At 37.8% G+C, this 56,609-nt stretch overlaps 3 protein-coding genes across 5 annotated transcripts; 2 read left to right on the top strand and 1 right to left on the bottom strand.

The window, feature by feature from the left end:
* Window positions 1-4,555: 4,555 nt before the first annotated feature.
* Window positions 4,556-6,890, top strand: LOC125204974 (S-adenosylmethionine synthase 1). The gene is made up of 2 exons (XM_048103750.1): window positions 4,556-4,703; window positions 5,427-6,890. The coding sequence occupies exon 2, from the start codon at window positions 5,434-5,436 to the stop codon at window positions 6,604-6,606; it is 1,173 nt and encodes a 390-aa protein (XP_047959707.1). The 5' UTR covers window positions 4,556-4,703; window positions 5,427-5,433; the 3' UTR covers window positions 6,607-6,890.
* A 23,991-nt stretch (window positions 6,891-30,881) lies between these two features.
* Window positions 30,882-33,033, top strand: LOC125207687 (S-adenosylmethionine synthase 3). Its single transcript, XM_048107137.1, has 2 exons — window positions 30,882-31,035; window positions 31,684-33,033. The coding sequence occupies exon 2, from the start codon at window positions 31,691-31,693 to the stop codon at window positions 32,861-32,863; it is 1,173 nt and encodes a 390-aa protein (XP_047963094.1). The 5' UTR covers window positions 30,882-31,035; window positions 31,684-31,690; the 3' UTR covers window positions 32,864-33,033.
* Window positions 33,034-33,202: 169 nt separating this feature from the next.
* On the bottom strand, window positions 33,203-40,524 carry LOC125207686 (FAD synthase-like). 3 transcript variants are annotated; one of them, XM_048107134.1, is made up of 17 exons: window positions 40,416-40,524; window positions 39,981-40,106; window positions 39,851-39,896; window positions 39,408-39,577; window positions 39,009-39,126; window positions 38,826-38,908; window positions 38,108-38,167; window positions 37,362-37,610; window positions 36,391-36,487; window positions 35,817-35,867; window positions 35,591-35,671; window positions 35,288-35,359; window positions 34,607-34,669; window positions 34,136-34,288; window positions 33,856-33,913; window positions 33,718-33,770; window positions 33,203-33,647 (listed from the first exon to the last, which is right to left on the bottom strand). In XM_048107134.1, exons 2-17 carry the CDS (start codon window positions 40,079-40,081, stop codon window positions 33,570-33,572), a joined length of 1,533 nt encoding a protein of 510 aa, XP_047963091.1. In that variant the 5' UTR covers window positions 40,082-40,106; window positions 40,416-40,524; the 3' UTR covers window positions 33,203-33,569. The 3 variants fall into 3 exon arrangements, with proteins under 3 accessions (XP_047963091.1, XP_047963093.1, XP_047963092.1); XM_048107136.1 differs by having other exon boundaries at window positions 39,009-39,120; XM_048107135.1 differs by lacking the exon at window positions 40,416-40,524 and adding an exon at window positions 40,290-40,309.
* Window positions 40,525-56,609: the final 16,085 nt, after the last annotated feature.

Genomic DNA, 56,609 nt, shown 5'->3' with positions numbered 1-56,609 from the left:
GCCCTAAATATGATTATCTAATAACATTCATATAATCTAATCTTTGACGGTTCAATTTCTGCTATGATGGATCATATTTGATCTTTATTAACTAATTCCCTTTTTATTAGCATTAAAAGTTGAAAACAATTGTACAACAAAATTATACTCCCTTCACTCCATAATAATTCATTCCATAGTAATGGAGGCAAAACTTTTGGGCGAGGAGATTAAGAAAAATTGTGTTAAGTGAGTTAAGTAAAAAGAGAATAAAGTGGAAAATGAAAAAGGTAGAGAGATGAAGAGAGAAAAAAATAAGAGAGAGTAAAGTAGGTGTTGAAAAATGTGTTGACTTTTACTAAAAAAAGAAATGACTCTATTACTATGTGATAAGGCTAATTTCATGCATTGGTTATGAGGTTAAATTCAGCAGTTTTTGGGTCTAACACAGCTTTTAAGCCAGGTGTGTAGAGGAAAATGCCAGATCCAGGAAGAAGGAGGGAGATTACCTGGTGAAGGAGTCTGGCGGGAAAGTGAGCAGAAAAAGGAAAAAAAGTTACCAGACGGAAGAGATTTCTAGACGGAGGGCAAAAAGGAAAATTCAAGAGAAGATTCTAGAAGATCAACTTCACGCCTATAAATAAGAGCACGCAACACACCAAAGGGGGCTTTCACTTTAATTTTTGCTCTTAGCTCACTTTTCACACTTCTACACACATACTCAGGGGTTACCAGATTCAAGAGGTCGGTTTCGTAGTTGATCATTGTTGTGTACCACCGTCTTTACGTGAGGCGAAGAAACAATTTACAGCTTTCAGTTTTAATTTCTGTTTTTGAATTCCTTGAGCCTTCGCTGTTCGAAGCTCGGTCTTATTTTGTTGAATCGTTGTTGAATTCGTAATCGTTTAGCTATAGAAGTTTATGTTATGTTTTCGTATTATGTTTGTGTTGACTGTTGCTTTACCTTGGATGCTTTTCACACTTGATCTGTGTTGTTTGAGTTGAATTGTGCTGGAATTGTAGTTGATCGGTTGAATTTGGTTGGATCGGAGTGATTGGAGATGGGAAGTATTGTGGTTTGTCGTGGATGGCTTGGATCCGGAGCGGATGGAGCGTCCGATGTTTAGATCTGTTAGATTCTGCATGGGTTTTGAAGTTTAGTTCTTGTTTTCTCATTTACCTCGTCTAGCTGTAGTAGATCTGTTCTATTTTCGTGGTTAATCATAATTCGTTCGTGTAATTCGACATGCTCTGTTCAGATTTGATGTTTACTATGTTTTTATGCATTTGTGGTCATGAATCGTTGGTGAAGATGAAACTAGTTGTTAGTTAAATTCATAATTAGTTAATTGCAGCTTTTCATTCGTACCCTTGCTATTTTAGGAAATGGTCCCCACGGTCTGTTCTTCATCTGTCTAGGCATTTTAGGGAAATTATTCACTAGGTCTGGTAAATTTCATCGCTGAAGTGTTGTTCTGTTTACATCTCTGTTTTCGTCATGCATGCTTTCGTTATATTTTCCTTTTCCTAGGTCTAGCTGTTAGAATAGATTATTTACATTTTCTGAGTTCAGTAGTTAAGTTCTCAACCCAAAGTTGCGTGGCAGCAGCCAAAACCCTTTTCCAAAGTCTCTTGTTAGCTTTCCTACGCTTCCATCTCTGTGAGATTCGATCCCTACTTCATTATACTAACTTTTAGGTCTATTGTGGTTTTGAAACAGAAAAAGATTGTGTGGCCAACGACCAAGGATTTCAAAGGTTCTCTGAGTTCCTAGACCCTGTGATCTAGCAGATTCTCTGGATCTGAGAAGTTTGATTAATATTTAAAGTACACACATCGATAAAACTGGACTTTCACTATGGAATGGACGGAAATAGAAAAACGCCCATATTACTATGGAGTGGAGGGAGTAGCGTATTGATGCACCTTTTTATTAGCACAAAAACCAAGCAAAGAATGAAATTTCAGGCATATTAATTTCACAACTTAGTTATCGATTAACAACTACCATCCAATCTCATGAAAAAAGTGTTACTAGAGCGAATCACAGAATTATTCCCAATTTTGGAGAAAGTAGATTACATACCTTAAGGTCCTCAATCAAAAACATGTGACTCTGAATAGTTCTTGTCACTTTAAAATGACTATAGTGTTAAAAAGTCATCACTCTCAAGTTATCACTTAAAAAGTTACCACTCTCAAGTTTATCCTTTTGGGGATATTGACTATAGTGCTATTAATTCTAATCTGGCATATAGATTATCTCTCGATTCCTACACGTATCATTAAATCATATTCCCTCTTTTCTTGTTTTAAGTGGAACATTTCTTATTCGGCATAAAAGTTTTTATAAATTTGTTTTGTGAGTTAAGTGGAGAGTGAATAAAGTATGAGAGAGCATAAGTAGAAAGACTGATGTATCCATTTTAAGAAATGTGTCATTTAAAGTGGGACACCCAAAAAGAAAAATGTGTGACTTAGACTTAAACAGAGGAAACACATTTGTTGTTTGTCAAACAACTAGAAGCATTATCTCATACAATTGAACCAAGTAAATTATACATTTGGATGATAACACTATTAAATAATTATAAGTGTTACATTCAAAACCCTATAATTCTTATAGTTAGCTACTGATAGACAAATAGTAAAACAGTAAACTAAAGTGCTAGACATAAATTAAAGTGCTAGACATAAATGAAATAGATAAAACCTAATGTTGACTCTTGAAGTCCCCCAATCTTCTCTAGCTAGGATTGCAACTTCTAGATGGATGGTGGATGCTGCGGAATTTCAGAACTATGGATTGGACTAAGACTGTGGAGCAGCTGAATTCATTTCCATGATATATGTTAATGGCATGTTTGGTAGGGGTAATAACTCATGTAGGGATGAAATTTTATGAAAAAAAATGACATTTTTGTTCATAAAGTTCCCCTAGATGAGTCATCACTCCTACCAAACATGTCATAAGGATATTTATAGACTTGGGGGAATCTGCTCTGATTTGGTATCAATTTTCACCTCAAACGGTAAGTCTTGGCTCGAATTTGGTCAAGATGGCTCGCTCACCAATTTCAGTGGACTACTGAGTCGAAGGCAGCAGATCGTTGGCTGTAGGCTGATATCTTGGCACGAAACTCGGCTGCTGGGTGTGAGTCGGTGGACCGCTGGGTGAGAGGTCTTTGGCGTGCGTTCCGAAGCATGCTGCTGGGGCTTCTCTGTCCTGCTGACCATCTCAACGACCACTGACTTTGGCTTAGCGGACCGTTAACTTCCTCTAGTGGGTCCGTTTCTTAAATTCGACATTTTTTACACTTTTTCTATCATTTCTCAACAAATAATCTATGAGCTCATGCACAAATGAATTAATTTTATAATCACCTAGATATATTTTTTACTTTGAATTTATTTAATTTGCTAGTCATCCGCTAAAATGCCATCAAAAGAGGAGGGCATCGGAGGCGGTGAAGAGCGCCAGTGGTGAGGGGAGAAGGGAAGATTGCAGGATGGAGGAGGCGTAGATGAAGTCGGTGAGTTACCGTCACAAAACAAAAGCAATTAAATACATAATAAATTAATTTTTATAAAAACATAAAAATGGAAAAATCAATTGAACTGGTTTATGGGTTCCTAGTCGGACCATCCGATATTTCCAATGCAAAACGTCTTAACATGTAGGTTTGATAAAATGGGTTGGGTAAGACTGCTTACTAGTTTGCAGCCGAACCAATTCATCCCATTCCATTTTAAACATTGTTTAAGGGTGATTGGATTAGATAAAATGGGTTGGGTAAGTAGCAATAATAATTGGACGCGATATTGGCAATATTGAAAATTGAAAAGTATAATCAATGTTAAATTTGGTGGGATAGGGACAACATTTGACTGATAAACTCACAAATTCGAAATATGCTTTCTACCTACTTAATCAAATTCACGAAAAAAAAAATTCTCAAACAATTTCACTAAAACAATAGTAATAAAAATAAATAAATCATAAAGTACTAGTATGTATTTACTCGAAAAAATACAAATTATTATTCAAGAGAGCAAAATAAGTATTTTCTATATTTATGATTTTAGTTAATTTCCAACTCAACTTTATTTTTTAAATAGTTATGCGATACAATAATCATTTCGGAGCGATAATTCAATTATTCCAAACTATGTGGTACTTATATGTTTTTAGTAAATTCCCGAATTGATTAAGTTTTTGAGGGGATCTTGATTAAGTTTTTAAACTAAAAACAAACTAAATAAAATAAAATCGTGTGAAACATTTTTCTTTGATTTATTCTTTAGGTAAACGGTAAACCTAATATAATCCCTTTTACGACGCCGTTGCAGTACCGCGTAATTTTGTCCCACTCCACCAACCCACGTACAATTCAACATGCACCTGGTACAACTTGTAAACCGAATAACGTCTAATTTCAATTTACAACTCACCTACCGCGTGAATACAGATCCAAGCACCTCACAACCGTCGATCGAGCTTCCGACCGCCAGCTGGCAGCATCTAAATAGCGTGTAGGTGGGCCGGTACTTTATTTTTTATTCTTTTATTTTTAATTGGCATGTGAGTTTGTCTCGGTGAAGAGCGAGTCCATTGGATCCGGATTTATAAATACCCTTCGCCTTCATTTCAATCCCTCACTTCGCTGCTTCTATCATCCTACTCTATATTGATCGCAGATCTCGGCCTCTTCTTTTGCCAGAAGGTATGCACAATTATTGATTTTTTCTTATTATTGTGTTGGATTTGCCAATCATGCTCTGTTATTATTGTAGATCTAGTGTTTCGCTTTCATTTTGTGTCGGCAGTCATACTGTTTTTGATGATGAATGTGCTGCAACACCTCTTTGTTTACTGAATCGAAGAATTACATTAGAAGTGTGATTGCGGAGATAAATATTTGTACTGTATTTTAAGTTAGATTCAGATCTTGTTGATTATTGAGAGCATGCAGTGATTATAAGATGAGGATCTGTGTTTTTTTCCGAATCGATGGCGGATATAAACATTTGTACTGGATTGTAAGTTAAATTCAGATCTTGTTAATTATTAAGAGAATGCCGTGATTATAAGATGAGGATCTGCGTTTTTTTCTGTGCACAATTCGATAATTGTTTATTCATCCTTAACAATGATCTGCATCTGCCTTTCAAAGTTCTACAATGTTCCTATACATCGATTAGTCTGTGCCGATATCTTTGGAGTTGCATGAAATATATACGTTGATTCTACTATAGCTACTCTGCTGTTTATCCATGCTGTGATGGTTAACTTTAATTTATTGCACCTTAATAGTTTGTAGGTTAGCGCCGACATATAGTTTTTAGGTTAGCGCCCATATAGTTACTTAACTGCCATTTAAATTATTGAATCTTTTGCACATACTACTAGTAGCTATAACTGACACATCGCTGATTTTGATTTCCAGATAAGATATGGATACCTTCCTGTTCACCTCCGAGTCTGTCAATGAGGGGCACCCTGACAAGCTCTGCGATCAAGTCTCAGATGCCATTCTTGATGCTTGCCTAGAACAGGACCCCGAGAGCAAAGTCGCTTGTGAAACTTGCACGAAAACCAACATGGTCATGGTCTTTGGTGAGATCACAACCAAGGCTACGGTTGACTATGAAAAAATAGTTCGTGATACCTGCAGAGGGATCGGGTTCACATCACCAGATGTTGGCCTCGATGCTGATAACTGCAAGGTCCTTGTCAACATTGAGCAACAGAGTCCTGATATTGCCCAAGGAGTTCACGGTCACCTCACTAAGAAACCTGAGGAGATTGGAGCTGGTGACCAAGGGCACATGTTTGGCTATGCCACTGATGAAACACCAGAGCTGATGCCGCTTACTCACGTCCTTGCGACCAAGCTCGGGGCCAAACTCACTGAAGTGAGGAAGAACAAGACCTGTGCTTGGTTGAGACCTGATGGAAAGACACAAGTTACTGTTGAGTACAGAAACGAAGGAGGTGCCATGGTTCCTATTAGAGTTCACACAGTCCTCATCTCTACCCAGCATGATGAGACTGTTACAAATGATCAGATTGCAGCTGACTTGAAGGAGCATGTCATCAAGCCCGTGATTCCTGAACAGTATCTTGATGACAAGACCATCTTCCATCTCAACCCATCAGGCCGGTTCGTGATTGGTGGTCCCCATGGAGATGCTGGTCTTACTGGTAGGAAGATCATTATTGACACCTACGGTGGGTGGGGTGCTCATGGTGGAGGTGCTTTCTCCGGAAAAGATCCAACCAAGGTGGACAGGAGTGGTGCATACATTGTGAGGCAAGCAGCAAAGAGTATTGTGGCATCTGGTCTTGCCCGTAGATGCATTGTGCAAGTGTCGTATGCTATTGGAGTAGCAGAGCCACTGTCTGTGTTTGTTGATACATACAAGACGGGGACGATCCCTGACAAGGATATTCTGAGCCTTATCAAGGAGAACTTCGACTTCAGGCCAGGAATGATGGCCATCAACCTAGACTTGCTGAGAGGAGGAAACTTCAGGTACCAGAAGACTGCTGCTTATGGTCACTTTGGCCGCGATGATCCCGATTTCACCTGGGAGACTGTTAAGATCCTCAAGCCTAAGGCTTGAATTATTTGAGCTCGTTGCTGCAGACCAATAACAAGCTTGGCTGGATATATCAAAGACTACGCCTATATTTTTCGGAACTCCTAGATGCAGTATTACTAGTGTTATTTTGTGTGTTCAAAATGTGGGAGCCTGCTGTATTTTTGAATTCATCTTCGTACTTTCCTTTCCTTTCCTTTTTTCTATTTACCTACTGTTGTTCTGTGTTAGCAAAAGTTTCCTCCTAAGTGAAGCTTCACAGTTTGGAGTCAGAGATTGAATATTATATTCATTTTATGATTTATCAAGCCTTTTTCCACTCTTATAAACTCCATTTTTAAGTGATTGCAGCATTGTGCAAATTAGGTTCGTTTAGTCAGGTAGGTTTGGCGGGAGAAGGTAAATTGAGAAGGTATCATTCTCATTTACCTTCTCAAAAAAATAACTATACCTTTTTAAACAAACTCCAAGGGAAGAAGCTAAATTGAAAGGCAAACAAAATAACCAAATTATTAATCTTAGGCCTGGGGAAACGGTTCTCGGTTATTGGTTAACCGAGAATCGAAAAAATAAGGTTAAGGTTCGGTTCCGGTTATTAAGTTTAAGCTAATCTCGGTTCCGGTTCTAACCGAGAACCGAAAGGTTAGAATCGAATAACCGTTATTTTCTAAATATTTAATTTTTATATATTTATTTTAGTTTTATTATTATTTTTTAGAAAGTAAAAATTAGTTTGATGAATGATGTTGGTTTATATTGGTTTTGGACTTAGTTTTGTAAACTTTGTTGGAATTTTGGTTTTTGATGATGGAATGAAATTATGGTTTTTGTCCTTTTGATTTTACGACTTATTACTTAATGTATTATATTGCACTTGAATTTCAGTTCCTTCGTTGGAACCGAAGACCGAACCGAACCGACAAAGGGTTTGGTTTCGGATCTGAATTTTGGAAAAAATGGGAGTCGGTTAACCAACTAATCGGTTCGGTCGGAACCGAACCGACCGAATTTTCACCCCTAACTTATTATCTTTTGTGTACATAAGAGGTAAATATACATTCTCAAAATTAAAGATGGTATAATACCTTCTCAAATACTCCTTCCCTTGGAGAATAAATTTTTATGTAGAAAAGATAAATATGGCAGTTAATATCGAATATAATGGAATTATCAATAAAAATAATTAAATTTATTACTGTTGGTCTATAAGTAAAAAAATACTCATCCTATGAGGGCCTAATTACTCATCGGTATCATGACGTTGATGAGCTTCTTTCATCTTAGTATCATATCTCAAACATAAAAACAAATATTTTGTTATATTTGTCCCCGATAAATTAACTCCAATCTACATAACCGTCGGAGATGTAAGAAAACAGGAGGGTCTCGCTAATAATTAAATTTTGATCCTTAACAAAGATCAGAGACACACAATAAACTTGGCGGTCTATGCAGATATAAAGATAAACAATAAACTTAATGGTTTATGTAGATTTGGAGAACCCCATCTAGATCATTGAGCACTTTGAGAAGCCATTGGCACTCTACATTAGAAATAGAGAAAAATACTGACGACGTTTAAATGAATAGAAAATGTGTGTGTATATATATTGAAAGCAGGGATATGTGTTGTGCTGTGAAATGTGACTTAAAAGAAATTTGCAACAGTTCATACACAGAAAATATACTTCAAAATGCACGTGTATATGTTTAGCAATATGAAAAGCATAAGATTGGAATGTTGGGTGTTCCACCCCATTGCTTGAGTGAGTCACAAGGTTTAGTTGGCATGCGATAGGACAACAGTATACTACACACATGTCTGACCATTTATCTTCTGGATAACCAAAGCGATGATCCATATGATATGTTGTTAGATGATATGTACCATATATGGGTAATATGTGACATGTACCTTATGATAGGCCATATGTGAATATGCACTACCTAACCTTACAGGCCATATGGGAGTTGTGTTTCGTCTGATATGGACGTATATGTTAGATGCCCTCATCAGGCTATTTATATGTGTCTGTGTACTCGTGTCTATCACCAAGCAAGTTTTAGGGGGCTATATATGTGGTATACTTGGAAACTTAAAAGGTTACACATGCTTATTAATTGAGAAGACTGAAAGTAATACTTCCTCAGTCCCAACTAAGTTGAGTCGTATTCATTTTTGGAATGTCCTAACAAAGTTGAGTCATTTCTTTTTTTCACAAAAAACAATACATCCAATCACTCTTACTTTATTCCATCACCTATTTTACTCTCTTTTTATTTTTTCTATTTTATTCATCTCTTCCACTTTTCAACACAATTTCTTAATCTTTGTGCCCAAAAGTTTTGACACAACTTAGTTGGGACGAAGGGAGTATTAAAATGGATATGATGGAATGGCGTAGTGATTGGTATTAAATGATACTCCTATTGTCCCATAAAAATGTCTTCTTTTCCCATTTTGGTCCGCCCACAAAAATAGCCACTTTTTTATTATTGGCAAGTTTTTTTTTTCTCTTAAAAGGTGGACCATGGACCTCATTCTTCACTAATAATACCTCAATCACTTATTCTTTCTACATCTCTCCTACTTTACCAATTTGATATTAAAAACTATACCGTCCTCAAAATCATTTTTTTTTATACGACGGAGGGAGTATGTTATATTTGTGGCTAGATGTCATTTCGGTTGAAATGTATTACTAAGTGAAACATTATGATTGAAAGATTAGTAAAAATAATGTGAACAAGATAATTGTAAAATCTGATAAAGATTATATGAGGAGTTGCTATATAGTTAGTTCTGTAACATTCGTTATAAAGTTTATGTGAATAATATGCGATATGTATGGAATATGGACATTTGAAATTTGTTAGTTGGACTGTGGAAATGGATATAAAATAATTATATATTTTTATTCGATGATTTTATAAATTAGATATCATTTTTTAAAATTGGGATACTTGGAATGTGCTTCTGTGGAATTGAGTTACTGACGTGTGTTGTGAAATGATTTAGAGTTTGACCAGGTATATTATTGACAAGAGTTGTGTGATCAAAGGTTGATGCGATAAGGGTAGAACTATTGATAAAGTTTATTTAGTTAAAGTTTTGTGGATACAGATTGTACTACCAATGTCTAAAGGTTGTTAACGATATACTTTGTTAAGCTACACATGTCGATATAAAAGTAACTTGTGAGAACGAACTTATGGCTAGGTAAACAAGTTCAAGATAAAAGTTATTTGACCAAATAGGGAGGAAGTATAACGTTCTTTTCCCAAGTCTTGTTTAATATAAATGATCTACCTAGATATGGTAGCTCATTTATATTTTCCTCTCACTGCAGGTTAAATGGTGTTATTATCTTACTGAGTATACGACAAGTATGTTGGTCAAGTAATTGGTAAAATTAGGTAAATATATGTAAGTAAGATAGTACCGTGGTATGTCATGATTTTCATATAAGGAATAGTCGTGTAAACTTTTGTTTATTTATCTATTCGTTAAATTAGTCCACACCATCTTAACTATGGTGTCTTATGAGATTGATTCTCAAAAAAAAAAAAAAAAATAGTCCCAAAATTTCATCATTGTTTATAATAATTGAAAACGTTTTACTTCGTGACAACACATGTATTATCAATTATTAAGTAATCGGGTAAGAGGTGTTACACGTTCCATGTAACATACTCGTTTCTGCAGTAGTGCCAAATCCACTCAGCAGATGGCGGATCAAATATATTTACGACGTAGTGGAGGCGACCGGGATCAGGCATACCAAGATGATCAAAATAATATTGCATTCTGAAAATCCAATCATTCACATTGGTCCCAACAAAGTGCGGGGTGTCCGTCTTGATGCGTGTATGGTGTTGGTCGAATTGCGGTGGTCTAAAGTGAGCGCGCATTGGCTTGGAGGACCCCAGCATCACTGATGCACTTTTTATTAGCACTAAATAAACCTGCAAGTATACAGAGTATATATAGTATAGCTAAAGGTTAGTACCGGATATCGAACACGGGGAAGACGAACACAAAGTGTCTATCTTCTACTAAGACTCAAATACTATCTGGAAAAACAATTGGGTTTTGAAAACTTTTGAAAAACTAAAAACAATAAGAGCATAGATCAACTAAAAGCAGATAAATCAAGAGGAAGACTATAGAGATAAGGGAATCCCAGGGATGTGTGTTCACAATTATGGTTATACAAAATTCCAACTACAATACCCTAGCACAATTTATACTTTGAAAGGACGAGTCACCTAGCTTATGCTCATGCGATACAAATGTTGTTTACAAGATTAGGGTTGTCAATCCTAACACGTAACTCCAAAAAGCTCCTAAGACCCTTGAAAAGTCCTCACTCTCAATTAACAGTGTCGTTTTAAGGGAAGCTAACTGTAGTGTCTACTAAGTGAATCTAACTCGCTAGAACTCTGTCACAGTTATGAAGCAAGTTATATTAAATCATACACGATTGTTTCACTCAATCATGCAGCATCAAAACTACTTAGGGAAGAAACAAAGTAAAAACAAAACGGATATTAGATAGAAAAAGGAATTTGTATAACCAAAGTCGTTACTAACACATCCCTAGAATCCTATGAGTTTAGTTACACATAAGTGAATAAGCTAAAAACATAGATTGAAGGGAAGACAATTTGAACATAAAACTAAAGCAAATAAAACCCGTGGGTTGAATCCTTGTCGTTCTTAATGTTCTTGAAATCCTTCTCCAACCAAAACCCCAAAAGGCACTTTTAACATTTTTTATTTATCCCCTTCAACTCCCCTTTCCAACCTTTGTTTTTTCTTTCTAAAATTTTTTTTAAAACCCTTTTCCATTTTTTTTTTTTTCTAAGATCAAGCAAAAATTTTGGGAATTTTTCTAAATTTTTCACAACTTGTACTTTTTTTTTACATTAAGCACCTTTTTTTTTCTTTTCCCTAATCTCCCCAAATTTCCCTTTACAAATAAGATAGAAAAAACTAACTAACCCAAGGAATTGTCCCCATTATTTTGGTTTCCCAAAAAAAAAAAGGTTTTAAAAGGCTCAAACGCTCCAAATGGAAAAATTTTGAATTTTTAAGGGGGTCAAAATTTTGGAAAAAAGGGGCCCCAAAAAAAAGATGGCCAATCATCCTCCTAAATCAACTTAAACACTATGAAAACTTAGGAAAGACTAGGAGCAAGTTCTAGAAACAAATACATGAATGCGGATAAATCACACAAGAATGAAATAATGGGCCCCAAATCCTCACAAGGTATAAGCATGATTGGCAACAAGAAATTTTCTTAATTATGCCCCTTTTTCACCAAACCATCAAATAAAAACGTTAACCCAACATAGTTTTTAAATGTAATATCATCGGCAACTCAATCTAAAGTGTGCCCCTGCATGCGTGTTTCAAAATTCTTCATTTTAAGTTTTTTAAGGGATTCAAAGAAAATATTTTTTAAAAAAAAATTCCTACGGGGTTTTTAAAAAAAAACAAAAAAAGAAAACAAATCCTAAACTCACGGTCCACCACCACCCCCCCAAACCCTTATTTACAACAAAGTGTAAATAAGTTTGTAGAGGGGGTGGGAGGGAGTGAACTCCCCAAAACGTCCCTTGAAAATTTTGTGTGGGCTTTCCCCGGGGGCCAAAGTTGAAAAACCCTTTGGAAAAAATGGGCCGGAAAAATACGGGGGCGGCCCGGAAGATGCCCCAAGCGGCCCCAAGGAAATTATAATTTTCCCCCGAGTATGGGCGGACCGCCCCCGGAAATGGGGCGGTCCCCGGGGAAAAGAGTGAGAACCCCGAAAATTTTCAAAACACAAAAATTAAAACTAACAAAAAAACCCTTTAACTTATAAAAAAAAATTGTCAAAAACAAGGAAATTTTTTGGGTTTTTAAAAATACCCCAAAAATGATAAAAATGCTCATTTAAAAATATTGAGTTTGGGCCAATCTTGGGGAGGAGGGGGGAAAGGGGCTTGAGGTCCTCCGAATGCCCCAATAAGAAAAGGCGATATCGCCACTCATTGTTTGGGCGCTTTGTTAAACCTTCTGCCATCCTTTGGGGGGTTTCAATTTGTTGAGGGCGATGCCGTCTTTAGCCTTTGTTGCTCCCAAAATTGTTCCCTCCCAGGGAACCCCCTTTAAAGCCGTCCATCCGGCGGTTGTAGGTTTTTCCCCCTTTTGTTGCCCCCCAACGGGGCCCGGGGGGACATTTTTTGAGTAGGGAGATATTCCTATTTGGGGGGAAAGGTGTTTGTTTTGGAAACCCCCATGGGGTTGGCCTTCCGCGGGGGCGGTTTGCCCCAGCCCGGGCGGCGATGTCCCTCGACTTCCTCCTCTTCCCCTTCCTCTTGGCGGCGTTGGGCGGCGGGGGGGCACTTAATTTTTTTGGGCGGCCCGAGTGCCCCCTTTTTTGGGTGAGTGACGATAGACGGCGGAGTCCTCATCGGCCTCAAAGATGGGGATGCGACCCGGGGTGTTCCTTTTTCCTTTCCCCGTTTAGGGTTTTCTCCCTGGCTCTCCCACGGGCCGGGGGTTTAGCTTCCAATTGGCTTTGGTTTTGCCCAAACGTCGACCTTAGTCAACTCAGCTGGGGGCGGGAAGGGGGAAATGATCCCCCCCCCCAAAAAGGAGAAAAAAACCTTGCCCCAAAAATCGGTCTTCGAGCCCCACTGAAAATTGTACCTCATGGGGGTAAAACCCCCTTTATCTTGGCCCAAACCCCCGAAAAACCCTCCCCAAAACTTCCGGGGGTGCCGTGATCAAAACCCCTATGACGCCGCCTTCCCTTAGGGTCGATCCACATAGAAAAAAAGGGTTCCCTAATTAATCTCTTCTTTTTAGGAGGCACCAAATCATTAAACCGTTTGGGAGACCTTCCCCCGGGTTTGACCCCTAGCAAACATAAGTTGGGTCATGGCTCGGTGGAGGTTCCGGAAACCCCGGGTTCGGGTTGAGGAAGACTTTGGAGCCCGCGGCATGCTCATGCTTAATTTTCCCCGCACCCCAAACCTCATCAAAATCATATTCATTATCGGTCTCGGGCCGGGGTCAGGGGAAAGGAAGATTCCGCAAAAATCCCCCCATAGTGAGCGAGGCCATCGGTTTTTCCCGCAAATCGATGCTAAAGGGGATGTTTTTGGCCCAAACCTTTGGACCTTCAATGATCTTAAACTCGAGAGCTTCTTCAAGACCACTTTCTCAAAACGTACCGGGGGCCGCCCCTCACCTACTCACATAATGCCCAAAAATCCTCCGCGATCCCCCAAAAATTTAAAAGGGAAAATTTTGGGGTCCCGGGAAAACGCTCTCGCCAAAAAACTTCTTCCAAAATAGCCTTTTGCTCGTCCGAAGGGGAAAGGTAAATTGGGCCCTAGTTTTTCGCATTCTCGGGGTTTTTCCCTTTGGGTCCCATATTCCCCAAACGGGAAATACAAAATTTGAAAGTATACCAATAATGGAAAAATCAAAGGTTTTCCCCCAAACCTTCACCTTATAAAAAATCAATGGATCAACATGTTTAAGCTTAGGTGTAGAAAATTTTTCCCAGAGGTAACATGGAAAAAATTAAAAATAAACTTCCAACTTTTTGGGAAAAATAAACCATCCCCCCCGTGAATTCTCCCCCTCGAGGACGTTTAAAAGAATTCAAATATATCAACAATCTCTATAGGATACCAAAATATTGCAATTCATGGAAGTAATAAAGCTTCATAATGCATGAACATGATTGCAACATAAAAACAAATAAAAAAAAGGAATCCCCCTATTTTAAAAAGCCAAAACTTATCACCAAAACCAAAATCAAAAAATCCATAAAAAAAGATACACAATCATCCCCCCCCCAATTAAGATTTTTCACCGAACAAAATTTATCCCAAAAAATGCTTTAAAACCATGGAAGGTAGAACAAAAAATCAAAAAGTTGGGTGATACCTTTGTTGATTGAGAATTGAATGAAGAACCTAAACTTGAAGAGAATTTAGAGAATTAAAGGTGGGGTGTGTAAAAATTTGGGGATTTATAAAGGTGGGGGGTTTTGTGCAAGGAAAGGGAAATTTTAGAAGGAATGAGAGAAAGAATGGAAAACTTACCTTTTAAACCGCATTCCGCCCCTGGGGGGCGTTGGGGGGGAGCCGCCCCCCGGACGTTTTAAAAAAATTTTTTGGGGGGGCCGGGCCCTTCTGGGGGGGTTATCCGGCCCCGCCTAAGCTTGCCTAAACCCGTCCTATCCCGACATGTGAAAAAACGTGTGGGGACTGGAAATTTTTGGGGGGCCCACGCGTTAATTTTTTTTTTTTTTTCTAAAAGAAAAAAAAAGAAATAAAAAAAAATAACTAAATCAACGAAAAAATTGGGGGCCTCCCCAAAAAGCGCTTTTGTTTTTTGTCGTTAGCTCGACTTGAAGTGGCCCCAATTGGGCGGATCCGACTCTAGTGTTTTAAAAAGGGGATAAAAACAACGGTTCCCCGCCCCACCACTTGTATTTACCCCTTTTTTTGTTTTTATAACATAAATTTGGGGGGCCCCCCTTTGGTTTTCCTCCTTCCCTTTTTTCTTTTTTGGGGGTGGAGGTGGAGGGGTTATTCGTCCTTTTTTGGGGGAACGTCTTACCTTTGAAAGTAGATAGTGGAGGTAGTAGGATCCCCACTTAAAGGGTCTCAGGGTTTTGGGCAAACCGTGACCATGGCCCCTTTTTCCATTTTCCCCCCTTTTCTTCCCCAAACTTGAGCATCAACTAGAGGAATGTTAGTATGAACTTTACAAAACATGTTCAAAATATGTTTGAACTGCTCTTCGAGCTTAAACTTCCTCTTTGGCTGGAAAGGTAGCACAATCCCATTGTGCCGCACGAGTCCCTGCTGGGCGGGTGCTTCTGCCTTCTCGGTGGCGGCCCGCCGCGTAGTGTGCGGCGGTCCGCCGGCGCCTGGGCAGACTCCATTCTGGGTTTCAGTGGCGGTCCGCCGCGTGGTGTGCGGCGGTCCGCCGGCGTCTTGGCATTCCCAAGTTTTCTGCTTTGCAACCCACCTTTTGTTGACGTCGTCCACTAGTGCGGCTGCGTATGCCCTATCCTCATCCAATTTCTTTTGGATTTGCTCCATTTGTGTGTTGATGTTGGCTATGGCTGTTGAGATCGTGTTCATTCCCTGCTCGAGGTTGTTTATCCTAGCTTCGACCACTCTGATCTTGGTGTCATTAACCTTCCCGTCTTTTACGATTACCTCCAAGATCCTTGTGATCCCTTGTTCATACTTTTCCTCCTTCTTGAGTGTCTCAACTACTCCTCCCTTGCTAACATTAAATCCTGCGGGGGGTTGCAAGTAATTATTGTTAGAATAAGAGAGATTAGGGCGAGGTCGGCCGCCGTCTGACTCCAGATTCCGAAACTTGGCGTTTTGGCTCCCTTTTTCGGCTCAATTATGCACATTACTCACAAAACACGTCAAAATACCAAAATAGACAAAATATGCGAATAATGGACGTGTAGAGTGACTTTGACATCAAAAACGGACCAAATAATGGCCTTAAAACAGTGCAAAATCCGAGCGTATCAATCACGTTGGTTTGATCATGGGCTTTGTCATTCCAGTTAGTACCCCCACAGGCAAGGGCAGATCAACTAAGGGCAACTGCCCCACCTCAAACTTTTAAAATTTCTTCGTATAACTATTTTTGCCCATGCTGAATTAATTTCTAGCTCCGCCCCTGTCCAAAGGCGGTCATGTGGGTAGGGATGTTGCCGTTGGCGGAACGAGCTGGGGGGTACGCTGGCGCGGGTCTATAGTTCAGGACCAGCTGGTCTCGGCCAAGCGGGATGTTGTCTGACGGCTATTGCGCTTAGGCAGATTTAGCACCTGGAATCTTCCGTGGGGCGGCCTTGTCCGATTGGGGAGACAGATGGTTACGAAAAGGCAACACCTGATCGGACTTGGGTGGCTCCCGCACCTCGGTAACCTGGCGGTTAGTGGCATCTGCCCCTGTCTCCAACTAGAGCTGCTCAAGGTTTACGGTTTTGGCAGTTAACCGCTGGTTACGGTTCCGAACCGGAACTGCGAGAAATATCCCGAACCGAAACTGTGAGTTCAAAATTTTTTGAACTGAAACCCCAACCGAACCACTAGTTAACCGAAATTTTCATGGTTTCGATACGAGACAAGAGGTGTCATAGCACCTGATGCCGTTTCAGCTGTTTGCAGACAGTTTGTTGAACAGAACTGGCGGTTAACCGGCTAAAATCGACGGCTAACTACCAAAACCGGTAGTTCAATGAGAAAACCGACGGTTCATGATTTAGCATTGAACACTATGGTGACACATGGGAGAACGCGAGCTGCAGGATTTGAATTTATTGGATGGGTTATGGCTGCAGTGGCATGCGGTTTTGTTGACAAAAACTAGCGGTTTTGGCCTTTTTTTTTCAATGCTGATTTTGAATTCAAATTGGATCCATTTCCCCCTCATTTTTATCTAGAGGGAACATGTTTTTTGGTACACCAACTATGCTAAATGAACAAATTTGGTCCATAACATTTTATAATATCTTTTGAAGTCCGTCAACTATGCCTTAATATCTAAATAAGTACTGCCTCGGTCCTGTGATTTTAGGAGTTATTAGTTAATGTGTTTAATTGGAGAGAGAAATAGTGGGTGTAAGTATTAAAATAGAGAGAGAAAGAGAGATGAATATTTGAATAGGAGTTGGAAGAAGTGGTTGGGTGTATTAATTGGAGAGAGAAAGTTTCCAAAAAATGAAATGTGTCATCTTAGTTGAGACAAAATAAAAAGGAAAACGTGTCATCTTAAGTGGGACGAAGGGAGTAACTTTTTTGCTCTTGCCAATATTTATAATCCGGAATTACCCTCCAGCACATCAAAGGGCAAAGTTGAACAATTGCTCATCCCGACACATGTCAATCAATGAAACAAAGTGAGTAACTTCTTCTTGTTGTGCACTTTTTTCTTCCAAAGAGTCTGGATTTGCATCATCTACCTCTACCTCTGGTTGTACTATTAGCTCAGCCTCACCATGGACACCATCAACTTCCACCTCCGGTTTCACTTATTTCTGAATAGGTTAGTCAACAGACACACCATGGATATCATACCTCTGCTTGTCAATAGCACCATCATACATGTTAAACAAATAATTTTAATAGTAGTCTTCAACAAATTCATAAATATCAAATAAGGTATTGATACGCTCGGATTTTGCTTTGTTTTAAGACCATTATTTGGCCCGTTTTGGTATTTTGACGTGTTTCGTGAGAAATTTCCAAAATAGAGTTGAAAAAGGACATAAAAAGGTCAAAATTCAGAAATTGGAGCAGAGGGCCACCCAGCGGGCCGCTGGCGCACGCCAACGGCCGCTGAAAACCAGTCCAGCACGCTGGGATGTTCGAGCACGACAATCCCAGTTCAAACTCATTTTTCTGATGATTCTGAGGTCCGATCAAGATTTTCTACATACCATTCTCTTCGTCTTTTAAAGAGCTTCTCGTTGTTATCTTGATCATCTCAATCGGAGTTATGTGGAGAAAGTTGTGGTCATTCTACGAAAGTCGCGCAATGATGTCAAAGTGCTGAATTTAGGCGGAAATTCAAGGAAGGAAAGAAACTATTACCTTGGGAAAACAAATCTTTTCCTTAACCTACGGATCACGAAATTTCCAACCTGAGGACACTTTTTACTAAGTTTAAATCTTTTACAAGTCTATATATACCCTATAACCTAATTCATAATATTCACACATTCATAGCCTCCAAAATTGGGGAGCCCCCAAGGCTCATCCTCCAACCCTAATCCTTCATCTATCATTCCATCTATCATTCTTGGAGATTGGAGCAAGGCAAGGAAAGACTAAAGATTGCACAACAATTCATCCTTGGGTTTTGTTCGCTTTTTCTTTGTTTTTGTACTTTAATTTGTAGTTTTTACTATTTTCCTATGAGTAGCTAAACAATAAGAATTCTTGGGATGTGTTAGTAAATTTTATTGGTTTACATAATTCCAGTTTTTGGTATCTATTTTGTTCATTGCATGCTTCTATTCTAAGTGTTGGATAATTGCTTCACGTTTGAGTGACACATTTTGTGATGATCTATTGACTTGCAACATAATCGTGAGAAGAGGTTTGCGAGTTAGAAGAGCTTAGTTGACACTACAATTAGCTTCCCTTAAAACGACACTGTTAATTGAGAGCGAGGACATCTTGAGGGTGTAATTGAGCTTTTGGAAGTTCCTAATCTAAGGTTGACGACCTTAGTGTGTAACCGCTTTGTGTCGCATGAGCAATACTTATGTGACTCGTTCTAGTAATGCATGAGCTGTGCTAGGTTATCATAACTGTGTTTCGTATAAACCATAATTGTGAAAGCTCTATCCTTGGAATTGCACTCATTGCCTGATTTACGTTGGTTATTTCAATGTTTTGTTTTATTTATTTTATTTATTTTTGCCTAGTTAATTAATTCATCCCAAAACTTCGTGTTTCCCTAGATAGTATTTGATGTTTAGTGCATGATAGCCAGTTGCAATTATATTCCCTGAGTTCGATATCCCGGTACCGACCTTTAGCTATACTATTTGTACCTTGTATACTTGCTATGTAGTTGTATTGCTAAAAAATAGTGCATCAGGTACGTAGTCAAATAAGAGCACAATGCCTCTTCATTTTCTACACCATGCACGTTTACACAATCTGCTGTACCATCAAATTTTGAGCCAAGATCCTCTGTCATACTTTCCAGTTCCTCACCACGCAGAATCTTGCATTGTTTCTCCAAGCTAGTTTTCATGTATTCTTCGAATTCGGGATCTTCATACCACTCGAGTAACAACAGACTTGCTTTGCGTTTCAATATTTGTCTAGGCTTTGGCTTTGGCTGAGGGATATCCAGCTCCTCAATCTCTTCGATAACAACCGGTTTCGAATTCACTTTGTAGAACTCATCAAACACCTTCTGTTGATCTCGCCTTCGCTACGGGTTTGGTCCTTGTAAGCTCAACACAATATATATGAACTTCTTTCAATGCACCAAGAAGCAATGCAATGAAACCTTCGAAATGTGTATCATCAACAAGGGTCCGTAGCGGATGCCCGACATCCGAGCCTATACGATTCAGGCTATTTTCTAGAAGAGCATAGAAGAGGTCACAGACGTACTGTTAACCGCAGCCAAGGCCCACTATTATCGATTAAATCTCGTTAAGCGTAAACCGACTCACGTTGCACAAATCTATGAACTTAACCTGCCTACCTAAGTACTTTGCATCGTGAAATACCCCACCATAATGCATTCCTATGGTAAAATAGTCCGCTTTTCCCTCTGTTACAAAACCACACGTCAAAGGGTTACTAAAAAAAATGAACAAATCAATTCAAAATAGTTGCGGGATCGCATTAACGGGGTATAAAATTGTAGCAAAATTGGGCAACACAATCTTAGTTTTGGACCGAATATAAAAACACAACACAAATTAAGGTATTGCAATTCAAATGAACCCTACAATTTAGAATACGAGAGTCGGGAACTCACCATATTCGCTACTATAAGGGTCAAAAAATTCAAGCTCCTCCGGCCGAACTACCTAGTCATCTTCGTCCTCCACAAGTATGGGGTTTGTGTATTTAGCCCCACTACTTCTCGCCTCGTCGTTCCAAGTAGCAAAACGCTTCCCTCCTTGCCTCGTCTTCGAAAGCAATTTGTTGTATCGTCGTTAGCAACGTTTTTTCTACTTCGACGACAATTTTGGACTTTGGTGGTGGTTTTAGGAGTTGGTGTGGAAAAATGGATGGTATGTAAAAGGCGTGAGAGAGATGGAATGAGAAGGAATTAGGTATAATGTGATTTTGATTTGCCAATACACCTTTTCATTTACACACCTAAACTCTCCAAAAACCTTTCAATTCACCCCCACTCCCTAAGACCTACACTTGCAGTGATGAGACATCTGACACATAGATGCATAAATTATTTGACTAATTTGCCCTTTGATGTGCAGGAGGGTAATTCTAGATGAAAAATATATGCAATAGCAAAAATTTACTTGTTTAGATATTAAGGCATTGTTGACGGACTTCAAAAGATATTATAAAATGTTATGGACCAAATTTACTCATTTAGCATAATTAGTATGCCAAAAAAGATGTTACCTCTTTTATCTATAAATACCCACTCTATCTTCACTTAGACTCACTTCATTCTTGTATTAATAAGAATTTCTCTCTTCAGTCCTTCAGTTCTCTCTCTTTGCCTCATATTTCTCATTTGTGCAGTTGTGCTTACATTTTGAGAATTCAAGTGCTAGTGCTACTTTTATTTACGTATTGTTTGTTATACTTATATAAGTTGACATTTTCTCCCAATTGATAAAAAAATATATAATTCTATATTACTATCAAGATGTATTCATCTCGTGAAGCCCGTGTTGATAAGGGAAAAGGAAAAATCCAAGACTAAGAGGTCAAGTCGGAAATCCATGACTGACGAGATTTCCCAAATGAACGTGAATATGTGGCAGGTTAATATTTATTATCTGCTAATTATATTAATTATTGTTCATAATTTAATTTGATATTTATACTACAAACATTACTTGCTTTGTAGAATCGAGAAGAACAAGATATGGCTCATGCTATAGCTCTCTCCCGCTCCTAATCCCAAGGCGGGCGTGGATACGGTGGTGGTGAAACTTATGTTGGTGGTGGTAGTAATGCTCCCGACGACTATTTTGAACAATCAATCCCAACCCAGGTGAATCTTGATGATGAAGAGGAGGAGGAGGAGGAAGATGAACAACGACAAGAAATGCCGCCGCCACCACCACAACCAAGGGCTCGTCGTGGTGGTCGTGGTCGAGGAAAACCTCCACAACCGCCTAAATCTACTGAAAGGACTTTAACCTCAATCATCATGACCAAACATTTCAAGAAGGTACGGGATCCTAATGACCTGACCGCTTTTAATGTGCGTTGCGACAACGTGTACATATTATGAAAGGGAGAGGGGATATGGTACATAACTACATATACTTGTCACATGGAGAAAGCCCATCCGGTCGAGTTTGGTATCACTCCAACCCAAAGTCAACTCAACTTTGGACTTGGAGCTGGGAGTGGGACGGGATCATCCCAAACATCAGGTATGTGTAGCTCTTCTCTTTTAAAATATGATCACAAAATTGCTCTGAATGTGATGTCTAGGTTTGTTGTGATAAAAAATTTTCCTTCCAATGTTTTTGATAATAATGAGCTTGAATTGAGTATGCGACAAGTTTATAATGCTTCCTGCAAAAAAAATTGCGTCGAACTTCTATGACTCGGGCTGTTGTTCGACAATGCTTGGAAAAGAAGGTGCAATTAGGTACGTATATTCTTTACTTGGGACATTGTAACACCCCGTCTTTTACTATCTCTTTTAATCGTTCTGTAAAGAAGGCCGAATTTGTGAGCCAAATTTTTCTTAGTTTCCTGCGCTCAATTAAGTAGTATTGGATAGTACAATCGATCAAGAGGAGTTCAAATTGCGGTTACTACATGGAATAATAACAAGGAATTTCTTTTGTTATTATTTATGGGCCTAATCGTTTTAAAATAAAGTACAATTCTTTTGTGAGCCCAAATCACAAAACTCTTCTTTGAACCCAAATTGTCCGGATGCAGAGTTATTCTTCTTCACGCAGATTGTCCTTCTTAACAAATCTGCTCCTATACTCTATCCGTTGCTTCTGCAAAATTAAACCTGAAATCAATACAGATTAAATCCCAATTAAACACAAAATAATTGAAAATTAATTCATAATTAATCCTCATTACCACTATTTATTCGCCCATCAATTTCTTTTAATTTCATTCGCTCCCACATTTACACAATCATTTATGCACATTAATACCCAACAAATGCGATCTGCAACATATACGTGTATTCCCAAATGATTCAACACTTCATACACGATCACACTACACATTTCATACTTGAGATATTAAAGTGGGAGAGTAGTCCAGATTATTTTTTTTCCAACGGTTACTCCTTTCCACTACCTGAAATCTACCCACCAATTTAATCTTCTTTACTCTCCAATCAATTCACTCATTTAACTCCAACCATCTCAATTAGTATATCTACATAGCTGCTCTTCACCATGATCGCCACCACGTTCTTTCAATTAGAATTTACAAGAAAGGAAATAAGAGAGATAGGATGAGAGGCCAACATGAATTGCTGAGCCGAGACAGCTGGGATAACACCTACACAACGGCAAGGCAGCTGCTCGACGGAGTCTCACGGTGAGGACTACCAGTTTTAGCGTTGTAGTGAAGCGAAGCTGATGGTGGCTGCTGGTGAGTCTGGAGGTTGCCGGGGACGATGCCATCTGCATCATGACAGCAACACCGCTGCGTTCTCACTGAGAGCGAGCAGCAGCATGGATTGGTGGCGACAGCTGAGTGCGCTGAGATCATGGTTGTTCTCTCCCAGCAATGACGGCGGCGACGGTTATGGGCTAGTCCCAATGCAGCACAGGAGCAGCGGCGCTATCCGAGGCAGAGAAGTCGCCCAATATGTGTAATCGACGACGGCGCCACAAAATAAATGGCTAGGAAGCCACTGCGACATCAGCAACGGAGCACCGACAATTGGAAGCTGAGACGGCGTTGAATACACAAAAGAAAGGGAAGAGTGTGACCTCTCTGATTTTAGATTTCACTATAGAGAGAAGGTAATATATGAAATGTTGGATTCTTTTTCTAATTAATCGACTTGGGCCTTTAAATTTAATTAGTGACTTTGAGACAAATATTGAAGATATATGGGCTTGGTTATTTATTTGAAGGTTGGATCAAATAAATCTTAGAATTTAAATTCGGGGTATAAGGATTAGTTAGCTGAGCTGAAAATAAGTGGTGAAGGTGTTAAGTGCGGACGGAAGGCGCAAATGGCCGGCCGGCGTCGCCCACGATGCCTCGGGCGGCCACGAAAGAAAAAGGGGCTATCTCAACGAGTTAAGATTGGAGCGAGAAATGCAAGTTAAGGATTTTAAACGAACGAGGTAGGCTTTCGGTTTAAATACAAATTAAGTGTCAAGTCTATCTTTTATTGAAATTGGTGCTACGTGTGAGCTTTCTATTTAAGAGATGTTCTTTTAAGTGTGATTGAAATTATTATTTTTAATCCAAGATGATGTGATACATGTGCTTAAAGTGGAAGTGATTGACATGTGTTGCTATGTATAGCTTTTTGAGTGGATTGTGAATCGCTCAGCCTTGCTGATATTATGTTATACGATGTTCGACTTGGTTGATATGATGTTATTCGATGCTCGATGTTGACCGATAAACATGAGTTATGTTTCAAACTGGTTTTATGAGGAAATGAGGATACAACTATTTTGTCATGCCATATTTTATTTTAAGAAATGTCTATCTGTTTGTCTAGCAAGGGGAGCGTCCCAATTATTTTATAATCGGATTCGGGTCTGGGTGTGGTGAGCGTCCCAACCCAGACTAGTGTACACAACATGTGGATCGGGCGCCATCCTTCGAGTTGGCCGGTCTAGTGGACTCAAAATGTGGCCACACTGATACGCTCGGATTCTGCACTGTTTTAGGCCATTATTTGGTCCGTTTTTTATGTCAAAGTCACTCTATATGTCCAATAATTGCATATTTTATACATTTTGGTATTTTGACGTGTTTTGTGAGAAATGTGCATATTTGAGCCGAAAAAGAGAGTCAAAACGCAACGTCTGGAAATCTGGAGTTCAGATAGCGACTGGCGACCGCCGGTGCCCGGCGGTCAGTGTTATGTAGCGGCCCGCCTCAGAAATTTACGCTTGAAAACGAGTCTCGCCCGACGACCGTCGGAGGTCATGCAGCGGTCCGCCGTCGAAGGAACAGAGACTCTAGACTGTAACGCGGCGACCGTCGGCCAAGGTTCGGCGCCCCGCCGGAGAAAGGCGGTGAATCCGAATTGCCCTAGATCTGCTCCAAGATTTACCATATTTTGAAGATCTTTTCCATCTACAATGAGGATTAACTTTTCCCTATAAATAGGACCTCAAGCTTCATTAAATGAGAACTTCTTTTTGCAACAAAAATTCCTGAGATTAAAAGCTAGAGTACGTCATTGTGCAAGGATTTGAAGAAGGATTTCAAGAACATTAAAAACGACAAGGATTCAACCTACGGGTTTTATTTGCTTTAGTGTTATGTTCAAATTGTCTTCCCTTCAATCTATGTGTTTAGCTTATTTCACTATGTGTAACTAAACTCATAGGATTCTAGGGATGTGTTAGTAACGACTTTAGTTATACAATTCCAGTTTTCTATTTAATATTCGTTTTGTTTTTACTTTGTTTCTTCCATAAGTAATCTTAATGCTACATGATTGAGTGACACAATTATGTATGATTTAATATAACTTGTTTCATAACTGTGAGAGAGTTTTAGCGAGTTAGGTCCACTTAGTAGACGCTACAGTTAGCTTCCCTTAAAACGATACTGTTAATTGAGAGTGAGGATTTTTCAAGGGTCTTAGGAGCTTTTTGGAGTTACGTGTTAGGATTGACAACCCTAATATTGTAATCAACGTTTATATCGCATGAGCATAAGCTAGGTGACTCGTCCTATCAAAGTAATAACTGTGCTAGGGTATTGTAGTTTGGAATTTGAATAACCATAACTGTGAATGCACATCCCTGGAATTCCCCTTATCTCTATCGTTTATCTCTGTGTTTTATTTGCATCTAGTTGTTATTTGCTTTGTATTGTTTTCAGTTTTCAAAAGTTTTCAGAATCTCTGGGTTCTCCAGATAGTAATTGAGTTTTAGTAGAGGATAGACACTTTGTGTTTGTTTTCCCCGTGTTCGATATCTGGTACTGACCTTTAGCTATACTATATATACTCTATACTTGCAGGTTTATTTAGTGCTAAAAAATAGTGCATCACACATTTCCGGTTCATGTATAGTTCAGATGTGGTCTATGGGACCTATCTGATGTGGTTGTTGCCACGTATGGTTAATCGAATTCGGGTCTCAGTATGGGTAGCATCCCTACTTTGACTAGTGTACACCAGAGACCGTGAGCCATCGAGTGGGTTGGTCGGTTATTGTTTTGTGACCGTGGAAGGTGGCCACTTTCACGGCACCAGAAACAACATATATGACAGTTTTTCAAAGAACTCAAGGATCAGTCGAAGGCAATGAGATGGTACTTTACGTAAAAAAAACTTAAAGCTTAGACGATTAATCCTATTTTACGAAATGAAATGATTTTAGTGTACTCGGACCTTTTTTAAGATAAAATCCCGAGCTCACTTAGTAATGGCTTGACATCACAATTTTATGAAAATGTTTTTGGCTTGTGTTCACTGGGTACATCAAATACTCGGCCCTGGATGTGTTTTAAAAATGTGCAGGTTGAGGCAGTGATGACGATGAGCGGTGTTGAACAGAGTTGGCAAATTTCCTTCGATAGTATTTGGATGCATCATGTCTCCATACATGATGTCATTCGCTCTTGAACGCTTCCCCTAAAACATTTTTTCTATTGAGATCACATATATTGATCGAGTTTATGTAATTGTCGAGATGATACTCTGATTATATTCAAGTTATTCCCCCTTCTTCCCCGCTTCTTTTATCCATCTCAAGTCGCGATAAATTGTTCTTTCTATCCTTAGAGAGGGCGGGCGTAACAGACATAAAGTTTCAATTTGCTCTGGTGTGTGGACTAATTATTTTTGCAAAAATTCATTTATGGGTATCACTGTACATTTCGTTGTTAACAGTTAGAGTTTGAACAAACGTTTGATTGGATCATTCAAGTTTTGAACGAATTTCAATTGATCAATATTTTTTTTTTTTTTGGTTTTGATAATGCAAGTGTTAACACTGCTAGTATAGATGAACTAATCGTTGCATGTTCTCCTATTATTGATGGAAAATATTTTCATGTGCGATGTATTTCTCATATTTTGCGTTTATGTGTTCAAGATGCAAGCGAGTTGTGGCAAAAATATGTTGATCCTATTAGAACTAATTAAGTTAATTCATAACAAGCCTCCTATTGGTAAAGCTTGGAAGAAATATTGTCATAGCAAGCAGTGCATGTACACCAATTTTCGTACGGATGTTTCAACTCATTGGAACTCGACGTACGATATGTTGGAATCGCCATTGAACCACATTGAGTACTTACGTGATTTTTTTAGAACTTGCCCACATGCTCCTTCTTATTTTCTTTTGATACCCGCTTGTTGGAAACAAGGCATGGATTTGTTTCGATTATTCCAAGCTTTCAAAAAATGCTACTATTTGGTTATCCGATGTTTATTATCCTACTTGTGTGCGCGTTTTGGAGCATTGCATATATGTCGCAATTGGCTTTAAGACATGTGTGAAAAATACCAGAAACATGGAATTGAAGGCTATTTTATTTTATATGATCGAAAAATGGCTCAAGTATTTCGAACGTATTCTAAATGTGTTTATGATTGCAAAATGCTTGTATCCGAAGTGGAAGTTGCATGGGGTTCATAAAATTTTGGACATGTACTATGGTTGTTTGGTATTATTGGATTTTTCTGAACTTCGAGATTTGGATTTGAGAAGACGAGAAACCTTCGAACAAAATCTTCCGAATGTTGAACAAATCAAGCTATGGTTAGATAGTGCACTTCGTGCTCTCTACACGGAATATGAAATGCTTTATAACACCACTCACCAGGTACGCCCTCCTCCTAGTCCTTCTACATTTGATTTTGGTGGAGGGAACTATAGCAACATCATAATTGATCTAGACGTAGTATCACAATTGCAAGATCTATACGGTACTACAACCAATAGGACTAGAGCTAGTAGTGAGTTGGACATATACTTGGAACTGCACTCTATTTTTCAAGATGCAGGTCCTCCTAATTAACAAATCGATGTCTTTGATTGGTGGTCAACACATGACAATGAGTTTTTAATACTCTCGATAATGGCCAAGGAGATTTTTGTCGTTCCCGCTTCCACCGTCGCCGTTGAGCAAGCTTTTAGTGTCGGCGGCTGTGTCCTAGGCGACAAAAGGAGCAACCTCTCAGCCAAAAACATGGAAGCCACTATGTTACTTGATGATTGGGCAAAGGCGGACATGAGGACACAAGAGCCAGATTTTGACTTCCGTGTAGAAAGTGATGGTGAAGAGTTTACCACCGATGAAGAGGTCGGAAGCGAGATTGCACAACAATATCATTGACGGGGAAGCGACGAGCGGCTACGAGCACGACCGACCAAAAAGGTAAGCGAGGTAAGAGAACTACGTGGGCTTTGATTCCTTAATAAAATTGTGGATATGTAGGCAACTCAACTTAAATTTAAAAATTCTAACTTTTAAAGTTTAAGTTGAGCTCAAGCCCTTCAATTTTTTCCTTTTTCCCCCATTTCATGTTTTTTTTTATTTACGTTTCGATGAGTACGATACTTGAAAATTATATCACATTGTAATTGTAATTTGTACTCCTTCCGTCCATCATTAGGAGTCCCATTTATGAACGACATGAGTTTTAAGAAATGTTAAGAAAAGTGGGTGGAAAAAAGTTAGTGGAAAAGGGTCTCACTTGTATATATTAGTTTTAAATGAAATATGAGTGGAATGAGTTAGTGGAAGGTGGGACCCTATTGCCAATTATGGTAAAAGTGAACCGGGATTCCTATTCGCGGACGGACTAAAATGGAAAAACGGGACTTCTATTCGCGGACAAAGGGAGTATATCTTAATTGTAAATTTGTAATGTATCGTTGCTCGTTACAACTCTAATTCAATGAAATTGATATGATTTTCACCTTACTCGTCTTACTTCAATTTAATCTATCCACTGTCTTATTCCAATTTATTTTATAAGCTCAAATTACATAGAAAAAAAAGAAAGAAAAAAAATCGCAAAACCAAACCTAAACCGTTATGAACCGTCTTAAAACCGGTGGTCCGGAATTGGAACCAAAACCGAAACCGTGAAATAGCCTCACGGTTCGGTTCCGGTTCTATATTTTCCAAAACCGGAACCACCGGTTTATGAACCGTGGGCAGGTCTACCTCCAACTTGGCGATAACCGCCATAATTTGGTCAAACTTCGAAGCGATTTCATCCTCTATGGGGGAAGGATCGGATATGCATGTTCAAGCTCACGATTGTTGGTGTTGGTCTTTGAACGTCCCACCCAAAATGAGTCATTTTCATTTTTAGCAAAAAATAGTAACTTTCCTTTGTTTTACTTTATTTTCTTTTCAATTCTACACTTTATTCTCTCATACTTACTCTCCTCCACTTAACTCTTTAAATAATATTGAAGGTCAAATTATATTTAGAAAATTCGTCAAAATATATTGTAAAGATATTTATAAAAAATATGAGTATATGATAAGTTTATTAAGAATATATACCCTTTAAGGTATTGAGGGTATTTTCGTCCAGAAAAACTTGGAAATAGTAAAAAAGTACTTCAAATGATATTAACCATAGTTGATGGACCTTAAATGATACTCCCTCCGTTCCACAATAATAGAGACATTTCATTTTCTGCACTCATTTTGAAAACATGATATTAAATAATTTAAGTGGAGAGAGAGTAAAGTAAGAAAGAAAATAATGTAGAGAAGAGTCTTATCTACAATATTCTCTCTCTTACTTTACTTTTTCTCCACTTTAACTATTTATAATTATTTTTCTAAAATGAGTGTGCAAAATGAAATGCATCTATTACTGTGGAACGGAGGACGTATTTTTAAAGTCCACGGACCTAAAATTATACTTTGACAAAGTTCGTGAACCAAAAAAAATGTTCCCTCTTAATTTAAAACACAAATGAAATCTTTTGTATATTTATGTAAATTTAAAACATTAGTGAAACATTTTGTATGCATTGTGTAATTATTCCAAAAGATATTTTTAGGTTGTCTCATAAAAGATGTTTTAGAAAAAATAATCTCTCACATTGATATAAATATATTATTTTCTTTTTTCACTTAACACACAAAATAACTTTTCTTAAAATCTTGTTTTATTATCCTATTGTGTCAACTGTTATACTACAGAGGGAGTCTAATTTTTTTTTTTACCAATTGTTAAATTTTAAGTTTTTGAAATATATATTTCAGTATATATATATATATGGGTGCACTAGGGTGCCACCATAGTTAGGATAACACCATACCACCAATATAGTCCGTTAGATCTCATTTATGGACGCCTAGGATTAAGTTTCGTGAAAAAACACGGGTTTGCGGTCTATCTGTATTAGATATTGCAGTCTATCAGTATTAGATATTGCAGTCGTGGTAAACTGCAATATTGTTGTGGTAAGACTGCAATGTTCAATGAACAATGATCACTGCAATCTGGTAACGTAAAATTAGAAATTTCCTATTTTACCCCTCCGTGTTTTTACACGTGGCAATATGACAAGCACACGATTTTCAGATCCAATGGCCTAAAATAGTGGTATGGTGTTACAATAAAGAGGGTTGTCATATTAACACATTCCTATATATATATATATATATATATAATTTTATTTTGTAATTTATGGACCTTGGAGCATTAACTGATTGGGCATTGCATAGTTATTTTTTTGGGGGCGAAGCAGTTATGAGGGTCATGGTCATCCTAATTCTAGAGAGAAACAATTTGCAATTGGATGCAATCGGATGTGATGATGAAATAAAAGGCAAGTTGCATTTAAAATTGGTAGTGACATTGCGCAATATCTACCTAGAAAATTGAAAAAACTAATTAATGTATAAGTAGGTGAGACAGTGAATATTTCTGGCAAACTATTAAATTATTGAACGAAGACGCATATACGTATACAATACATGAAAGTTTAATATTTAGGGTAGGTAAATTATCAAATTTTTGAACAAAGACACATATAGGCATATAGATACATACAAATTTATTAAAACAAAAAATTTTAATAAATTGTTTTACCATTAGCAATATGAAAATGGAAAAAGTAATGGTTATGCATTAATTCGAAACAAAAATTATTCTAGTCAAGATCCCACAATATTTTCTATTTTTATGATATTTCTTGATTTCCAATTCAACTTTAGTTGTCAACAACACCGCCACCAACCCAAGTACAATCCCTCATGCCCCTGGTACAACTCGCATATTACAGTATTTTCTGATATTTATGAATTTACAACTCACCTACCGACAGAATACAGCAGGCAACCGTCGATCGAGCCTCCGGCGTCAGCTGGCAACATCTTAATGGCCTCTAGGTGGACCCGGGTGGTGTATATTTTATTCTTTGAATTTTAATTAGCATGTCAGCGATTCCTTTGGATCCGGATCTATAAATACCCTTGCCTCATTTCAGTCTCTCACTGCGCTGCTTCTCTCATCCTTCTTCGTATCATTCTGCAGATCTCGGCCTCTTCTTTTGCCAGAAGGTATGCACAATGATTGCTTTTTTCTAATTACTGTGTTAGATTTGGCAATCATGCTTTGTTACTGTTGTAGATCTAGTGTTTCGCTTTCATTTTTGTGTTATACCGATCTCTGAATTTAATGCCTCTTTAATGTCGGCAGTTATATTGTTTTCGATGATGAATGTACTTTTCGTTTACTGAATCGAAGATTTTTAATTGCAATGGTGATGTTGGATGTTGATATTTGTACTGGATTGTTAGTTAGATTCAGATCTTGTTCGTCATTAAGAGAATGCTGTGGTTATCAGCTTAAGATCTGCGTTTTTTTTTCTGTACATAATTCGGAAGATTGTTTATTGATCCGTGATTAGGAAATTGTCTAGATCTGCTACATCTGCGTTTCAAAAGTTCTAAATGTTCCTATATATCAATTAGTCTGTACCATTTACTCCGGTAACTTAGGAGTTGGAAGAGAAATATAAGTTGATTCTACTATAGCTACTTGCTGTTTATTCATTTTGTGATAGTCAACTTAAATTCTGTTGCACCTTTATAGGGGTAGTTTTTTAGGTTGGCGCCTATATAGTTACTTAACTGTCATTTAAATTATTGAATTTTTTTGCATATGCTAGAATCTATAACTGACGTATCACTGATCCTGATTTGCAGATACGATATGGATACCTTCCTGTTCACCTCAGAGTCTGTCAATGAAGGACACCCCGATAAGCTCTGCGATCAAGTCTCCGATGCCATTCTTGATGCTTGCCTAGAGCAGGACCCTGAGAGCAAGGTTGCTTGTGAAACTTGCACGAAAACCAACATGGTCATGGTCTTTGGTGAGATCACAACCAAGGCTAAGGTTGACTATGAAAAGATAGTTCGTGATACTTGCAGAGGGATCGGGTTCATATCACCAGATGTTGGCCTCGATGCTGATAACTGCAAGGTCCTTGTCAACATTGAGCAACAGAGCCCTGATATTGCCCAAGGAGTTCACGGTCACCTCACTAAGAAACCTGAGGAGATTGGAGCTGGTGACCAAGGGCACATGTTTGGCTATGCCACTGATGAAACACCAGAGCTGATGCCGCTTACTCACGTCCTTGCGACCAAGCTCGGGGCCAAACTCACTGAAGTGAGGAAGAACAAGACTTGTGCTTGGTTGAGACCTGATGGCAAGACACAAGTTACTGTTGAGTACAGAAATGACGGAGGTGCCATGGTTCCTATTAGAGTTCACACAGTCCTCATCTCTACCCAGCATGATGAGACTGTTACAAATGATCAGATTGCAGCTGACTTGAAGGAGCATGTCATCAAGCCCGTGATTCCTGAACAGTATCTTGATGACAAGACCATCTTCCATCTCAACCCATCTGGCCGGTTCGTGATTGGTGGTCCCCATGGAGATGCTGGTCTTACTGGTAGGAAGATCATTATTGACACCTACGGTGGGTGGGGTGCTCATGGTGGAGGTGCTTTCTCCGGAAAAGATCCAACCAAGGTGGACAGGAGTGGTGCATACATTGTGAGGCAAGCAGCAAAGAGTATTGTGGCATCTGGTCTTGCCCGTAGATGCATTGTGCAAGTGTCGTATGCTATTGGAGTAGCAGAGCCACTGTCTGTGTTTGTTGATACATACAAGACGGGGACGATCCCTGACAAGGATATTCTGAGCCTTATCAAGGAGAACTTCGACTTCAGGCCAGGAATGATGGCCATCAACCTAGACTTGCTGAGAGGAGGAAACTTCAGGTACCAGAAGACTGCTGCTTACGGTCACTTTGGACGTGATGATCCTGACTTCACCTGGGAGACTGTCAAGGTCCTCAAGCCTAAAGCTTGAATTCTTTGAGCTCGTTGCTGCAGTCCAATAACAAGCTTGGATTGATATATCAAAGACTACGCCTATATTTTTCAGGACTCCCAGATGCAGTAGTAATGTTATTTTGTGTGTTTCAAATGTGGGAGCCTGCTCTATTTTTGAATTCATCGTTTCCTTTCTTTTTTGTTCAATTACCTTCCTCTGTTTTGTGCTAGCAAAACTTTCCTCTTAACCATTTTTATCAAGCCCGTTTCACATTCTGGATTGAATATTATACCAGTATACATTTTATGATTTATCAAGCCTTTTCCCTCAGAAATGAATATTATAGTAACATTGTGCAGTGTGCCTCTATTCAAATGCATGTTAACTAGAGGCTTTTATTGGATGCAATCAATCACAAACGGAGCAAATCTGAGATCAAATCCGGTGTTTTGGGCCAAAAACAATACTGCATCAGCAAAGATAAGTCGGGCGGGGTGCTTCATTTACAAACAAAACAGATACTGGGTCATTTCTTGGATCATTCTACTCCCTGGTCTTAAAATTTGTTTCCTTGTGATAGTACTGTGAGTCATTCGTCATATTCATATTTCAATTCCTTTCCCTTTCAATCAGGACTCCACTCCTTGTCCTCATCTAATCTGCTCGACATCTCTCCTTATAGTCCTTTACCACAATCTTGACAAATCGAAGCAGCTTTTCAAGCACTGAATAGCAATCCAGTTCAGTTGATTTCAGAAAAGGCGCCATGATGGAACTTCTTACGTAATGCTGCTATAGCAGCACTGCTTCTAGCTTCATCCTGCAAATCGTTCGACATGTTATGCAACCTCATTATACGTATGTTGTCGAAATATTGTAAACAGTCATACCTTTCCTTTGAAGGTAACGACTACAGGGCCGCTTCTTGATTCCCTATAGCCACCTTCACGTACCAATGAAACATGACATAATTATAGTTTGATGGAAGATCAGATCAACCAAGTGATCCATTATCATAATAATCTTACCAATGACTAGATCAGGAAACTCCATACAAATTTCCGACAGAGGTTCAGCAATTTCCACCTGCATCACGGATGATTACAATGTTGTACCATCAGACATAATTTAGGAAGATATCTTCTTCTAGTGGAAGATTATTAATTGTGTACTCATAATATTACTCAGATTCAACCACGAATGTAAGTTTATGACTTATGAACATGAAATTTGTCCATTGACTAAAATGCAAGGTTTGACAAACAGAAGAATAATAACATTATAAATAATAGGCCAATAGAGACTCACATCAGAAAGCGTCGTTGCGAGTCTCTTTGACACAAATGGTCCCGTCATTAGCAAATAGCCATGGGATCCCATTAATTCAATCAAGCAATCCCACTCCTGCTCCAGCTCTTTAACATTTGTTGCAGTAAGAATTATCACATTTTGGCACTTGATCTATAAAATAGAGTTGGAAACAGAATTATATGAGATCCATCTTCAGATACCCAAATAAAAACAAGTGAATTTCCAAGCAATAATGGGTTTACATGCTTAATAGTTACTAATCTCTAAAGTCTCCTCACATGATAGATAAACTAATATGTAAAACACATGAACTAACTGGCAGCTTAAACAAGCAAACACTATGTTATATGTATCAAATGAAAAGATTTTCCGTTGCTCTCATGAGGCAAATATCTTAAAGCAGTCAGCATTACGTCTCAAACACTCTTGTTATAAGGGCCAAAACTGCAGGAGATGAGATTAACTTACCAAAGGCACACTCAGATTTTCATGATGCAACAGCTCAGTGATTCCTTCAGGCAACTTAGCCATCTAGCGATTGGAAACAGAGTTAAACTGTGAAAATAGAAATTCAATATACTTATGATATGCGACATCAATGATTCACTGGAGTAACACCCTTTAGGGTGTATTGATTAAAAAAAAGGAGTAAGCCCCTTTTCTTATAAATCAATTCTCTGAAACATAAAACCTGCAAGAGAAGGTTTGATAGTTATTCACTAATGTGTATTCATCCTTGACTGGATTGTTTAAGCCTCTAAATTGGAATAGTGCCAAGTTCTTTAAATGCTCCAGTCCTAATCTCTGAGCCAAGGAAGTCATGCTTCACCTTCACATGTACTTTTGACCCTTCTTATCATTTACAGAAGATGATGTCCAGAATTAATTCCACTTCAGTTCACACCCACTTCTTATGCAAACCTAATAAATGAACTAAGATGTTATATCTTCAACGAGTAGATTGTGCTGACGGCTTTGTATGAGAAAAATTTTATTCTAGTTCAAGCAGGTTGTGATTAAGGTTTTCTTCCGAGTAAATTCACATTCATCCAGGTATAAATATGCTTATCCATATAGCCCCACTATTTGTAGCAATATTTCATCATGAAATGAAATCATTAACTCCACATACATTGCTCATTAAGTTACCTCATTCCTGTCAACTGTGCACTTTTCCCCTATAAGATGCTGTAGGCATTCTTCAAATTCTTTTTCAAGGGCCTTTGGAGAAAGAAGAGCAGTAATAAGCGTATGGGTATGTGAAGGTAACAGCCAATAAATAATTTCTACAAAGGTATGTAACTGACTCCTCACTTTTCATTATAAGATTAACTAAGACCCAGGTAAATAGGTCAGACAATTTATAAAATGAACTACTAATATTTTTCACAAGGAATAGAATTTTGAATCATTAACATAGGCTAAAAGATCCAGGCAACAGACAAGATATACCATGCGGACACCAAAAGCCTTGGCGACACCAGCTGCAGTAACATCAGATGGTAATGGACCAAAACCTCCATATATGAAAACCTGGGTTAGCAATACACCCTTATATCAGTTAGAGAAAGTCTCAAATCAAATTGAAATTAAATATGTTTAATTCTCAATCATATGTGTGTGCATACGCAGTTACGCACACATGTGAAGGGTAGACAGAGAGAGACATAAGGTATACCATATCAGTCATAGACTTTTGTCTCTCAACTTCATCCGCAACAGAATCAATCTGGAAGATGACCCAAAGTGAAGTTAAATGCATTACATGAATTTGAACAGAAAAAGAATCTCAACAAATCATAAGCTCTTATAAAGGAAAGGGCTGCAAACAAGCATGTCTTGCTCGAGAAAGAAGAAGATGAACTCAGAAATCATGCTAATGAATTTCCCAGCATTATGCAAGCACACAGAAGATGTTAAGAAAATTGCAATTTGTGCAAGGTGCAGGGGGGAATGTGCAAGGTGCAAGTGAAACCTACCAGTTTACATCTTAACTAAATGAGTTAAAACTCATATATTTACATAGCAGAGGCCTATAGCTCAACATATGATTCAGCAGAAGGATGTTAAGAAAATTGCAATTTGTGCAAGGTGCAGAGGGGAATGTGCAAGGTGCAAGTGAAACCTACCAGTTTATATCTTAACTAAATGAGTTAAAACTCATATATTTACATAGCAGAGGCCTATGGCTCAACATAGCAAAGAGCATGAACAAAGTAAAAAATAAGAGGCGTCATATTAGAAAAGTATACATCATTTCTGATAACAGCAACATGTGAAACAGCCCAGCCTATGGAATGAAGCTTCCTGGACAATATGGATCTCATTGGATCCTCAACTGTGCCAAACCTGAGCTATGGAAACAACACAAAAAACATTGTTTACAAAACAAAGAGAATCACATATTATAACCATATAGTACAATAACTAGATAGATAGGGTTAGACTTTAGAACTGTCTTTGGAGAATATAAAGTTTTTTTTTTGGTGAATGACAATGCTAACTATGAATTAGTAAATGACAAATGCTTGGACCTAACATAATTTCTAAGGCCCATTAAAAATTGTAACTTGCAAATTAAACACAAGTAAAATCCATCTGAAATTCTTTTCTTGGCATAACTTGCAAAGTAAACAGGCCCTAAAGATACCTTTCTATTGACAGAAATGTTTTCCCATACAGAAGCAAGATGGAGATCCTCTGCATTTAAATTTAAATTCTTCATGAAACAAGTGCCACTAGTTTATATAACTAGTTGTGTGTACAAATGCTGAATAAGGTGTGTTCAATCGATGCAACAGTCTCAGAAGGAGGAGGAAATGTTGGCATAATAAAACCTATTTGTGGATACATTACACTAAATGCTAATAGAAAAATCGAAATTCAACATGAATGAGTTATAACTAAACAACAATATATGGGGTCCATAACCAACTGCAGCAAAACTAATTTATCATGGGAAAATAAGAATAACACATGCGCACTTACATAAACACATCTACACAAGAACGACTGACTATTGAGCATACACAATGTAGAAAAACGATAGCCAAACAAATCTAATACTTACAAGCTAATAGACAAACACTAAATCAGGAAAAATAATTAATGCATTAAGCAAGAAGACATTCGACCACAATTTGAACTTTTGATCACATGCATCCCTACGGAGGCCAAGGCCGAAAAGAGTTTTCAAGATAGGAATGGACAACAAAGAACGTACAGGATTTCTTCACCCACAGCAATGACCGAGGCTGTAAACATGCTTTTCAAGAAATAACCCTCATTTTTCAAGCCGTTAACAGCAGCAGATGATGGCTGAGAAATGAAATTTTTAGCTCTCCCGGCTCTTTCCAATCTTCCATCAGAAAGCATATAAGCAGGTTTAAATTTATCTTCACTGCTGGTGGATTTGCTCAGGGACAACAGTGCATTAGGAACTGTGTTATGAATGCTACCAATTGAAGTGTAACTGGAGAAAAAGTTTTAGAAAAACAATTAGAACAATATCAAATGCATGAAAAGATAAAAATAATAAAAGAAAAGAAAATGAAAATAAAATACCACAAACAATTTTGAGAACATAGCAGAATACAGTAAATATAAAGACAAGACCAAAATCAAGGAGAGAACAACAAACACTACAAAGATATTAGATTTCAACGAATTATTCAAAAGATGCATGCTAGCTAAAAAAAACTACTCCCTCTGTCTGCCATTTAAAGACACGTTTTGACTTAGCACGGCTTTTAAGAAATTGTTTAACCTTATAAAGGAAATGAGTGAAAAAGTTAGTGGAATATGAGTCCCATTTTTATATATTATGATACCCATTTACTAAAAATGGAAAGGTACATGTGTCTTTAAATGGTGGACAACCGGAAACGGCAAAACATGTCCGGTTTTGACAGATGGAGGGAGTAGTATTCTTTGTACTTGAGATTCAAAGACCTACAGGCAATAAATTACCCTTGATCATAGAGACTGCAGTACGAGACCTTGCAAGTCAAGAGAAATTCCCAAACATCTCTGCAAAACAATTAGTTAAAGATTAGACATACACTTTAGGTAACAGACAACAAGAAGTTGTTCATCCTACAATGAAACAAGTTCTAAATTTCTGGCATGATATTGGGTAGCTTCCTCCCAAAATGAACAAGTAGCCAATAACTTCGAAATGATAATTAAACTTAATCAAGCCATGCATTCTAAGTAATATAAACCACTAAGCACCTTTACCTAGATTCTCTATTTGTCCTAGTTTTGTGTACATGTATGTGTGTATCAGTTTGGATTAATGATAACAGTTTAATAAAAACACCATTATATGCAACAATGTTGTATGATAAAAATCTATTATAGCTTAAGAACAGTTTAATATACAAGTTTCTTTATGTTTCTAGATAACTGACTTACGATTAAAGAAACATTCATACTTTTTGAATCCTCTAAAAACAAGGATAAATAAAAAGAGCATACTCTAATCACCAGGTACATCTATTTTTATCTGAACTGAAGAAGTATTGAGTTGAAAGATATCAGCAAATGTTTTGAAACCTTGTCACTGTATGATGCAAGAATCTTCCACTAACTCATAGATCTTTTTAACTATATCATTCAGAAAAAGAAAATAAATACATACTAAACAATTACAAAACTTGATACAACTTCAAAATAGAGAACCAACCTGTAAGACCAATCCAGGATGGGATTCACTCTCATGAATGGTGGCCAACCAGGTGAGCTAGGGGAGAACTGCTCTTGCCCTACCTAAAGATTATGGTCAAATTAATCTTTAAAAATTCCGTTCTCTCATTCAAACTAATAATGCATAGTCAACATCCATGCAAGGAGAAAGTTGAACACATACTGCAGTAGGATCACCAATTCGAACACCAAGAAAAAAAGCTCTAATGGGCTTAGCTTTCAAAAGAGCTTCCAGGCCAGACTTGAAATCTGAGCGGACAATGTCCATTTGCAATCTGAAACTATCAAGGTTGGAAAGAAAGTGTATAAATAATAAAAGGATAATATCATTAGAGGATGCAAAATAGGAGTGTTGCACCTATCATCTATTTGCAAGAGAATAGAAAGAAATATATCATGCTGTATCATGCATATTTATACATTTTACTTTACTTTCATAATAACGGAAAGAAAGGAAGAAGAATGCAGAGCTTCACGCAAAGAAACAAAGGAGAAAAAATTGTCAAAATATAGAGGTACATGGATATAAGTTAAAGGAGAGAGAGAGAGAGAGAGAGCTTACATAGAAGCTGTTTCATAAGTGAATGAATTGATTTCAGGGAAAACAGTTGGGCTCTCAAAATAAATTGTCCTTATTGGCAATGTGGTTTCAGCATCTCCATGATCCCCAAAGGACAGCTTCCTCCCAGCCATATGCAAATAATAGCCAGCCCTAAGAAGGTGCAGCAAAACCTATAGAAAAAGAGAACTATATGCTATTATATATGTGTAACATTCATGATAATAGACGTCTTAAGGTTGCATTTATGTGGAAGAATTTGGGGAAAGTACTTCAATTGACTACATATCATTGCAACTTAACACAATCACTTGAGAAATATTTGAACTGAGAATTATGGATTGTAAATGAATTATAAAAATAATCATTGAAGTGACTTTACTGGATTCCATCACTCCCTCCAAATACAGCCTAGGAATTTATTAGGGGGAAAAAGTGTTACTTACAGTTGAATCTTTCCCTCCATTGAAGCTCAAGGCAACCTCTTCAACACTGTCAATGAAAATATTCAGCATTATATCTACTAAGAAAGTAGAATTGTGATGTGGTGGAGTATCATGGGGAATGGGAGCATACGAGTACAGTGCAAGAGCCCTTTGGATAACATAGATGGCATTGTTATACTTTGTCTTCAACCTTCTATCATCGCATTCATTAATTGCTCTATCAATCTCCATCTTTGACTTATATGATTGAACCACTCTGAATTCAAGTGCCAAAATTAGTAAGTAACATTCTGATTATTCTATTCCGGCGTAACTTAATTCGCCTTCACAATCGGAAAAATTATGCAACCGTAACAATACACATAAGCATTCTTAAGGAACTCACTCAATCATCATACCATTTCAAGGGTTTAACAATGAAAAAACAGAAGCTGCTTACAAAAATTGTAAAAAATGAAAATTCAGCTGAACAAACACCAAAACCAATCTGCAGAAATGATTAGCTCTGAAACGCGAAACGTGAAGGAGATTTTATGTTTGAAGGGGCTTAGGAGTGCGGCATTACCTTCAGAGAAATTGGAGGGCTCTGAAACATACGTTGTGATTGTTTCTATGCCGTTTATTTGGTTTCGTATGGATAAAATCCCAAAAATTATTTTATACACAAAATGCCAAAACTATCATTGTAGCTGATCATGCATCAAACTTCCCGCTGAAGAAAATACTGTTATTGTGAAATTGAAGTAGAGCATCTATTATGTGTGAACACTTGGAAACGATATATACTACCTTTTGTCACAAAATCTATACATATATAAGAGGGGAGTTTTGAGGGAAATTTAAGTAAATTAGAGATGTTTTTAGGGTAATTTAGGTAGCTGAGAATTGTTAATGCCATTAATACACGACTCTATCAATATTGTGACAATAATGTTACAAAGACTGAACCTCAAATGACTCTCCACTAATACGACTCCATCAATAATTAAGAAATTAAGATAGTAATAGTAACGATTAAAATTTAATTAGGATAATTAAACACTATTAATACATTTAATATCCAGAATTTATGCAAAGTTTATTATGAGATGCGTGGGTTACTTGGAATACAATGTGCCGAATTGCTATCATTTAATTTTCCTATTTAAGAAATTTTTGTAAACATTAGACAAATTTCATTGGGTTTGATGATATTTACAAAAATATCATTTTTATATATTAATTTTAAATGAAATGTGAGTGGAATTAGTTAGTGGAAGGTGAGACTATATTACCATTTATGGTAAAAGTGAACCGAGACTCTTATTCGCGGACGAACTAAAATGGAAAAACGAGACTCTTATTCGCGGACGAAGGGAGTAATTTATAAAAATGACATTGTATTCAAAGAGTCATATTCCGACCGAGAAGAATGCCAAAAAACACTAAATTTCTATAAATTGGACCATTTGGAGCAGTGAAATTCACTCACTCACCATGTTTCACATAGGTTTACAAGGATAGAAACTCTCCATTTCGTAGGAACTATAAATATTGGTATTTGGTATCTAAAAATTCACTCACTCACTACTTTATTTTTCATGGATAGGCGTCTGATGTTCCAGTTGCTCGAGTTCTTGCAAGAGGAAGGGTCGAAGGCGAAGAGTGAGCTTCTCAACCACACAAATTCTCTACCGAAATGAAGATATTCTTAAGGGTGTGTATTATTTTTTTGTGTGTTTGTAGAATATATCCGGCAGACAAAATACAAAGAGAGCAACGGTTTTCACCAACAAAGAATAATAAAGAGAAGAGAAGGGCTGCTTATGTAATGTTGAAGGTGGTTCCGAGAGCTAAATTATAGGGATATTTTCCTTTTTGAAATTAAAATTTTATATATGTAATGTATAGGACGGTTTTAGAGCTAGATTATAGATTTATAGGGATATTTTTTTTTAATAACAAATTGTATACACATATAATATTGGAAACGGTTTTTTATGACAAGATATTTTAATTTTTTATTTTTATATATTTCTTATTCCACATACATTTCTTATTGGAAGTAATACTATGCAGTATTTTAGGGAATAGAAGCATTTTCGGCCAAACCTAGCAATTAATGCATTTATAGTGTCGCCATGATTGTTGGAACAAATTTATTTATTATATATACATTTTTCAATCAAGGCATAACATATGAAGCCGTGTAATCTTATTGAAATTAATTGACTATATTTTTCGTAAGATCATAGAGTTCAATTGACTCTATTATTATTTTATTTTTGAATTACGGGTAATTTACATAAGAAAGTTGTTTAAATCCGGAAAATATCCATGCCCTTGAATTTATCATGTCACACTAATAATATTGTCATTTTGTAATTTATTCTTAAAACATATTATTATATACCCAAACTTTGGATGACTCAATCTCAGTAATTAATAACTAATCCGAAATTTTAAAATTTTAAATATTTAAGTTGTTAGAAATTAAAACTCCCTCCGTCCCGCTTTAGGAGTTAATTTTGGGCGTCTCGCTTTAGGAGTCCCGGTTGAGATAAATTAATAAAAAATACTTATAAAGTGTTAAAAGTGGGTCCCAACATCCACTACAACAAATTAAAAAGTGTTAAAAGTGGGTCCCAACAACCACTATAACATTTATTCATTGGACACTCAATTAAAAGTGGGTCCCAACATCCACTACAATATTTATTTATTACACACTCAAACACTTTTTTCTTAAAACATGTGCCCGACTCAACCGGGACTCCTAAAGCGGGACGGAGGGAGTATTTAATAGAGATAAATCATTTGCTATCTATCCAACTATGGAATTCAAATATGTATTCTTTAAAATTTAATCACAAATTATAAAATCGTATTAATGAATTCATTTAATAATTAGAAATTATAGTACTAATTTAAAAGGATAAAATACAAAATAAGCATGTGTCTAATAATAAATTAACTCATAATATTAAATTAATCTAGATTTTGAAAAGAATGCGGAGTTAGAAGTTTTAAATGGTGATAATATTTTTAAACATATAATATTATACTACTCTCTCCGTTCCATAGTAGTGGAATTATTTTGTCATTTTGGTACGTTCCATAGTAATGGATTCGTTTCCTTTTTTTAGTAAAAAGTCAACCCATTTCTAAAATTAACAATTTTCATGTAATGATATTGTTTATAATTTTAGTTAATTAAATTACATTCTAAAATTAATATTTTTAATTAATTTTAGACCGTGCATAGCACGGGTGTAATACTAGTTCGTTTAAAACTTAAGCCTGAAAATATATAGATTATTTTATGAAGGCTAAATCTATTTTTATATTGTAAGAGCATCCACAATAGGGTGGACACTTTGGCTGGACACTTTTACGTTTTTTGTCCATAGCCACTTTTTATTTGTCCACGGCCACAAAAAAAAAGTTTCCGCAGCAATAGTGGACACTTTTTTTAGCCACATTTCACTTTATTTTATTTGTTGTATATTTTAATTCAATTACAATTAAAATTATCGGACTAAAAATAATTAGATAAAAACGGCTAATAAAACAAATTAAAATTGAAAACTAAATTTTCGTCGGATTAAAGTAAGGGGAAAAATTACAACGAAAATTTGATCTACGGAAAATCACACATGTTCTTCACACTACGCCGCCTCTCCTACGTGCCCAGACCTCTTCAATCAAATCGACCTGGAGTTGGTCATGTGTTGTGCTCCTGCGTATATCAGCGAAACGTTGGATCAGATATTCATTAGTACGTGGTACACCCATATGGTATCGGCGCGGAGGCAACGCCGTGACTTGTACTTGCACCATCTTTCGGTGCCCAACGTTCTGCAGCAAATCCTTCATCTTCTATTATCATATTGTGCAATATGATACATGCTACCATAATATTCGCGACATCATCTTCGTGCCAAACTCGTGTCGGGCAGCGTATAATGTCCCATCGCGCTTGGAGCACACCAAAAGCTCGCTCAACATCTTTCCTAGCGGCCTCTTGTTTTCGCGCAAAATATTGTCTCCTCGCTCCAGCCGGTTAGCGCAGTGTCTTGACGAATACGGGCCAACGAGGGTATATTCCATCTGCCAAATAGTATCCCCTGCGATACTGCGTGCCGTTTGCTACGAAACTGATCTCTGGACCCTCTCCCCGACACTCATCATTGAAGAGAGGCGACGACTGCAGAACGTTGATGTCGTTGTTCGAACCTGCAACACCGAAATACGCATGCCAGATCCGCAAACGGTAGTCAGCAACGGCTTCCAGGATCATCGAAGGATGTTTGCTTTTGAAACCAGTAGTGAACTGGCCTTTCCACGCCACCGGGCAGTTTTTCCACTCCTAATGCATGCAATCAATGCTGCCCAACATCCCTGGGAAATTGTGCACCGCACCGTGCATATCTAGCAGTCTCTGGCACTCATTAGGGGTTGGCTTTCGTAGGAACTCCGGACCAAAGACTTCCCGCATGCCCTTACTGCCGGAGCACCTCCAAACTAGTCGTCTCACCCATCTGTAGGTATTCGTCGAACATATCAGCCGGTCCGGCATAGGCAAGCTGCCTTATTGCAGAGGTGCATTTCTGAAAAGTAGATAGTCCGATCCGGCCAGTGCAATCACTCCGGAGGTTGAAGCAACCGTACCGGTCCGCCAATGTCGTCGCTATATGGGTGAAGAGTGCTCGCGACATTCTGAAACGCCGACGGAAAATCTCAGCTGGGTAACGGGGGTTAGCGCTAAAGTAGTCTGCCATAAGCCGCTCAGCTACTCCGACATGGTCTCGTGGTATTGTCCGCCGCCACCTCATCCTCCTCGTCAGCTTCCCTCTGCACCTCTTGAATCAAAGAATCTCATGCTTCATTCCACAAATCATCCATAACAATGGAAATCCACAAATTTTTAGAGATAGAAAAATTGGATAGAAAGTAAAATGGGTGTGAAGATGTGTGTGGAGAGAAGATGAAAATGGGAGGAATATTTATAATAAAAACAATTTAAAATTCGAAATTAAAAAAAAAAAGGAAACCGGCGACCGCCGTCGCGGCCGCCGCGTTTCTCTCCCCTCCGGCTCGTCCTCGGCGCTTTCGGGGCGAAATCCCTTCCGCCCCCAAAAAATCGTCCGCCTCCGGGGCGGACGCGTCCGCCACAGTAGCCCGCCGCGGCTTAGCCGCGATCGGGGCGGCCGCCGCGCCGCCCCTATAGTGGATGCTCTAATATAGTTATAGATGGAATAATTTGATGTGCATAAATTCATTTGTTCTATAGTTTCATTCGAATAGAAATGAGTATGGTTCCAACTTCCACTAGAAGAATTGCTGCCAAATGATCAACGGGTTAATGAAGCTGATGATAATGGAGCATATAAATGTTGTTGAACCATCATCGGGATTGAATCGGAATCGGGAACGGGATCAAATTGCACGAGCTAATGCACATCACGATGAAGAGAATAATGGAATAAAAGAGAGTGTATTTATCAAAATCTATTTAATTGAGTTACTAAGCAATGCAATGGGAAATGAAACATGAAAAGTGAATAGTCGTCACGAGAGTGTCATGTTTATGTCTTTAAATTGTACTAGAAGGTTTGAAGAAGTGGGCATACTCTCTCAATTTTCTTCTACTTTTCTCCAATAATTCTTCATCCTTTGAGAAGAATTAGAGTTTGAGCCTCAAGAATTGTTGAAGAATCAAGTCTCTACTTTGTTTCTACCGTTCGTTTTGACAAAAAGGTACCTATATATTAATCTTTCTTCTTTCTAACCGATTAATCGGTATTCTTGAACCCTCATGCATCTAGATTGAGTGAAAGTGGGATAGATGGTATGGGAAGTGCATGTGCGTGTGTACTGTAACAGCCCGGATTTCTAGGGTATAATAAATACGGCGACTGCTACCAAAACGGACTCAAAAGCAATAAAAGCATAGACTAGGGTTTCATTTAAAGAGATTTGACCAAGGTATTAAACGAACTATCAAAGCAATAAGTCAACGGTTTAACCTAGAAAATCAATGAAGAATAGATACCATAAACTATGATCAAAAATCAAGGGGTCGACATAAATTCAACAAAAAAAAACCCACAACATGTCTCGATCTTCTAATTTCAAAGGAACAAGTCCAAAATATCTAAATAATACTAATAAGTTTCAAAAATTCAGCGGAAGCAACCAAGAGAAAGTGCAGCTATGTATGAAGACACAACTACACTCGAAGTTCAAAATATCCATCTTATTTTATTAATGTGCTCAACACCCGCCACCGCTCATCGCCGTTCAACCTGCACATAAGGAAAACACATGCAGGGCTGAGTATTTTGAAATACCTAGTGAACTCGTTGCCAAAATATTTTATTAGTTATGCCACCCTTACCATAGTAAACTCGAGTTTTACAATTATCAAAAATAAATATCATCGAGTATCACAAAAATATTTTCATAGACTGGCCAGTTAAACAACTCCCCACTTTTCTCATCAATTTCCACAATCACAACATTTCCATGGTGCGACGAAAGTGTGGCCACACTTTTCGCCCACGAGACCGGCCGACTAGCAAGGACGGCTCCCGATCCCACCGTGTACACTAGCCTGGTAGGGTTTGCGGCCCTACTCAGACCCGAATTCGTTTATACATATCCATAGCCCTATAGCCCAATGGAGCGAACTCTCAAACTGGGCATCAGGCGCACATCATCATCACAAATAATCACAGGCATGGCATAACAGTTCAAACCACCCTTATCTCTCCACATTTATAAATTTGCAACATAAAAGAGTTTAAGAATAAAGTCCACCTCGACTGCTTAGATTTCAAGTACGTTTCTCTCTTTCGTTATCCGGCTTCGCAACCAAGGTTTCACCTTTTAATCACATAGGTATATATCACGAATCAGTTTCAACATCAACTCCTAAATCATGCATGTCTCAACGCTTCCCCTTTTTCCCACCGATCCGGTTTACATTTATCGTTCAAAACCAAGGCATGTTCATCATATAAGTTTATACACTCAACAATCTTAGATCTAACATCAACTTATGTCATACATGAGGGTCGTTCACGTGTCACACCCACACACACGCACACACATACATACACGCACACATATTTTCCGTATACCATTTAACCCACTTTCACTCAATCTAGATGCATGGGGGGTTCAAGAATACCGATTAATCGGTTAGATGAAGAAAGGTTAATATATAGGTACCTTTTCTTGTCAAAACGAACGGTAGAAACAAAGTAGAGACTTGATTCTTCAAAAATCTTGAGGCTCAAACTCTAACTCTTCTCACAAGATGAAGAATTATTGGAGAAAAGTGGAAGAAAATTGAGAGAGAGGGAAAAAGGGAGAGAGGCGTGTATTTGGGGTGGGGGGCGATTTTTTGATGGCTAGGGTTAGGTGTTTCTCTTATTTATAGGGTTAAATAAAATCTTTAGGTAATTAAATAGAATATTTGGGAAGATTTGATTCTACATAATTAAATAAATTAAATATTGTGAAGTAGAGAGGAAGGGGGAAAATGGCGTGAATTAGGGTAGGGAAATAAGGGATTTTCGAAAATTATGGCTTTTATTTAGCCAAGATTTTGTTTGGTATATTTTTCGGAGTAGAATAAAATATCACGGAGCAAAAAAATAAAAATAAAAATCCTCCCATTCAAGTAGGAAATAGGCGTGTAATATAGCTATTCAATAAGGAATGGATTTTGAATATTAACTAAAATAAGATATGGCAAGATCTCCTTGAGGTATGGTAAGATTTGCTAGAATATTTAATTTTAGGTATGGAAGGAAATCAATAAGGGATCAATTAAACAAATAAAATAATTCTTCCTTCCCAAAAATAGGTGATTTTCGAAAATCACCTAGAATCAATAGGGTGTCAATTTTTATCATTAAGAAATAGAGAATAATTAGGTTTTGGATTTAATTTGGGTAAATATCTCAAGAATTAATTCAAATCCGGAAAAATAGAATTCCTTCTCCAATAATAGTAGGGATCGAAAATATCAAATAATGTGGTTATAGTATTTATGGAAATTTTCCTAATATTCTCACTCACCCTTAAACAAATAATTCACCACATAATTTCACCTTTAAATCAAATTTTCACAAGCCACGTCACACTCATCGAGTTTGACTTTTCAACCCAAACCTCAACCCTAGACACAACTTGGTCATAAGAACTCATGCAATAAATTCATTCATCAATTAATTCACGTCTCCCACGTCATCAATAAGAATTTTACGGCTCTAAAATTAGGGTTCGAAATTTCGGGATGTTACACTACCTTTTTATGAATAAAATCAGTTTGGCTCCGATTGCTTTGATCTCTGAAATTCTTTATCTTTTGATTTTTTCTTGAAGTGTGAGTTTCCAGCCTTTATCTCTTTTATATTCTTTCGAGTTGTGTTTTGGTGTAGAAGGTGGTAATTTATTATTCTGTATTTCCCAAAATGATCATACATTTTTTTTATCATAATCATTGAATTCCATCTTCTTTGTGGTATAAGACACGAGATTCATGAAGCCCCATGTCGAAGGATCATTCCGGGAGAAGTCCAAAAGCGTGAACACGATCTTCGTGATATTGAGTTGGAAGAATTAAGAAGACATGCAACAACTCCACAAACAGCGTGCCAATACAAGGGTAACATATTATGTGATATTCCATATGATCTGCTCCCATCTTTGTGATATTCTGCATGATCTTCTAAGACTTCCCATCAAATTAAGTAACAGGATTCCCGATACACAACTCGCTAAGAATACCTAGGAAGTTATTCGTGCTCACTGCCATGGTAAAGATGTTTGCAAGCTGATCACCAGATCAAACAAATGGAAAAGCAATAATCGCAGCTTCAATATTCTCTTTTATGAAATGTCGATCAACCTCCACATGTTTGGTCCTATCATGTTGGACTAGATTCTCTAAAATGCTAATGGCAGCCGAAAGTTCGAGACGTAGATGCAAATGTGCAAGGTGCATGAAAATATTAATAGACTGATCAAGTAAACACACACTAGACCTAATCATTTGTCGTTGAACACATAATCTATGTGTTCAAAACTACTGTACTTTTCAGCCCATTTGTCGTTGAAAGCCATTAGGAGTCCCGGTCACTTTTGCGCACTCGTTTTATAAAAATGATACTCCCTTTGTTCCATAGTAATTGAGTCATTTTGTCATTTTGGTACGTTCCATAGTAATAGAGTCATTTCCTTTTTTAGTAAAAGTCAACACATTTTTCAACACCAACTTTACTCTCTCTTACCTTTTTCTCTCTTCATCTCTCTACCTTTTTCATTTTCCACTTTATTCTTTTTTTTACTTAACTCACCTAACACAATTTTTCTTAATCTCCGTGCCGAAAAGAAACGTTTCCATTATTATAGAACGGAGGCAGTAATAAATAGTTAGGTCATCCACAACGCTATCTCTTATTCATCCTTTAACCATCTCATCCCTTAACTATTCATGGGCTCCACTATATATACTTTTCAGCCCATCTCTTAACTAGAGACAACACATGCATCCCTCCATCTCTTAACCATCTCATCCCTTAACTATTCATTCAATTTCATTTTTTATTTTTAATTCCAACAAATTCAATTAATAAAAACACACTTCATTAAATAAAATAAAAATTACAATTTAAAGGCCTAAAAAATAAAAAAATACATAATTAAAATCCTAAAAAAAATAAAAATACATGATTAAAATACTCTAAATTAAATTATAAAAACTACTCTGCCAGCGAATCATCCCCCGAAGTTGGTGGCGGTGCACCCAAGTTAGATCGAGACCGAATACCAAGTTAAGCTTTCATATGCTCAATTCCGTCCATATGGGCTTCAAATTGGGGAGGACTCATCGTGGCGAGCAGGTACATGGACATTAGGGTGTTCGAGCCCGTGCCGGAGCCCGAGCCTGAGCCCGCATGGCTTGATTCGCTGCGGCCCCTCCCCCTCGCTCTAGCCGCCTTCGCCGTCTTGGTCCCTTGCGGCCGACGTCTAGAACCGGAAGACCCCCTGCATCATCGGTTGGCGTGCCCTCTTGTGAGGTATTGCCTTCGCCGCCCTCACTAGACGAGTATTGGCCACGCGCCGTGTGCTTCGTGCGTTTCGAGCTCGAGCCCGACTGGACACCGCCAGCCCACCTTTCAAGGTGGTGGACTTGCGACCAAACATCGACATGCTTGAAATCTATACCGACGTCGTCTTTAAAGACCCGCAACGCCGCTCTCAGAATGTCGGCTCCACTGGTTCCACTTTGGTAATTTGCCTCTTCTACCCTGTATATCGCGCAAAATTTTTTGACATCTTTGTCGCATCGGTCCCAATGACCGCGGAGCATCTTCACGTTGCGGGCAAAGGTCTTCTTCGGCCTTCTTGCGTTGTAAAGTTTGGTGACTTTTTTCCAGAAACACAAGCTGGTTTGTTGATTCCCGAAGACAGGATCGTACGAGACGGTGATCCAAGCGTCGTACAGAGCCAACGTCTCCTTTTGGTTGTATGGATGACGGTCGCCGTCGACCACAACCTCGTCGTCGCCCTCTTCCTCTTCTTCCTCCTCGGCCACCTCGGCATTGACGCCGATCCTGCGGAGCCTCCACCTATCGGCCGGTATTCCAGAGTGCGTTCATCCGGAAAATTCTCCGGAATTTGGGATAATCCCGGCGATTGCCCGTACCTCTGGGGGGGAGGGACGATAGTATGCATCCACATCAAAATATGTGGTGTTTGGTACACCGGCGGAGTCGTCGAGCCTTGGGTGCCCGGCGACGAACCGGTATCGGTAGTACCCAAAACGTTGTACATGCCCGCCCAATCGCCAAACGAGTTCAAGTCGAACCCGCCGGAGCCGCGGCGGCCGCCGCCGGAGTTTCCATCGCCGGACATTTTTTCAAAAATTGGAGATAAAAGAGACAAGATATTTGAGAGAAGAATAGATGAGTATAGTGTTTGTGTGTAGAATGGAGAATGGAAGAGGAAGAGAGTATTTATAGAATAATAAAAGAAAAATAAAAAAAATCGACCGTTTGAATTTTTAATTTTTTTTTCAAAATTTCGAATGTAAAAAAAACAAATTATGATGTCATAATTACGACGCCCACTCGCGGGCCGGAGAGTGGGCGTCACGCCTAGCGCCAGCGCGCGCCACGTGCCGCTGGCGCGTGGCGAGACGGCTCGTGGCCGGCCCCTTCCGTGCGCGACACGCGACGAGACGTCCCGTCTCTTTGGGACGAGATGCGTTTTGCAACGCGGTCTCGCCGCCGACCGGTCTCGCCGGGACGAGATGGAGCCAGTGACGAGCCGCGCTGCTGATCCTCTTAAAGTGGAGAAATGTTAAAGTAAGAGAGAGAATAGTGTTAAGAAGACTCTTCTCTATATTATTCGCTATCTTACTTTATCATTTCTCCACTTTAACTATTTATTATCATTTTTATAAAATGAATGCGCAAAAGTGACCGAGACTCCTAATGGCGGACGGAGGAAGTAGCTATTAACTAGCATATGAAAGTATGTGGAAGGACATTTTGGGACAGGATTTGATTGCTTGCTGCCACGCACAAAAAACGGGTTAAGAATTACTACTTGGGTTTCAAATAAGAACAGGAGGCTAAACTGATAAGTTAGACTAGGTGAAAATATAATTGTCGGAACCAGTTCATTTTTGCTATAAATGATAATAAGTCTCACATTCCACTAATTCATTACATTCATATTTCATTTAAAATCAATATCTATAAGTGAGATTCATATGCTACTAACTATTTTTCACTCACTTTTCTTATATCTTAAAACTCGTGCAAAGAAATGTGACTCTATTAGTGGATGAATAAAGTATATAAATATACAAAAAGATATCCTAAGAAAATAAAACAAATCAAATAAAAACATAGCATATCCTTATCATCTATGGAAAACATGACAATATTTTAATAAAAATAGATTAAATAATACTCCTATTACTATATTCTAAATTAATAGGGAAAATCGATGAAATGGATAGGTATCTCTATGAAAACGTGATTGAGTGATAGATCAGTTATAGATTTAATAAAAAATTTACTGTAAAATTTAACTATAAAAATTATATTTATAAATATTAACATAAATAAAAATGTTTTAAAAATTGGATATAAACTATAATTAACTCTTGTACTATAATATACTCTGATACCATAAATAAAAAATAAAATTTAATCTATCAGTCGTCGACGTATATAAATTTTTTTGGCATTTATAGGTAGGCACCGAAAAGGGAGACTTATTAGCTGCTCTCGCATATGTAGAAAAATCGACGGTGCATCTTTTATAAATTAAAGTATGATTGAACTTTTGCAGTAGATTGATAAATATTTATTGTCAGCTGGCAGCATCTTAAGGCATTCCCTATATTGTCGGTAGACATCAAAATTACTTGCTCTCATATACTCCCTACGAATAGTGCTATCTTTACCTGAGCTAAAAAGACATAGAGTATCAAAATAATATTGTAGAAGATTTGCAGTTAATTATATTGACAAAATATAAAATCTAGATGCAGTTATTTTAATTTTTCACAGCTTACAGTAAACATTTATTTTTATATTCCTCGCGTCCATAAAAACTATGAACTATTTCTATTTTAGTCCGTCTTAATGAGTATGAATATTCCAATTTTAGAAACCATTTTCTCTTTAATAAGGTGGGATCCATTATTCACTAACATACTTTAAAAACTTTTTTCTATCTATTTTTCTTACTTTACTAATTATATTTAAAAATTCATGCCAAATCAAATATTCATATTTTTACGAGAAAGAGTGAGTTTAGAGTATCCACTATAGGAGAGCCGCGGCTCGTGGCTCTCCTGTGGCCCGGCCGTGCCTCCCTAGAGTGCGAAACATGGGCTTTGGTGGGGGGTGTGGGGTGTGCCCACGAGAGCGCCACTCGCGTGGCCCGGCCGCGGCTCTTGGGCGTTGGTCGCGGCTCCCCTATTGCAGCGGCCACGAACTGCGACTCTCCCTATTTTCAATTTTTTTTTTCTTAATTCTATAAATATTTATATACCCATTTTTTAACCCCATTTCTACACAAATTCTATAAATATACTCATTTTCCCCCATTTTCTTAATTAAAATATAACAATGAAAAAAATAAATTATTTGATGGCTTGAGGATGTCCACCATAGTATAAAACATGGGTGGTGGCTTGGCTATGTTTTGTGGCTTGGCTCGATCAACTATAGTGGACACCCTAAGACATTGCATCTGGGTTAATGTGAAGTATTAATTTTGTACGTATTGTCCTTTTTAAGGGATATTGTGCTTTTTTGCTGAAGATGATTTAATGTTGGATCATAAAGACAAACAGCTTGTTTTCAATAGGTGTTGCTTTTTAGGGCGTGAAAGTGAAATGTCCTATGATAATCCGATCCTAATTACTCATGAATTCCATCTTAAGAGCATCTCGATCCGTGCTCTTAAGAGCACGGAAGTGGACTCGGATCCAATTTTACTCTTTGTCCTTAGCTAAGAGCATAACACCCACATCCGTGCTCTTAGCTAAGGACAAGCTCAAGGGTCTCATCATTCTATTATTCAATTAAAATAAAAACATTCTCACAATATTAAAATGCATAAAAAATACTCGGAATACTATTACAACTTACAAAATAATTAAAAATTACATAATTCAAATCCTAAAAATTAAAAATTACATAATTAAAATCCTAAAAATTAAAAATTACATAATTAAAATCCATAAAATTAAAAAGACCCACTACTCGTTGCCGAATTTCGCCCAAATGTGATTGATTAGATCTTTTTGTAGCTCAGTGTGGGCTCTTGTATCGCGCATTGTGTGTCTTCTTGCATCTGCACCTAATTGAAAGTATTCAACACGGGTAGACAATGTGTTGACAATACTCATAAACAACCGTTTTAACATGCGAAAACGACGCCAAAAGTAATCTTCTGGATACCGCGGCTGGTCGGAAAAATAGTCGGCAACGAGCCTTTCGTGGGCTCCCTCCTGATCATGAGGGATGTAGCGACGTTTTGATCTAGTTGGTTGAGGAGGAGGGGCGGGGGTTTTGGCGGCGACATAGGCGGCACGATATTGTTCATAATATTCTTGTTCTTCGCGTTCCGCTTCCGCAATGAGATCGGTGAAATCCATCTTTGAATTTTTTTAGAGAGGGTTTGAGTGAGAGAGGAAGATGTAGATGATTTAGTATGAAAAAGTATGAATGAAAGATAATTTGATGTGAACAGTGGATGATGAATGTGTGTATTTATAGATGATTTTGGGATTTTTAAAAAAATCACAAAAATTCAAAAAAAACGTCCATAAACGGCTCTATTTTTTGGGAATCTAAAAATATATTTTTAAAAATTTTTGGTATTATTTCTGAATTTAAAAAAAAAAGAAAAATCAATTTTGCCAACGGCTAAGCCGTTGGCCAATCAAATCGTGCCACGTAGGGCTGCTTAGCGGCACGGACGTGCTCTTAGCTAAGAGCAGCGTCGTGCCACTGGCACGGATAGACTGACGAATTTTTTTTATACCGCTGTGGATGCTCTTATTACTCTTCTTTCAAGTCTTAATGACAAACATGAGTACTCATTTCTTGATCCGCCATGGGGTGATCTACCCATAGAGCTATAAAAAATTTAACTAATTAACTGAGACTTTTGGTTTAAAGCAGGAAGTTTTCAATTGTTATTTTCACAATAAACAGCACGCCCTCATACAATATCCGATGTACTTAGTAATTTAGGCTAAAATATCGCCGACAATGGAAAAGTCGTAATTGTTCAAGAAATGACAAGTGGAGTAGTACGTAAGTAGTAATTAGGATGATTTTTTTAAAAATAATCTAGCGGTATATTATTTATTTAACGATAGTAATAATAATAATAATATAATTATTATTATTGTTATTATTATTATTATTATTATTAATTTTATACTGCTAGATTGATACTTTAATTAAACTAAATAATAACGTTATCCTAATTGTAGTTCAACTGCAACATAAAATAATATTATTACTAATTCAGGGGTAAAAGAAAGTGAAAAGTATGGAAGTCACATGAAAGAGGTCCCTAGTCATTAAAACTGTCGAATGACTCGAATTTTAGAATTGCTGCCGATTGCAAATGCAAATACTATATATATAGTGGCCGTACATGAATTATTAGCATGTTTTCGTGAATTTGGTGGTACAGAATTAATTATTACACACGCATACGATGCTTCACCAAATGGAAAGACTAAGTTTTTTTTCTTTTCTGTATAAATTATATGGGGACAGCGTCCTCAATCTCTGTAGTATTAATTCATAATTATACTCATTTTAAGTGACAAATCTATTCACCAGAAACCTAAATCCAAGGGAGCACCGTTGAATCCACAAGTGATTCACCTCACACCGCAGATTCCAACACCAAGCAACTCCTTCACATCGGATCTAGAACCACAGAGCACAATCTCACGCAAGATCTCTCACACACCAAACCCTAGGTCTCTGAAACATCCAAGCAACCGAAGCAGTTGCTTCCACCAACTCAGTCACCGGTCTATCACTCAAGGAAACCATGATAACCATAAGTCAATGGCCGGAGGAGACATCGGAGAGGAAGAGAGAGTAGAGAGAGAAGAGAGCATTCACTGAATCGAGTGAATAGAGAGAGAGAAATCAAAATAATGAGAGACTCAAAGAGTCTCCTCTCACATATCTAACACAACCACAATCCAACGGCTTCAGATCATAATCCAGGTGAAGAGTACACGTGGCAGCATTTGGCATAAGAGGTAAGGTAATTGGGCTCAGCCCAAACTATTCTCACACGGGCCAAATAAATAACCAGTACAAATGAAAGTCCACCAACATATATTCAACATACTCCACCTTGGACTTTATTATGAGAAACCAATTTACACTATAGGCTAAGGTTTAATTCATCACATCCTACAAGGGAGTTCCCTCACCAACAAAGAACAAAGTTCACTATCATTTTGGGAAACCATTTAATATTTGAATGACGGACGCATATTTGTATAATTTAAAAGAAGTAAAACTGAAGCACTAAAAGCTCAAATAATATCAACTTATATATCGAGTTGTCATCACACAAAATTAAATAAACAAATAATAAGATAAAGAAACAAATTCTGAGCGCCCAATCTTTGGTCCCAAACAATCGAGAGATAAAAGATTGGATTGCTGAATGGTAAGTATATGAACAAAATTCGTCACCAAATCCACAACAAACACATACTTATCATGCAAAATAACAAGTCTAAACTGGTTAGATCATCGCAAAGAACAACAAGGTGCACGGTTACGTTGGAGGGGAAGTGCATGCCAAGATAGCACGTAATCGCTTGTTTCTAATTCACACGACATACACTATGCGCGCGTGCAGCACAGACGGGCGCCTCACCTCAATTATGTAGTTTGTTTCTAAAATAATTTTTCTATTCCCTCTGTTCCATAGTAGTGGAGTAGTTTAATTATGTCTATTTCGTAGTTAGTGATCTGTTGCATCACTGCTGTAAACAATTTACTTAGTTAAGTATATCATTTTTGTTTATTTCACACTTCCAGTTTCTATTTACATTGATTACACTTACTATTTTATGTTTGATACAACCTTTCTTTAAGTTTCTATTTGTTTCAAGTTGCTTAGTGTCGGTGCTGGAAAATAAAAAAATATTACTGTACTACGTTTAAGTTTCTATTGTAGCTTTTGT

The sequence above is a fragment of the Salvia hispanica genome, chromosome 2 (assembly GCF_023119035.1).
Source record: "Salvia hispanica cultivar TCC Black 2014 chromosome 2, UniMelb_Shisp_WGS_1.0, whole genome shotgun sequence".
NCBI classification, from domain to species: Eukaryota; Viridiplantae; Streptophyta; class Magnoliopsida; order Lamiales; family Lamiaceae; genus Salvia; species Salvia hispanica.
The sequence above is the reverse complement of the archived record's forward strand: the minus strand, read 5'-3'. Positions and strand labels throughout refer to the sequence as shown.

Coding starts and splice junctions, on each gene's coding strand:
- LOC125207687 (XM_048107137.1), top strand. CDS start 31,691: ATGGATACCTTCCTGTTCACCTCAGAGTCTGTCAATGAAGGACACCCC.
- LOC125204974 (XM_048103750.1), top strand. CDS start 5,434: ATGGATACCTTCCTGTTCACCTCCGAGTCTGTCAATGAGGGGCACCCT.
- LOC125207686 (XM_048107134.1), bottom strand. CDS start 40,081: ATGGAGATTGATAGAGCAATTAATGAATGCGATGATAGAAGGTTGAAG. Junction 35,868..36,390: donor TTGCTGTTATCAGAAATGAT/GTATACTTTTCT, acceptor GTCATCTTCCAG/ATTGATTCTGTTGCGGATGA. Junction 33,914..34,135: donor TCGCAACGACGCTTTCTGAT/GTGAGTCTCTAT, acceptor TCCGTGATGCAG/GTGGAAATTGCTGAACCTCT.